General features: G+C 47.5%; 2 protein-coding genes and 1 pseudogene across 2 annotated transcripts; 1 reads left to right on the top strand and 2 right to left on the bottom strand.

Annotated features, from left to right (window-relative positions):
* Positions 1-1150: 1150 nt before the first annotated feature.
* Positions 1151-7765, bottom strand: LOC101388457 (small ribosomal subunit protein uS2 pseudogene; annotated as a pseudogene).
* Positions 7766-8761: 996 nt separating this feature from the next.
* On the top strand, positions 8762-11746 carry IL9 (interleukin 9). The gene is made up of 5 exons (XM_004420172.1): positions 8762-8875; positions 8992-9027; positions 9113-9145; positions 10335-10466; positions 11636-11746. Exons 1-5 carry the CDS (start codon positions 8762-8764, stop codon positions 11744-11746), a joined length of 426 nt encoding a protein of 141 aa, XP_004420229.1.
* A 14075-nt stretch (positions 11747-25821) lies between these two features.
* SLC25A48 (solute carrier family 25 member 48) lies at positions 25822-60734 on the bottom strand. Its single transcript, XM_004420173.3, has 7 exons — positions 60641-60734; positions 57537-57580; positions 52711-52782; positions 50317-50575; positions 35714-35971; positions 32925-33058; positions 25822-25944 (listed from the first exon to the last, which is right to left on the bottom strand). Exons 1-7 carry the CDS (start codon positions 60732-60734, stop codon positions 25822-25824), a joined length of 984 nt encoding a protein of 327 aa, XP_004420230.2.
* Positions 60735-62454: the final 1720 nt, after the last annotated feature.

Below are 62454 nucleotides of genomic sequence, written 5' to 3' on the forward strand. Positions count from 1 at the left end.
GAGAAAGATTTTTACTGGATTAAGATCAAATGGACTATGGGTTAGTCAGGAAGAATAAAAGAATAGCCACAACTTAACGAATCCTGCTGAAATTTCTGAGTTTCAAGGATGAAGATCACGCAGATAGGAAGAAACAAAAAGGTTTCCTACAGAGGAAAAAACAATAGGAACTTCATCAAAGAAGAAACCAAAATTGAAATTAGAGACTATTAAGAAATTAATGAGATCGAGCAAACTCCATCCCAAAATCTATGCGATGCTGCCCAGGCTGTGTTCAAAAGAAGATGGTTCCTTATCTAGTATAGCTGTGTGATTCCAGGCAAGTTACTTTACTTTTTAAAGCTTTAATTCCTTATCTTTAAATAATAATATCAGCTACTTCCATGGTGCTAATTATGTGCCAGGCACTGTTCTAAGGGCTTCATGTGTACTGACTTATTTATCCCCCACAACAGCCCTACGATGTAGATTACAGGATTATCCCATTTTAAAGATGGGGAAACCAAGGCACAGAGAAGTCACTTGTACAAGGTCACAGTTATAAGTGGCAGCGACTGTCTGGCTCCAGGCTGCACTCATAACCACTATAATATAAAGACTTCTTACGAAGCCTTATGGAGTGTTATGAGGATTCAGGGAGATAATGCAAGCAAAACCTGTAGCACTGTGCCTGCTGTCTAGTGTACTATGAAGCAAACACAACTCAAGGAGCTAGAAGAGGAACAATAAAATAAATCTAAATCAAGTAAGAAGAAGGCATTAATACAGGCAAAAGCATAAAATGCTAAATTAAAAGGTAAGAAAAATCATACACAGAATTGATAAATAAAAGCATAACGAATCTCTAAAAAGAATCAAATATACAAATTTCTTATGAGCTTTATCAAAAGAAAATGTGGGTAAAACGCACAATATCACTACTTTGTTAGCACAAATCTGGGATCATTTTCTAGGAAAATACACATAAAAAATTAAAAAGGAGAAAACCTAATATAGCCCTAAAAAGAGAAAAAATAGAAAATGCCAAAGAATTAACCTCCAAAAGTCATCAGACTCAGATTTTATGGACAAGTTCTGTCAGAACATAATTCATTCAGTAAATATTCTTTTTCTTTTTTTTTAGAAACTGGCGGTTTATTTTCCGTCAACCTTATTTCCGTTTTCCGTGTAAGAGTCTGTGGAAGAGCCGCTTAAGACCACCCCGTGGTTGTTCTTGCCCGTTAGCTGCAGACTGGAACTCAGTGGCAGGCTGAGCACTCCCGTCTTTGGCAGAGAACTGCTGCACAGGCGCAGAGGGCACGTGCACGTCTTCAGACCAGTCTGCAACCTCAGGTCAATTAGCAGTAATTGGGGAGCTGGAGCAATCCATCCACCCCAAAGTTCCTCTCAGGTCAATGCCTTTTCAGCAGCGGCCTGCTCATCCTTTTCAATCTCTTCAAGATCTCTGTAGCAGTAAACATCTGGGATGACCTCCCATGGGTGCTCACGGGAGATGACGCCACGCATGTGCAGAACTTCCCAGGCCAGCATCCAGCACATCAGACCCACTGGGTGAGCTCCCTTGTTGTTGCATGGGATGGCAATGGCCAGGTGGTGCAGAGGAGAATCTGCATTGCACAGAGTGATGGCAGGCAGGTTAACAGAAGACACCTCTCTGAGAGGCTGGTGGTCAGCCCTGGGATAAGTAACCACTGGAAGCGGCAGCTCCCAGAAGGCTGCCTGGATCCGGTTAGTGAAGGTTCCAGGAGTGAAGTGGCCAGCAATAGGAGTGGCTCCAGTGGCAACAGCAAACTTCACAGCCTGCTGGCCGGTTTTCATGGAGGATATGACACTGACATCAGCCAGATTTTCAAAGGCAACAAAGGCATGAGCTGCTGGCAGAAGCTTCTCTCAGATTCTCTTCAGATTTATGATGTAGATGCCATCACTTTTCCTTTCGTAAATGTACTGTTCCACTTGGAAGTCAAGGTGCGTGCCACCTAGTGGGTTCCTGCTGCAAGGAATTTGAGGACATCTTCCTCCTTCGTTTATAGGACATCAAGGGCTCCGGACGTTGTGAAAGTTTCCCTTTAAGTTATGACAGGAACCCAGAACAAGGCCATGGACCCCTCTCTGAGTAGCATGGACAGCACAGCAAATATTCTGATTGCTCTGTCCCGGGCACTGTTTTGTCCCTGGGTTTGTGGAAATGAACAAGAAAAATTCCATGCTTTCCATGGAGGAGTGAGGGAACACTGAGAATTCTCATCCTATTTAAACTCTTCCAAAGTACAGACAAAGATGGAAAGAGTCCTAATGCACTTGATGAGGAGAGCGTAACTCTGACCAAAACTTGAAAAAAAAGCGCAAAAAAGGGAAAATTAAGAATGAACTCACTTATGGAGGTCGACAATGTAGGTAATATGTTAACACAACTATTTTTCCTTCTGAAAGAGAATTTGGCCTTTCCATTAATTTTTTAGTTCTGTTACTCTGAAAACCAGATGAAAATAAAATATCAACTGGGCTTGATTGGCAAAGTTATCTGGACTGGGAAGACCCTAAATGAACTATAACTTCCTCGTGGGGACCCACAGCCTTGGGCTCCCCTGAATGCAGAAGCCTTGGAAGCTACACCTATGGAGCTCTTCCAAGAGATACTGGCTCCTCTGGGGCATGAGGGGAGGCACCCCGAGGGCAAAGCCAACCCATAGAGAGACAGAAGCGCCCGAGTCCTAGTCCCCCTACCTGGGGCCCACTCCACCCACAGATTCAGTGTTTTGTGAGATGGTAAATTTCCTCATTGTTTAAGCCAGCATTAACTGGGGTTTCTGCGATTTGTGCCAAAGCATCCTTGATGACATAGGGCTCTCCTCTACCATTCTAACCTCCCAGCCTTATCCTGGGAACCTTATTCAGCAGTGGTCAGGCTGCTTCCAGCCCTGCCAACACCTTGATTTCGGACTTCTGGCCTCCAGAACTGCGAGAGAATAAATTTCTTCTGCTTTAAGTCACCCAGTTTGTGGTACTTTGTTATGGCAGCCCTAGGAAACCAACACAGCTGATCTCTAGATCTACCTCTCCCAGCCCCAAAGCCACACTTTGATTTTCTGGTTGTATTAAGTGGACTTAGAATTTAGGCTATATAGTTGGGTCAGCAGAAATGGGGATTGATATGTGGCATAGTAGAGAAGAGCACAGGCTCTGGGGTCAGATAAACCCAGTTCAAGTTGCCAGCTGTGTGACTAAGGTGACTTGCAGCCTCTCAGAGCTTCAATATCCACATCTATAAAATGAGGATAATAAAGACTGTTGAGAGGGCTGAGTCAGATAATATACACAAAGTGCTTAATACGTTACTTTGCGTGTAATAAGGGTTCAACAAATTCTAGTGCCTTCCCCAATGTGATCCAGAACAGCAGTTCTCATCCTTTCTTAATTAGATGGACACTAATAAATTGGCCACAGCAAAGGGAGTCCCACAGTCTCTAACAAATATAGGGGCAGGTTTCAGGTAATGATGGGCTGTGTCGATGGGAGGATGTAAAATTCCATTTATAAGGATAGCATGGATTGTTATTTACCAGTGGTGAGGATGAGTAGAAGGGGGTGGGGGTGGTGGAGAGAAATGGCTCCTAGGTCTTGGAGCTCTGGAAGATGCATGGGAGCAGTAAGCCTCATGTCCATGGGACCCAGAATTTGCTTAGGAGGGGTGCAAGGGGTGAGGTACAGGATACCCAGCCAGAAATCACCCTCCCTGGGGAAGAAGCCCCTATAGGGATGACAGCACATTCAGTGGGGCTTGCCCCATCACACTTGGTTGGGAAATACTGACCTAGAAATAACTATTGGATTAAGAAATTAGTGTGTAAGGATTCTCATAACTAGTTATCTCTTGGCTGTTTAGAGAAAAAGGCATAATGGGTTTTACTTAGAAATTTAGTGCCTTTTTGGGGGTGTGTCATTTTGCACTGTGGTTTACTTGAATAAATAACCATTTTGTTTTATTCCTAGAGAAATAATCCATGACATATGGGTTTTTAATCACAAAAGAAAAATGTCAAACTTTATCTTTGAGACAAAATAAATGGTTGAGTATTATCTTTTGTCGTTTATTGTAAATATGTTATCTATGCTAAATCTTGGTAAGCATCCCACTCTCTAAATTCTTGATTTGTAAAATAAGTGAGTAATTAATTTCTGAGCGTGGCATATTTCCTCTGTAGGAGATCATTTACGTACTTACCTTTAGATAGTGAAAGAAATCCTAGAAGCTAAACCTCAAAAGCTGCAGACTTTGCCTAGATAAACATCTGCTGTTTAGATGGTGTTTTGAACTGCAGAACTACCATTTAAATACCCTTAATTCTTTTCTTTTTTATAACTGTGTGGTTGCGGAGATGAGAAAGAATTGTAAAATATGGTCGGTCACCTCTCTCTCTCTCTCTCTCTTTCTCTCTCTGTTTCATCCTTTACAGAGCTGGAGTTCCCACACCTGACATACCATCCCCAAGCAGTTACTATGAGAATTGAAGGGGAGAAGAGATTGAGAAGCACTTCCAATTCTCAAGGGACTATAGAACAGGAGGGTTGATTTCTTTCATTGCTTAATCACTCTTCAAACGGTTTCCTGGCTCAGGTTTTTAAAAAGTTATGTCTGCTCTTTGTTTGTATTGATCCACTGGGAACATGTACTGGTCATTAATGTAAATTTAATAAGTTTTTACAAAATTAGGTTTATTCGTCATTCATTCGTTTAACCAGTAATTCTAGAGCACGTAATATAGACCATGCCCTGGGAATACAATGGTGAACAAGAGTCAGACATCGTATTGGCTCTCATGGAACTTACACCCCACTAGGAGGAATAGATGCTAAGACAGAATAATCCAGATTGCAATGATTGCTGCAGTCAGGGAGGGCCTCCCAGAGGAAGTGGCATTTGAGTTGAGGCCAGAAGAGTGAGAATGGGCTGTACATGGAAGAGCTGAAGAACAATATTCCAGGCAAAGCTTAGCAAGAGCAAAAGCCTGGAGGCTGGAAATAGAAAGAAACTAGCGTGACTATAGGGTGGTCAGTGACAGGGAGAGCAGAGCATGAGTGGAGTCTGGACCAGACCAGACCACATGTAAATGTGGCTCATTCCTGAGGAAGCATCCCAAATGGAACACTCTAATCCTTCTATGAGGTAGAGCTGGGTGATGCCCCAGATTCCTGTATGGGTGAGTGTTGATGGTACATTGATGCTTGGAAAGGCTAGGTAACCTGCTCAAGGAGCACCAGTGTCCACTGATCACTTTTCCTTGTACCAGCTCTTGGGGGTGGGTAGGAGGGTGGGTGACCCAAGGCCAGCTGGTCAGGCCAGGGTTTGGCCCAAGGAGAAAGGAACGTTAGATTGCCCACTTTTCTTCTGACTTCGATATGTAGGGCTCTTCCTAATAGACCAGGGCCTACCTGAGATATGGGTGATAGTGGGTACCTGGCTACACCAAGAGAAGACCTTTGGCTCTTGGGGTCATCAAACTCACTCCACAGATAGCCACAGGAGATGATGGGCCTCCAGCACTTCAGAGAACCTGGCAGCACAAGATTCCAGGTACCCACTCCTCTCCCCTCTGTACAGAGGCCTGAGCTGAATAACCAGAAGGACAATGGGAGAAGAGACACTTGGGCCACCAACTCCTAGCTCTACCCTTCCCAGGAGGGGAAGATAATAGATGATGTCTTCTGAAAATGAGAAATGCAGTGTGTGAACTACACCAAGGGTGGCAAACTTTTTCTGTAAAGGGCCAGATGGTAAATATTTTAGGGTTTACAGGTTACATACAGTCTCTGTCACACACTTTTCTTTGTTAATTATTTTTTAACAACCCTTCAAAAAGGTCAAAAACTATACTTAGCTTGCAGGCCTGACACTGGATCTGGCCAAGTAGGTTAGAGTTTGTTGACTCCTCAACTAGTTGACATTGCCCTGACATACTTCAAACTGAGGCTCCTAAAGCTCTGAGTAAATGTTTCTTTTCACCTTTACAAGAATCCTCTGAGGTAGGTCTTATACAACAACCCCATCCCCATCCCCACTCTCCACGTCCTCATCCTTGTTTTACAGTTGGGAAATGGAAGCTTGGAGAGGTTAAGCAACCTGCCCAAGGCCATGTGGCTAACAAGGGTTAGCAGCAAGATTTGAACCCAGGCAGTCTGACTCCAGGGTCACCAGTCTTCACTACTACACTGTACTATCCCCCACTAGTAACTAGAGATATGACTTGGTCATATGTCCATTCTATTTCTGGGTATAGCCCCCTCTGTACCATAAGAGGGGTGATGTAGTGTTTCGTTCAGTTGGAGAGGCATAGCTGATGGTATATGAAATGATTTCCACTGTTCACACAACATTAAATAATATTGATTCACGTAGTGAGAAGATGATTAACTTTTCAAGTCTCTTTTAAGTCTCCAATGACGTCAGGGAAAAAATTTCAATCTGATGCTAGCATATCTTTCACATCTCTCCAGCACACGCTAATTTCCATTTTTACAGAGCTTTAAGGTTCAGAGTCTTCAGTAGGCAGTAATAGCTAGCTAGAATTTAGTACCACTATTGTATTCTTATTGTTACTTTCCGTTCTTGCTTTCACGGTTTTATTTTTATTATTTTTATGATTATTTTCTATTTATGCAAAGTGTTAGTGTTGCTTTTGCCGCATTCTCTTCTCCATTCCTTCATAGTTATAAGATTGCTACTGAAGCTCCTGCCATCACATCCATGCCCAAATTGAAATGAGGGGTAAGGGCAGGTTTCAGCTACTTCTGTCTCCTATTACCAGGAAAGCAAAAGAATTCTACAGACATTGCGTTGGTCAGAACATGTCAATGGCCATCTGTGGCAGCAAGAGGGGCTGAAAAAGCGGGTGTTTGGCTGGGCATATTGCCACCCTGAACCAATTAAGGTTCTATCAGCAAGAAAAGGGCATAGAGACTGGACTCTGTAATAAAAGTGCTTGCCATAGGCTGGGAGGCCTTTGAGCTTTCTCCTTAGTGCCTGCAGAGGACAGGCATGGAGGTCAGAACTGCGGGAGGATTTGGGAAAATTAGCAAAAAGCTATCTCCTTTTTACCTGGTTTGTGACCAAGATACTCCCCTTCCCCTTAGTGCAGCCAAACGGTGATGATCCATCATCACTCCTAAGGAACAGCATGTAATAAGAAAAACAACATTGCCACACACTCCTCCAGTAGTGGTGAGAAAATCTTACCGGTTTGTCCCCGTTGGCTACTATGGCTCAAAGTGCTAAGCAAAAGAAGCCCCCACCTTTTCAGTCTCTAGCGTGGAGAAGATATACTTTCTTAAGTGCACATACCTCCAAATATGTACCCTAGAAACTAGATTTGAAACCTTATAAAATCTCAGTTTATGTACACCTTTGTTACTATTTCAAAGACTTCTTTTCAAATTAATGTTTTAATTCAACATGCATTTAGTGATAGCTCGCTATTCCCCAAGCGTTGAGGATATAGGGGTAAACTAGACCCACAAGGCTCCCAGGGTGAATATCCTGGTAGGAGAGGCAGACAAAAGACACACAGAGAAATAGGAGAGCAGGAAGAGTAAGAGCTGGACTCAGGAGCCAGACTTCTGGGCTTGAACACAAATTTTGTTGATTCCGGCTGTGTGGCTTTAGGCAAATTACTTGCCTCTCCGTGCCTCAGTTTCCACATCTATAAAATAATGAGGATAATCACAGTACTTACCTCAGAGGGCTACATGAGACTGCTTTCTGGCTCATAGTGATAAGACAGACCCATCAAAGGGCCAAGAAGCTAAGATACAGACAGTTTTAAAAAGTAAAAATGGGCATGACATATTAGTACCTATCTCATTTGGTGGCTGTACATATCACATGGCTTAATTCCCATAAAGTGCTTAGAATTGCAACTGGTATGTAGTAAGTGCCCAATAAATGTTAGCTATTATCCTATTTCAAGCACTGAGTTTTTACTTGATGTTGCACAGTCCTATGTAAGTTTCTTAAAATATTAAGGAATCCTTGAGGCCGTTGTTAACAGGCACTGTTGCTGCATTCTTGAGCTTACAGTTGAAGAGTTCCTCCTTCAGATACCTGTCCAAAGGAATACTTGCGCAAAGATGCGTTTATGTGAGGCAGAGAATCTGGCCCAGGCATGAAAGACTTTGTTAAGATTTGGAAATAAAGTATAGTAAGACTGAGGTTGCAATGACTGACTGAGCTGGCAAACACTGAGGTTGCAAAAACCCTGACAGACAGAACAGCTCAGGAAACTGTACTATGTCTCATCCCCGGGCCCTCTCCCCGCCATCCTCACCACCCCCGACTCCATCCCCTTCTTCATTAGAACACCTGTGACTGGCTATTATGTCAGCATTTCCCATAAAGTAAAAAAGGGAAAATACAGCCCTGGGCTTTCATGGAAAGTATTCTAACTCACACAACCAGAATCTCTGTCTTAAAAAAAAAATTTGGTTTTAAGATCTTTAACTTTTCCTGCAGCATCTCAGTACCCAACTTTTTGAAAAGCATCTTTTCTGAGGAATGATGTTTCCTGGCACGATGTTACATAGTCTTTGCCAAGTGACTCAGTTTGATATGTATATATTTTTTTCAATGTCAAGTGGCCCAACATTACAGAGAAAAAGTGGGCACTTGGTATCAGTTTGATGTCAGGGTTTTTCCATGTTTGCAAGGGGGCTTTAAATACGACTCCATCTGAGGCACCCCCAGGCCGAGTCCCAGCCCCGTGTCAAGATGCTCCTTGCCGTGGTCCTTGCCTCTGCCCTACTCCTCTGCTCCGTGGCCGGCCAGGGGTGTTCAACCTTGACAGGGATCATGGATGTCAAGCACCTCATCAACAACCTGCAGGTAAGCTGTTGTGGAGGGTGCCTGCAGGAAAGGCAGCTACTGGAAGTGTAATGGAAAGATAAGAGGATGAAAAACATACCACATATTATGGGTTCTTGTCTCTCTCCTTACCTTAGGAACATCCACCTTCAAAATGCAGCTGCAGCACCAATGTGAGTAAATGCTCTTTTAAGAACTTTCCAAACTAATTTTAATTTTCACATCTGGAATCTTCACTCTGAAATTCCTCTTTTGCAGGTGACTGATTGTTTGTGTCTGCCCATTCCTTCCGTAAGTAGAGTGAAATAACATAATCTTGATCTTGTTTTTTAAAAGTATGTAAGTAAAAATAAATTGCTCTATTTGATATTTTAAATAAGAAAGTGTTACTTAATTGCCATTGTTACAGATTAGCATTTCCTTTTGAAACCAGGCTCTTGAAATTGTTTAGTCAGCTTTATGTTCCTTGAGAAGTAAACACTTTTCAATATTTGGAAAAGAATCTTGAATGTGTTTTTAGATAGTGGCCATGTGCACTATTAAATCAAACTGGAACTGAGATACAGCAAATGATACAGCTCCTATCACATTGCTTTCTAATACATTTGCCGGTAACTCCAGGGCTGCAAAACAATGCACATAAAATGACAACTCTCTATCCTTCTTCTGGCATAAACTATGTGCTGTGCCTTCTTTCTCCCTCCCTCCTTCCCTTCGTGCCTTCTATATAGCTGGTTTAGGGTGGCTCTTGCATGGTTTGCGTGCTGCCCTCCAGGAGGAGAGGGTGTCTGAGGGTGTGGGTGGAGGGCGTCATTGCCCACTGTGGCAGAGAGGAAGTGCGGCAGGAGTTTCCTGGTTGAGGTGAGGAGGAAGAACGGATCCAAGGTGCTGAGCCTCACTTCACTCTCTCACAGCAAGGCCTGGGAGAATCGGTGCTGCTCGCCCCTGCTGAGGTCAGACATCACACCCGTCATGGTCCATCCATTAGATGAGAACAGGATGGGGCGCCTTCTGAGGAGGATCCACGCATTTATAGCCCAGCCCAGCCCAGCCCTTCAATTTCTGTTCCATGATTTTAGCTACTGTTAAAACACTAGCTGTATTCAATTGGCACATCTCATCAGGCTGGTGTGAAAAGCCTTTTCCTTGCTCTGTACTTCCAAACTCACTATTATGAGACTTGGAACAGGGGAGCATCGTTTGAAAAGGAGACTCAGGACTGGCTGTTTTCCAGGCCCACAGTCCTCAGGTTCCCTGATGGAACATAGTGGAAATCTCCAGGGAGTGTCACTGTGGAAAAATGGCCTCACCTTGAAATAGGGAAGATCATTTCCTACACTGGCAAGGGGCCTCTCTAAAAATAATGCAAGTTTAGTTTACACTGGTTAAATTAAAATAGTCTCTAAAAGCATTCTCTTTGTGATTTCTTCTCAAAGCTGTCTCTGAGTGTTTCTTTTCATAAATCTTTATTATTTACCAGGGCAACTGCACTGCAGCATGCTTCCAGGAGGGTTTGTCACAGATGACCAACACCACAGTGAAAACAAGATTCTCCCTGATTTTCCATCGGGTGAAAAAAACAGTTGCAGCCCTAAAGAACAACAAGTGTCAAGTGAGTTTATTTTTATCTGTGATATGCTCTGGTTAGTTATTTTTATGTGAATGTCAACGCCAACTCGCTGAATGAGAAAGAATGATAAAGTTGGAATGGGTAGTTCAAGGTTGATAAGAGACATCTAAGAATTTTAATCAGAACAACGGAATTAAAGTGAGATCTGCCCCAAAAGCCCATTTTGCCCCCTAGTTTTAAAAAACACTTAGATGTATGTTGCCATTTACTTCTCTCCATCTATTGAATAACGGAAGAATCCATCCTGATTGTAGTTAGAAGCTAAAATCTAGAGAATCAGGGCTACAGCCCACACAATACTAAGTCATCCTAGAGATTTAATTGGCTAACTGAGTGGATGTTGTAAGACTTTTTTTGAATGGCTAAGCAGGGGTTTAATGGAAAATACACCCAGATCCAGGCGGAAGTTTGCCATTTGCCCTAAATGCCCATCAGCATATACCCTAGTCCTTGGAGAAAAGGGAAGGGGGTGAAGTCTTTGGGCATTCACATCTCCAGAGGAGACCACAGGAAGCTGCGAGCCCTTCACTCAGCTCTTAACTGCGTGTATTTCTACCATCCACAGCATGTGGTTCCAAGTGCTTAGCATATCCTGCTTCATTGAACACCTACCATAAGGATTATTGTTAGATTTATCACTTTGTAGAGGAGGAAACTGAGGCTCAGCGAGGTTAACTAACTAGCCTAAAGCTACATATTTAATAAGTGGCAGAATTGAGATTTGAACTCTGGTCTGTATGGCTCCAAAGTCCCTTTCTTAGCCATTGTACTATAAAATCACCTTGGAAGGACAACCAAAAAAGATAATAAAATTTTTAAGCTTTAAAGAGTCCCAAGAAAAGGCTTCCTCTAATGAGGAGATTTAGGACCATCTGATAGATGTCTGTGTGTGTGTGTGTGGGTGGGTGGGTGTGGGTGTGTGTGGCAGAACCCTGAAATCCTACCACAAAGACAACCACCTACACTGTCCACACAAAATGCTAGCCCAAGACCTCCCTGTCCACTTGCTCTATGCCTCAAGCCCCCTGCTGCCTGCATAACCCACTCCCCAGTGCCCACCCCCCACCCTCCCTGGGCTCTGGGTAGGGCGAATTCTGGGGCTGCTGTGTTCCATACTGTTTTAGTCACTCTGTCAACTTTTATCCTCACAGTTTTTTACCTGTGAACAGCCATGCAACCAAGCCACAGCAGGCAACACAGTGACATTTCTGAAGAGTCTCCTGGAAATTTTCCAGAAAGAAAAGATGAGAGGCAGAGTATGAAGATGAAATATTATTTATTCTATTTATTGAATTTAAAAAGCCTCTTCTTTAAGTTGTTACAATTAAAAAATGGAGTAAGCCACGCTACATAAAAATCAGTTGTAATAATTTGTTTAAAATTTTATGTCTTTATTTTGGAATAAATATATATGAAAAAAAAAAGGACACAATCTGGTCTCTAGATGCTTATTTGCTCCTTCCCGCTCAAAACGAAGAAAGCTACAAACTCTGTCAATGGGCTGAACAGGCCAAATACTCCTGTACTAATAATAAGACGTTATCCTGAATGCTGACTGGAAGCCTCACAAGCTGTGCCTGGGGCTATAGGGGTGCAGTTATGAAGGGTGTATGTGAGGACAGCCTGAGGGTTGCTACTATGGGAGGCTAAGGGCACGCCTGAGGTACCCTGTCTCTGGGTGCTGAGTGGGGGGGGACAGGGCACTGCCAAGGCATTTGGGGTCCTGAGAAACCAACTCTGTACCTGAAATGGGAGAAGGTAACAATTTAGTAAGTCCAGGAGGTGGGAGACTGCTCAAGAATGTGGGCGTGTTCGTATGAAGTAGAGGTAAGTGCTTGAGGCTGAAGTAGGAGAAGGTCACAGAGAAGACTCTTTGCGTCAGAGCATAAAGCAGGGAACCCCTGAGATGGATACAGTCATCTATTCACCTGAAAGACCTTCAGCTAGTGACCACCATGTGCCAGGGGCAGTGCCTGGCTGGGGTGCATAGCCTTGTGGTAGGTATACCTGAGGGACCCTTGAACTAGATGGTCTGGTTGGCACAGTGCGGCTGTCGCTATCCGTGATGGCTAAATTTATGCATCAACTTGACCAGGCCCCAGGGTGCCCAGATATTTGACTAAACATTATTTCTGGGTGTGTCTGGAGGATGTTTCTGGGCGAGATTCGTATTTGAATCGGTAGACTGAGTGAAGCAGATGCCCTCCCCCGTGTGGGTGTTCCTCACTCAATCCACTGAGGGCCTGAATGGAACAAAAAGGCACAGGAAGAAGAACTGGCTCTCTGCCTGACAGCTCGAGATGGGACATGGGTCTTCTCCTACACTCAGACTCACTCTTACACCATCAGCTCCCCTGGTTATCAGGCTTTTGGACTTGAGTTAGAACTATACCACAGGCTTTCCTGGGTCTCCAGTTTGTAGACAGCAGATTGTGGGACTTCTCAGCCTCCGTAATTACATGAGCCAATTCCTTATAGTAAATCTATCTGTCTGTCTATCTATCTATCTATCTATCTATTTATCTATCTATCTATCTATATATCTACCTACCTACCTACCTACCTACCTATCTATCATCTATCTATCCATCCATCCTATTGATTGTTTCTCTGGAGAATCGTGACTAATAAACTCTCCATCTCACCTAAATACTCAACCTTCCCCCACCCCCAGTACTCCTGATCCTGGCTTCTGTTCCACAGTACTTACCATCTTCTAAGATGCTCTCCCGTTTATTAATTCATCATGTTTGTTGTTTACTGTCTGTCTCTCCCTACTCAAATGCCAGCTCCCGAGGGCAGAGAACTTTGTTTTTCTCACTGTTGTATCCTAAATGCCTGTCCTGAGCCTATAGTGTTCCTATACCAGAGTAAGTGCTCCCTAAATATTGACTGAATGGATGAAAAGCCTTTGAGATGCAAAAGCAAAGTATGAAGTGGTAGGTAGGTCAGGAATGTGCTCGCCTGGACAAGGGATGGTACCCGGACGTACTACATGTGCTCAGAAAGGTGAGGTCCCTTCAAACACCTCCAGGTAGGCCCCAAGCCCGGGATTCATATGACCTGGCCACTTGGGTGGGGGCAGCCTGCCAGCAACCATCCTGCTTGGCCTCCCTGGCTCTGTGTGATGGGTGGGGTGGAGGCACTTGGGGTTGGTCTGATCATCAGAATGGCCCTCTCTCCCACTACCTGAAGGCTCAGAGGCTTGTGAAGAACTTAGAGGAATCTACCATGTGGAGTATTTTTCTAGGTACTGGTAAGATTGGAATTGCTTCACCTCCCTATTAGGCTAGACCATCCTTTTGATCACAATAATATGCAAAGTTCAGAGCACCAAGAGACAGAGTTCATCAAAGAGATTTGCTTGGCTTTTATCTTCTATCAGTTACGATGTCAAGTAATATCCAATGTGACTTGCACTACAAATAGCCCTTGGCCATAGGTGAGATTCTCTGATGATCAAGTGGCCCCGTTCCTGGAGTTGTGCAGCTCCTATAGCGGTGGGGATGGGCACAGGTTTCACCCTCCATCTGCAGACAAGTTCCTCCTGCATAGGGGAGGTGGAGCAGGAGTTTTAGCAAAGAGGTCCCAAGTCAGGGGAGTGTTTTATTATCTTCTTGGGTTCAGAAATTCTGGGTCCATGGGGACATCCAGTTATAATTTTTTAAGTCTTAGTTTGGACAGAAAGAGACAAATTTCTCAGTGATTAATTTATAGTGACACATATATCCAAGAACAAGTTGGATTTCTAAGTCAAAAGGCTTTCAGAAGAGGACCACTGGTTTAACCTTTGTCCTTCCTCAGTGCTGAAGGCCATCAAGCATTTTTCAGGGGACATAGACTTTGAGACAAATAGACAATAGTCACAGTCTGCTGACCCATCTGCTTCCCAAGAGAAGTGAAAAACATTATGTGGCAGTGGTGGGTGGTGAGATGGGGCATGGGTTCTATCAAGGAGGTTTTCTAAGAATCTCCCATAACAGTGGGTATGAGAATTTGTGTTCCAACTATTATTGCTTTTATTAGTATCTCCCAGCATGTCCTATATGATTTCTTCCTCCAGACTCCAAGTCTGAACACTAAGCGTCTTCAGTGCCCTCCCTCTTCATGCACAGGGCTCCCAGCACTGGGGTCCTGCTCCTGCACCAGGTCTGGCTGTCTCGCCTGGCTCCCTGGCTGCTCTCTGGATTACCATGGACAGGGTCCTGAGAAAAAGGTCTATTAAATACTAATACATTTATTTTTATGTATTAATATTAATCATATAATTACTAAGTACTTACTCTGTACGTACTAAGAAGCATGCATTATCTCATTTAATCCCCTAATAAACTGCGAGAGGTAGGTACATATTATTATTTCTGTCGTACAAATAAGGAAATTAAGGCTCGGAAAGGTTAACTGACTCTCTCAAGATCCCATAGTTAGTGAGAGTGAGAGCAGAGGTCCAGCCCTAGCTGTCTCTGATTCCAAGCCCTGTGCTCTTTCCTCTCTGCTCTTTTCTTATTCTGCGTATGTCAGGTGTGTGTGTTGTGTTTCCTCTGACTAGAGCCCTAGGGTAAAATAGATGCACAGTTATACAGATCCGCACTCCCTTATCCAAAATCGAGCTAGATAGTTTTCAGAATTCACACCGTTTAGCCTTTCGGAAAGGGAATACACAGTTCATGTGCCATATAGTACCTAACATTCATAGCAGGGCCTGGGGCAGGATTCCATAATTGAACACATCAATATTCTGCAGAAAAACACATGAGTAGTCACACAACGTAGTTAGGTTTGGCAGCCAAATGAGTTTCAACAAATCTTGGGCTTTCAGAGCTGTTTGGATTTTACTGTATCAGATTGCGATAATGGATAAGTGAGCATTTCTCCAGCTCTGGCCCCACTTACAGAAGGCGGGCACTCTCTCCCAAGGGCTTATCTGGGGCCATGCTGGGCATCTCCAGGAGAGACAGAGATATCTGTAACCCCCTGGCTGGCCCACCACGTGGTGTTCCAGGTTGCAGCAGAAGGGCCTTCTCTTCTTTCCTCTGTCTGGGTTTTCTGAATGCTGGGCCCCAGACACAGAGCTGTGTCACATTACACAATGTGGTTTCCAGCCTGCAGCATCGGCAGCCACCACCCCAGCAATTCTCACCCAGCACAGGGATCACAGCAAGGACAGACGCTGGTGGTTGGTGATGGTTTCAGAACACAATCTGGGAGCACAATCGGCTGCCAGAGAAGACAGGCAGAGAGATGAGCTGCAACCCACTGCCACAGATTAGTCACCAGCTAGCCTGGTGGTTTCCCTTGGCTTTTCTGCAAAAATAGCATTACCCACAGGATACACCCCTGCAGGCAAGCTCAAAGCAAGATTCTCAGGGCCTATGGTGAGGTATGCTGTAATCACTCTCCTCCCCGTGCCAGGAGAGTTGAGATTTGTCTAGAAGACACCTTGGAGAAATAAGAAGAAGAACTAACATTTATTGAGTGTTAACTGTGTACCAGGCACTCTGTCAAGCAAGTTTTGTGGAATATGTAGTTGGATCTTCACAACAATCCATGAGGGAGGTATATAATTATTGTTTTTAATTATTCTCAGCACACAGATGAGGAAACTGAGGCCCAGAGAGGTTACATAACTTGCCTGGGGCACACTTTACAAGTGGTAAAGCCAAGATTCCAACTCAGGTAACTAACTCTAGAGCCACATTCTTACATTTGACCAACAGGAGGGTATCAGCTCTCAACACAGCCGGCTGCCTTGTCCAGGTTGCCAGGCCCCAGGCAGAGTTGCTTCCAGGAGATTCCAGTCCAGGGCACTCTGCCACTGGCCAAAGCCAAGCCCAGATGCTGCCGGCCTTAAAGTTGACCAGTCCACATCCTTCTGTCTGTCTCTTTATCTGCCCATCCATCCAATTTGAAGCAGGAAGATATTGTCTCAATGTCTTTATCTCAGTAAAGTCTCAACCTTGCAATTCCTTTCCTATCCTGATCCCCTCACTCACCCCAGGCCAACATCTTTCTTCCTCTGGAAAGGGAGTGCTCAGCAGAAATGCAAAGACCACTCACCCATTTAAAAGGTACAATTCAGTGGGTTTTAGTATACTCACAAGGCTGGGCAACCATCACCACAATCTAATCTCAGAACATTTTCATCACTCTCAAAAGAAACTCTGTACACATTAGCAGCCATTCTGTATTATCTCTTCTCACAGCCTAATCAACTAATAATCTACTTTCTGTCTCTACAAATTTGCCTCTTCTGGATTTTGCCTAAAAATGGAATCATACAATACGTGTTCTTTTATGACACTTTTTTGACTTAGCATGATGCTTTCAAGGTTCATTATGTTGTAGCATGTAGCAATACTTCATTTCTTTTTATTGTCAAATAATATTTCATTGGATGGATATACTGCATTTTATTTATCCATTCATCAGTTAATAGACATTTGAGTTGATTCCACTTTGTGGCTATTCTGAATAATGCTGCTCTGAAGATTCATGTAAAGGTTTTTGTGAGGACATATGCTTTCATTTCTCTTGGGCATATACCTAGGAGCAGAAGTGCTGGGTCATACGGTAATTCTATGTTTAACATTTTGAGGAACTGCCAAACTGTTTTCCAAAATGGCTGCATTATTTTACATTTCCACCCAGCAATGTATGAGGGTTCCAATTTCTCCACTTCCTTGTCAACACTTGTTATTATCTGTCTTTTTGATTATAGCCATCCCAGTGGATGTAAGGTGGTATCTCACTGTGACTTTGAGTTGCATTTACCTAATAACTTGTGATGCATCTTTTCATGGTCTCATTGGCCACTTGTATACTTTCTTTGGAGAAATGTCTATTCAAATTCTTTGCCCATTTTTAAATTGGATTACTTGTCTTTTTATTGTAGAGTTGAAAGAGTTCTTTGTATCTTCTGGATATAAGTCCCTTATCTTATATAGGATTTGCAAATATTTTCTCCCATTTTGTGGGTTGTGTTTTAATTTTCTTGACAGTATCATTTGTAGCACAAAAGTTTTTAATTATAATCCAATGTGTCTATTCTTTTATTTTGACACTTTTGCTTTTGGTATTCTGTCTAAGAAAACTTTGCCTAACCCAAGGTCACAAAGATTTATGTCTATGTTTTCTTTTATGAGTTTTATAGTTTTACCTCTTACATCTAGGTCTATGATCCATCTTGAGTTAATTTTCATATACGGTGTGAGGTAAGGTTCCAATTTCATTCTTTTAGCATGTGGATATCCTGTTTTCCTAACACCATTTGTTGAAAAGCCTATTCTTTCTCCATTGAATTGTCTTGGCACCCATGTTGAAAATCAACTGACCATAAATGGAAAGGTTTATTTCTGGACTCTCGATTTTATCCCATTGATCTACATGTCTGTTCTTAAGCCAGCACCGCAGTGTCTTGATTACTGCAGCCTTGTAGTAGGGAAGTATGAGTCCTTCAACTTTATTCTTCTTTATCAGATCAAGGTTGGCTATTCTGCATCCTTTGCACTTCCATATGAATTTTAGGGTTAGCTTGTCAATTTATGTCAAAAAGAAAAAAAAAAAAAGCCAGCTGGGATTTTAAGAGGGATTGAATTAAATCTGTAGATCAATTTGGGGAGTATTGCTGTCTTAACAACATTTAGTCTTCTGATCTATGATATAGAATATCATTCCATTTACTTAGATCTTTTAAGCTTTTGTAGTTTTCAGTGTACAAGTCTTGCACTTCTTTTGTTAAAATACACCTAAATGTTTCATTTTTCAAATGCTATTATAAATGGAATTGTTTTCTTAATTTCATTTTTGGAATGTTCATCACTAGGGTATAGAAATACAATTAGTTTTTGTAGGTTGATCTTATATCCTGAAACCTTGCTAAACTTGTTTATTGGTTCTAATAGTTTTTTAATGGATTCCTTAGGATTTTCTATATACAAGATCATATCATCAGCAAATAGAGGCAGTTTAGTTCTTCTTTTCCAATTTGGATACCTTATATTTCATTTTCTTGCCTAATTGCCCTGGCTAGAACCTTCAGTACAATGTTGGATAGAAGTGGCAAGAGCAGACATCCTTGTCTTCTTCCCGATCTTAGTTGGGCAGCATCTAGCCTTGCACCATAAGTTTGATGTTGGCTGTGGACTTTTCATAGATGCCCTTTATCAGGTTGAGGATGTTCTCTTCTAGTCTCAGTTTGTTGAGTGCTTTTATGATGAACAAGTATTGGATGCAGAAAAAGTCAAAAGCATCGATCGAGATGATTGTCCTTTATTTATTAATATAGAGGTTAATTCTTGGCTTTTGAATTTCCAAAGGTAGAGCTCCTAGCTCTAGGGCTAGGAAGCAACAACTCTTTGGACTCTGCAAGAGAAGTTGGAGGATGATAACAGACACTGGTGAGTGCTGGCCCCCAGCTGAGCCTTGATGTGGTGGTGGCAGAGGGAGGGCTGAGGACCTGAGAATGGAGGGCTCCTGATCCATCTGTCCTGCATCTCCTGGGAGATGACAGTCTGAAAAGAAAATGCCTCCTGCCACCCAATACGTGGTGTGGCATAAGGAGCCCCAGGAAGTCGGGCCTTATGCAGGCCCCTAAGTAGTTCTAGTGGAGAAGATAAGGCTTTCCTCACACGAGAGAGAGGGTCATGGATGTGTCATGGAGCACAGTAAGGCCAGAGAGGCCTTGGGTTGGCAGATACGGCATGCATGGGCCAGGTGGCCAGGATCAGATGGAATGAAGGTGCTTCCACAGAAGCCCCCATAGACAGAAAGCCTTGCGCCAGGAAGCTGGGACGAGAGGCAGTGCCTGATGAGCGTTTAGCTGACCTCTGCTGCCACCAAGTGGCCATTCTGCAGTTTATCGGCCAAGAGAGCCTTTGGGTGACTGATTTTTTTGCAGAGCAGAGGTTCTCAAAGGCAGCCCCGCAGGTCAAAACTATTTTTACATAGCACTAAGATGTTATCTGCCTTTTTCACTCTCATTTTCTCACGAATGTACAATGGAGTTTTCAAAGTCTACATGGCAAGTGATATCACAACAGACAAAACAAAAGCAAACATGGGAACCCAGCTGTCCTCTGTTAAGCCAGACATTAGGGAGAGTTGCAAAAAGGTAAAACAGTGCAGCTCTTCTCATTATTTATTTTTCTTTGGAAAGAATAGTTGTTTTCATAAAAATATGTTATTATCTTAACATGCAATGGGTTTATTATACTTTAAATAAAAAATACTTTTTAAATTCTCAGTTTTAATTTCTGGTAAATGTTATAACCTACATAAACAAAAGTTCTTTGAGGCCCTCAATAATTTTGAAGAGCTAAAGGGACCACTGTTTGAGAACTGCCATTGTAGAACAACGGTTATTGTTATTCCTTTCTCCATCCCCAATAAGGCAAAAGGTCAAGACTAAAGCTCTTCAAGCCCGGGATGCAGACACCAAAAGCGGTGCTTGGGTTGGAATTCGGTTCTCTCTTCAGCCTTTCTTAAAAACCGAATTCCATTTGTGTAAAGCCATTCATGATGATGACACAGAATCAATGCCTGGTACAAAGCTTCCTGAGGGCAGGGTCCCTGCCATGGTCACCCCAGTGCCTCACACAAGGGCCAGGCACAGAGTCAGATTCAATACATGTTTTTTTGGTTGAATGAGAGAAAGGCTATGATTTGTTGAGTAGGGAAAACCACCAAGCTGTTGGCCCCAATTATTCCATAAGATTATCTGCCCCAGGAGAATTTAAGAGGAAGCCGGGGCCATTGCTGGCTGACCTTCCCAGTTACTGGCTAGCACTTGAGGTTTGTCTGGTCTGGGTCGAGTCCCTCCATTAAAGTTGACTTGCATCCTTTCCCAGCCCAGGTGTCCTGTGTGTGTATGTGTGCTGCAGGCTGTGCATAACCAGCCTGGAGAGGGCAGGGCGGGGCTGGCAGAGGAAAGGCTGTTACTTAGAGTCTGGTTGAGGTTGGCCAGCACAGCAGGGCCAGCGGGAGCCTGAAAAGCAAGTGCCCAGCACGGAACCTGGCTCTGCAAAAAGATGTGTGTTTATTTTAAAAAATTATAAAAGCAATATATGGTCACTGTAAAAAATTGAAAGACTATCATGGTGTATGAAGAAATTAACATCACCAAAGTAAAAATTGAAAGCTTTCCCCCAATCCCACATCCCCAAAATAGCCACTATTAAGTTTGGTGTGTATCATTCCAGATACTTTTCAATACCTATATAATTATGCATATATAAAATATACATATATAATATATATAGTAATGAATAACATCACACATTTTATTCTGCCCCTTCATTTTTGCGCTTAATATACTGCCAACCTATTTCAATTTCAGCTTACCTCTTTCTATCATGGAGAGGAGCCAAGATGATCAAGAGAACCTGGGAGGGGTTCTGACACCTGAAGAAGGTTGTTGTTGCATCTCAGCCTCATCAGGAGCATCCAGCAGAAGACCTCAGCTGGTCATGTGAATACAACACGACTTCCCAACAAACTGGGCAACCAGGACCAGCGCCAGGACAGGGTCTAGTTGAGGCAGACTTAAGAACACGTTCTAGGATGTGTTACAGAAAAGACCTCAGGTTCACCCGAGAATGCACTAGATGCCAGGGAACATCTCTTCCTCAGTATCTGCAGTCCCTGCCCAGGCCCAGCGATGCTGGGTGGGCATGCAGACCTGTCTCTCCTGTCAACAGAACCGTCTCCAGGAGCCCCGCGAGGCTGTCCCCAACACCGAGGACAGTGTCTGCACATAATAAATGCTCAAAAGTGTGTGAAGTCTGAAGGAATGCCTCACTGCCGGCGGGATGTGGAGTTCAGACTGCAGCCTGTAGAGCTGCCCCGGGGACCCCACAGTGTCCGAGGCAGTGAAGGAGAAACATCAGGTGGGCATACTGAGAGTTCTATTTTAAGGAGGGAGCCCTTTGCTACGGTAACAGGATAAGCCCATGAGACCGAAGGCTTTCCACTTCTTTGTGCCAGAGCGATGCTTTGTCCTGGTGTTGGGTCTGTTTGGATAGGGGATTTTCAGAGACATGCTCCAAATCAGCAAGGGGGTGGGAGGGAATGGGGAAATCAAGGAAGACCCTTTCAAAGGGGAAAAAAAAAGGAATGTAAGGGTATTTTCCCCACTGGATTTAAGCCAGGAATAGCGAATAGATTCATCTGTATGCCAATTCTGACTGGCTGGTGGTGGCTGCCCAGTGCACTATGCTGAGATGGATTCTGAAGCTGCATCAGCTCATCAGGAAAGGGCTCTGACTGCTCAGGGATGCCTGGTGTAGGCACAGAAGTGGGAGTGACCTCACGGACACAGGCCACATAACAGCAAAAGAGCAACGGCCTCCCCACGTGGTTCTAGTGAGAAATAAAATTTAGAATAATGAAATCATTCTGGAAACCAGACTGTGGACAAAGTAACTTGTTTTGTTTTGTTTTGTTCTCTGTGTGAAAATAAGGCCCAGAGAACGCCCACCCCACCCACACTCAGTGTTGCCCCTCTGAAGCGCTTCATCAGCCCGTGCTGCTGCTCAGGCCGGGCGAGCTCCTACAGGCTCCCTCTCCCTCCAGAGCTCTTTCAACCACTGCCTGCCCCCCGTCCACCTTAGGCAGCTGGGAAAAAAGAAGTGAGGCTGCCTGCCGTCCTTAGTTCCTTGCCTCACCTGCGTGGAGTGGGCTGGGCCAACGATCTAAAGGGTCTAAACAGAGTGAAGAAGGAGGGTGGCCAGCCTCTTGGAGGCCAGGCAGAAGCAGCTGATACAGAAACCACCTGGAGAGGTTTTCAGTGTTTTTATTTGGAAACTTAGAGACAACTCCAGGTCACCCGTGAATTCCCAGGAGTTTACAGCAGCCATGGGGGCAGGGTCTACTTTACCCTGCTGTTCACCAGGTGCCAGTGTGGACCTGAAACAGATGGTGACCGATTGATGGTCCCTCCGAGGCAGCAGCTCAGTGGCCCCAGCCGGGAGTAAGAGACAAAGTGCTTGCAGTTGGGAAAGAAGGGATTCGGAAGTCAGTGCAGATGGCTGAGGGCGCACCTGGCACAGAGCCGGGGCGACAGGGAGGCCTTCTCTCTCTTCAGTAAATTCACTACCCGGGACCTGGAGATGCTGCTGTCAGTAGTGGCACAAAGCCCTGGTCAGGTGGCACCAGACCTGGTCAGGTGACAATGGCCCTGGGGAAAAAAGAGGAAAGATAAGACTGTCATCTAACTGGGGTGATCAGTCAGCAAGATCTAGGGGTCAAACAACCTATTTGGAGACCATTTTTGTGAAGCAACAATTGGCAAAGCATCACCATGAGACTGGTGAAAGGCTATGAGGTTGTCTGGGGTTATTTGGAAATGTTCAAAAAAAGATATTATAGGAAGAATGTATCTTCTTTCCTTGAAAAGAAATTTTCCTGAAGTTGAAAGTAGGCCAGTGAGGTTTGAATGTCACAGCAGAGACCAGACCAGCATTATTCCTGGAAAGTTCTGGGGGCAGGGAATCCTCGTGAGTGGGTAGGGATGGTGCAGTTGGATTCACGGGCCTCAGACAAGCCTAAGAGCTGACCGCTGACCAGTGGTTGGGACCCCACTTCTACCACCACAGGTCATCTTCCTCATTTGGTCTGATTCTGGTTTCTCCACGTGGACAGGTAAAGCTAACCACATCACGAAACAACAACCTCATGCACTGTTCACTGGGTCTCAGATGGTCCTTGGCTCACTCATATGTGTGACCTGGGAGATAAATAACTGAGTTGGATGAATGAAAAAAGAATGTTTTTCCTTCGTGGGACCTCGTGGGAGCTGGAGGAGAGCTCTATATCCGGTTGGTGGGAGGAGGCTGGAGCTGCATGGAGTTGGACTCTATTCCCTGCAGGCACCTGGAGACAACTCCACGCCATTCCCACCACCTGCACCGGGGCTCAAGCTAGCCACCATCCCACCTCTTCATAGGAACTGTAGGGCTGCCTAGTTCTCCAAAACATATCACCTCACTCTGTCCTCAGCCTAGACCAGGAGGGAGGCATTGCTTTTCATGTCTTTAAAGGGTGGATATTACTGCTGCCTAGAGCATGACCTGCCCAAGATCTCAGAGCTACTCGGTAAACTCAAATCCAGGACTTGTTAAAGGGCTTTGGTGCTCTTCAGTTAGAGAAGGAAGTTGAATGCCTTGAGTGAGGCTTGTTCAAGATGAGGCTCCAGAAAATTCTCTGGGAACCCCCACCCCTCCCACCTGGGAGGCACTAGCCTCCTCTCCCACCCCATCAGAGGACAGGCAGACAGACATCTGGGTCCCTCGTATTTTCAGAAAGAAAAGCTTCCAGTTGGGGTGGTCACTTCTCTGAAAGGCCAAATCCAGGACAACCAGGATTTGACTTGCTAGAAATTTCTTCCTCCTGAAGTAGCCAATCACCAGGGTGGTCACAAGTGGCAGGGTGAGACAGCTCAGGCAAGCGTCCAGCCACTCTGGGATCTGCCAGGTCTTGGCAATAAAACCACCTTGTAGCTAAAGATTTAATGACGTGGAAAAATGGTCCTGAACTATTGAATTAGGAAGAGCAGATTATAAAACACTGTGTAAATTAGGATCCCATTTTGGGGATACACATAAAAACACCTGGAAGAATAATAACAAGGAATTGGGATTATAAGCATTTTTATTTTGTTCTCTCTGCTTATTTGTATTTTCTACTTTTTCTACAATAAAAATGCATTGATTTTATTATAGGATTTTTTTTTTAAAAGTCACTTTCATCTGTTCAAAGTGGGGAGTGGCTGATATCTGAGAGCAGCTTAAAGAACCAGACAACTTCTCCTCCCTGCCCTGGATGTAACCCAAATACAGTACCTCTTCACCCAAGATGTTTAATTATGCAAAATGCGTTGCTACCCTTTTCCTTTTATAAGAGAGGGCAAAAAGCCAGGAAAGCTGTGAATGTGAGTGCCTTACTAAAAAGCTTAAAGCATTTTACTTAAAGCCAGGGTCTCAGGCTTGTCCGGGGCCCACTCATCAGCCTGATCCATCATGCCCTCTCCCTGGGTCTCGGGTCTGACCACATTCATGCCTCCTAGCCAAGCTCTGCTGCCCTGGGGAGGCAGCAGGGATGTTTGCTGACTTTCCTGACGAAGACCATCCTTCTTGAGAGAATTTGCAGTCTCAAAGGCAGAGGCAAAATGTTTTCTTAATTGACTAGAAAATTCAGTGACTCGCCCCACTTTGTCCTCTGAGTTCTGTTGGTAACCAGTTTGGGGCCAGAGAAGGAGAAACAAGGGAGGAAAAGAGGAAGAGGGACTGAGGGGTATTGGGGGTTGGTCATCCATCCACTCAATGATGTTTCTGAGTGGTCATTTGTGTGCCAGGCTCTGTGCGAGGCACCAGCGATACAGACGTGAAAAATAGTCACAGCTCTTCTGGGACTCACATGCTGGCTGGGGAGTGAGGAAAGTCGTCAGGCAGTTATGATGCAGGGGGATGTGGCAGGGGCTGAGCAGGGGCTGTGGGAGGGAGCCTACAGCAGGTGCAACTCCTCCTGGCTGAGGCATCGGGGCAGGCTACCTGGAGGAGGAGACTTTAGACCAAGGCCTGGATGACAAAGGGGAGTTGATGAAGACAATGACAAGGGGGAAGGTGTGAGAAAAGGATGTTAGGCAGGGACAGCATGTGAATGACCCAGAGATGAGAGTGAGAATGGCACGTTTAGGATGGTGGTGAAGATGAGGCTGTTAAGGACTGATGCTTTATCTAGAGGGCAATGGGGAGCCATTGGGGGCATTTGAGCAAGCGAGTCACTTGCTCAGCTTTCTATCTTTAGATCCCTCAGGCTGCTGTGATCCTTCTGCAATGAGAAAAGGAGAGGGTACAGGAGGCAGGAATGGGGGCACAGACTGTCGTCTATGGCTTTGGGAGCCCTTTGGTGGCTCTCAGACTCAGGCTATGAGTTCAGTAGGGAGGTGGGGAGATGGTGCCCATGTGATGGGGGTGGGCACCCTGGGTCGAGTCCTCACTCCTGAACCTGGGGTATCGAATTTGTACAGTAAAGCTAAATGCACTTCTCTCCAAGTGCTACGGAAGCTGGGAAAACAGATAGGTGAGCTCGCCATAAACAGGTATATTCTGTGTGGATGTCAGTTACTGAGCAGCGAGTCCACCATCAGTCACAGGTGGACATTTCAGAAGAGCTTTCTGATGACAAGAAGGGTGGCAATTCTAGGCCAAGAATTAGCCCAGAGTAGACAGGAAACAAATGACGGAGGGACATCTCAGAGGGCCATGACATTTTCATGGCAGAGAAGACTTTCAAGCTCTGGCAGGGCACAACTGGCTGGGAAGGAAGCACACTGACCTGGCGCTCAGGGGCTGGTCACCGCGTGGTCCCCGCGGATGGCCTGCAGCGAGAGCTCATACCCAAGGAACATGGCCGCGCTCATGGGGAAGCCCCGCACAGCGTTCACGGTGATGCCTCTGAAAAACACCTTTGGCAGGAGGCGGCGTTATCACAGGGGACCCTCTGCAGGGCCACTACTGAGGGACAGAGAAAAGGCTGGTGGTGCTGCCCACTCAGGCCCCCCTCCCAGGCTGGACCCCATAGAGCCCCCAGGACCTGTGCAGACGGAGACCACCCGGGATGCCCCAGCCATGCCCCTGCCCTGACCCATGTCATGTCTGATGGCACTTTTCCTCCCAGACCCTGGTACATATGCACTAAATACTATGGGCAAACGGTTGAGTCCTGCAAATACCATGTACACTTGCTTAACTGCTGCTCTGTTGTGAACACACACATACACACAGGCACATGTATACACATGTGCACACACACACACACACTCACAATTCTCGGGAATCTGGAAGTGAGAGCTCTCCATTCCACTCACTTTGCAGTGGTGGACAGAACACCTAGCCATGACCAACCACTGTGACAGGTGCTTCACAAGATGTCCCCAAAGGGGCAGAGTCGGGGACAACTCAGGCCATGCTTAAGACTGCAGACATGGAGTTGAGGCACAGCTTTGCCATTTAGTAGCTGTGTTTCTTGGGCAAGTGGCAAAGTCTCTGGAACTCAATTTTCCCAACTGTAAAATGGGGGTAATAATACTATTGACCTGATACGGTTGTTGAGGGAATAAATAAGATGATGCTTTTAAAGCAGTGACTCAGTGCCTGCCATGTGTAAGCACTCATTAACTGCTGATACCACGTCAGCATCCTTATCATCCACAGTCAGCGCTTTATATAGAGTGGTACTCAGCCTCAATCATTAGCGTGAGTGCTGGGGAGTAGTGGCCTGTATTGATGAGCTGCTAAACTTGGCCCTTAATACAAGAAGCCTGTATTTGTCTTCCACCCCTAGGGAATATGATAAGATGCTTCCCTTCCTCCCTGAATCTTCCTTCTGGGTGCTGGGCAGACACTGATCAACGTGATGTGGTTCCAGACCTTGGGAAGTTTATAAACTACTAGCGGAGATAAGCCCCATTCAGGAATAGTTACAATATAACCTAGAACGTGACGAGAACAGATAAAGTCTTTGGTGAACTGTCCATAAATGTCTTCTCTGGGAAGAGACAACACATCTAAACACAAGTCCCTACCCAAGCGCAAATGACCCGAGAACTGTCAGGCATAAGATATAAACATGTTATTTCACTCCTGTATAATTTACTAAGTTTACAAAATAGAACTGGTACTGTAATTTTAGGAAAGTAGAAATCCAGCCCTTTGCATTTCCCCAGTGTCCTTGGTTATCAGGCACTGTGGAGTCACAGTAGGTACAGGCCACTGTCATTGGCCAGGACATCAGGTGACCTTCCTTTGGGAGCGGAGCCTGCACCTTGGGACTCCATGGCCACCTGGGAGATGCAACATGGTCAAGAAGGGGAGAGAAGGGCCTCTGCAGATTGAGGGGAAGCCTTGGCCCCACGGAAGGGAGCTGATGGACCAGGATCCCCAGGGGTGAGCAAGTTACTCAGCCAGAAGTGATCCAGACAGGGGGCAAGTGAGATCCTGGTAACAACTGCACTCTTCGCTAATGTCTAACCCTTCTGGAATTCCACAGGCTCACTCAGAGTGACGGAATAATGTCAAGGAACTGGGTCAGGCTCTGAGAGGAAAATTCCATGCTGGGTGCCCACAGAGGCTCCCCTGTGGACCTGGGCTTGGCTCTGCGAGGCAAGACGAGCCAGGCAGGACCCAACTTGGAATGTGAGCCTCCTTTCCCACAGCACTGGGCCCTGCAGGAGCTGTGGGACACTTTGGACAGACAGACATGACCTCCCTGCAGCAGCCGTGGTCTGCTCTGCTGCGAGGCCCAAAGATGGCACAGTGCAGACCTGCCGGCTTTTACCCTGAGCTTGCAGAACACAAAACCACCAGACCAAGTCTTTTCTCATGAAGCTTCAATGTCTCCCCACTGCCCAGGTCAAGTCCACACCCTTCCCTGGCCTGCCAAGACCCATATGCTCTGGACCCGCCCTTTCTCTGGGGAGGCTCTGACACTGACACTCTGGGTGGGCTAAGGGCCTGTCATTCCTCTACAGGGCCGCTCTCTCCCTCCACTGGGCCTTTTCTGGTCCTCTCTGTTGGAATGTTCCCCCGACCTGGCTGCACCCCCTGGCAGTCCTCCCTTGGCCACCCCAAGCTGGATTCTGGCCCATTGCCTTCTGTGCACTGTCTCTGCCATCACAGCACTTCTCACATCGTCTTCCAATCACCATAGCCTGTCTGTGTGCCCATAATTGATGCCAGTCAGGGCAGTGAGAGCAGGGCTGTGTGCGTGGTTCACCTCTGACTCTCCAGCACCTGCACTGTGCTTGGCCCAGAGGACCCTCTGTACATCTTATGAAACGAATCAATGGATGAGCGAACGAATGAATGAATGAACAAACTCCTCTCTGTGAAAAAGGAACCATCTCTGAGCTGAGAGTCCTGGCAGTGGCTGTGGTAGTGGAGGATTCTTAGAGTGGAGGGAGGGCTCCAGACCCTCCAAGTGGCAACTGACCCTGATGCATGAGGAAGCAAATGGTCCTCTCACTCTCCTTAGAGTCATCCAGTCTCATCCCAAACCCCTTCACAACAGCCACCTTTGTGGGGCTAAAGGACATGAAGTGACTCCTCCAGCCCCCTTCTTTCAGATGACAACTCTCCAAGTACGAGCCACAGCCCATATGGCCCAAGACGAGCCTCAGAGAAGACAGGGAATGGATCCAAAACCACAGGCCTTTCTTCTGCCCTGACTTGGGAACGCCCCGAAAGTCCATGGACTTTAATTCCTGCTATCATAAAGGCTGCTTTACTGGTAATCATTAAGAGAGTTACAGAAGGGCCATGAAAATTGGGCACCATCATCATTATTTCACTCCTTTCCAATTCTTTATTATCACTGAGTTCTTCTTCCATAGGAAAGTGGGAACAGTGGCCTCAGGTGCCTCAGAGAGCCGAGTAAAACCATTTGGGAATGGCGCACCATAGAGCCAGTGCCCAAGCGGACTGGGGCTGGAGCCATCCCTCGGCCCTGGGAAAAGCATTCCTCCTGCTGCTGCTGGGAATCTGTGAGACAACCCAACTTTCCAGGACTGTGTGGGATTTCTTTTCTCATGTCGCTATTTATGCAAACACATATACAAACATATATAAATATATACACATGTATATGCCTGCATAGGCTATGAATACTTTTGGAACATATCACAAGAAGCTCATAACAGTAATTGCCTTTGAGAGTAGACTGGGGACCACCGGAGGGACATTTAGACAGTATATCCTCTTATACCTTTAGAAGCTTCCTATGTTCATATACTATTGATTTTTTAATCAACTAATAAAAAACTTAAAAAATTAATCTCAGTCATTGAGGTGGCTAATCAAGCTGAATATCACTATCTGTACTTAAAACCTGTCTCTAAGTATAAACTATGGACCAAATGATATCAAGATTAAGAAATTGAGCATGTGGCCTCAGTTGCCTTCTAGGACTTTGTTTTTTACAGAGCACAATAATTTTGGCAGAAAATAATATCAGCAATATATTTTGCCTCTACAGACTTTTTAGAATTAGGACACATTAATATTTTGGGAGACAGACAAAAATATCTCAAATAAAAACAGAGCATCCCGTTAGAATTTCTCTTATGTGTCCCTCTGTATTTATTGGTTGAATCACAAACTCTACTTCTGCTAAAAAAATAAAAATACAAAAAACAACTGAGGTGTGGATTCTAGGAAGATGGCAGAGAAGGAAGCACCAGGAATCTGTCTCCTCACCTACACAACAACTGCACTGGTGGAATCTGTCTGGTGTAACTATTTCAGAATTCTGGAATTTATTGAAGGCTTATAACTTCCAGGGGAAAGTTTGGATGGTAAATTGTGATTGATTTCAGTCAATTTCAGCTCTTAGCACAGTAGCAGCTACCCATTCCCTACTCCAAGCCCTGTGGCAGGCAGCTATGCACATGCTCCTGGAGCAACCTGCACACAGCTGATGGGAGCCAGGGTAGGTAATAAGGACTCTCCTCCAAATATTGAAGATCTGTGTTCTGATCACTGATTGCTGCTTCTGATCACAGAAGTGCCAAGAGGAGTGTAGCCATCGTTGTCTCTTATCCCCACACTGATGCAAGCCCCTCCCCGTCTGGCTGAAGTAACTTCCAGGGTATTTAAAGGGCTGACTCCCCCGCCCCCTTCATTTTTCTCTTTTTCCAGAGAGAGAGAGAGTTTGGGAGCCAGAATTTAAAGACTAGGACATTCAAAAGCAACTACACATTTGGGGAAAATTAGAAAGTGATCATACATGTTCAGGGGAAGGTACAGGCTTAGAAAAGACCCTGAGAAAACCTTAAGTTTACACCTCAGGCTGATCCTTGGCACAGAGACAGCCTACAACAATTCAAAAAAACAATAAACAAAAACAATAACAAAAAATACTAAACCCTGGGGAAGGGAGAGAAACTGATTTCCAGAGTTACCACATTATTAAATTCAAATGTCTACTTTTCAATAAAAAATCACAAGGTGTGCAAAGAAACAGGAAAGTATGGTCCATTCAAAGAGAAAAATAAATCAACAGAAACTATTCCTGAAAAGACCTGATAGCAGATCTACTTGACAAAGACTTTAAAACTGTCTTAAAGATGCTCAAAGAACCATAGGAAGATATGGAGAGAGTCAAGAAAATGATATGTGAACAAAATGGAAATGTCAATAAAGAAATAGAAAACCCAGAAAGAAATCAAACAAATTCTAGAGCTGAAAAGTACAATAACTGAAATGAAAAATTCACTAGAAGGATTCAAAGGCATATTTGAGCAGGCAGAAGAAAGAATCAACAAACTTGAAGATAGGACAATGGAAATTATTGAGTCTGAGAAACAGAATGGAAAAAGATTGAAGAAAAATAAATAGAGCCCAAGGGACCTGTGGGAAACTATCAAGCTGACCAATACACATTGTGGAAGTATCAGAAGGAGAAGAGAGAGAGAAAGAGGTAGGGAGAATATTTGAAGTAATAACGGCTAAAAACTTCCCAAATTTGATGAAATACATGAATATAAACATCAAATAAGCTCAACAAACTCCCCGGAAGATGAATCAAAGAGACCCACACCAAGACACATTATAATAAAGTTCTGAAAGACAAAGAGAAAGAGAGAATCTTGAAAGCAGCAAGAGAGAAGCAACTCATTACATACAAAGGATACTCAATAAGATTACCAGCAAATTACTCACCAAAAACTTTAGAGGCCAGAAGGCAATGAGCCAATATACTCAAAGTGCTAAATGAAAAACTGTCAGCCAAGAATCCTATATCCAGAAAAACTATCCTTCAAGAATGAGGGAGAAATCAAGACATTCCCAGATAAACAAAAGCTGAGGGAGTTCATTACCACCAGACCTTCCCTGCAAGAAATGCTGAAGTGAGTCCTGCAAGGTGAAATGAGATGACGCTAGACAATAACTTGAAGCTGTATGAAGAAATAAAAATCTCAATAAAGATAAATACATAGGGAGAGTGATGTCAGCATCATGGCAGCACAAGATGTCCCTTGTTTTGTCCCCACCTCAACAACAAAAATTTGGCATCCATCCATGAACAAAAGTGCCTCTATGGGAGTTGTGGGATCCAGCACCATATGCCGAGGGACCCAAGGGGAGTCTTTCCCACCCGTGCATTGGGTAATAGGCAGACAGACTCAGTACTGGCAGTGGAACCTGCAGTAGCCTGTGGAACTTGCTCCAGCCTCTCCTGACCATGGTCCAGATGCACCTGCAGAACGCTGACCTGGACACTCACCCACAGATGAGAGAGCCTTTGTGGAAGTCCAAGCTTCTGGAGGAGAAGTTCCAGCACTCCATTGGAGGAAAAAAATATGAGTTTGGATGCACTGGAGTGGGCAGTTACTAAAGATTGGAGGGCTTGGGATGAGGCAGCCATGTGAGAAAAGGTCCAGAGCTCAGTAGTAACATTAACGCCAATAAAACAACTAATACTAATACTAGTGCCAATGACAAATGGCTAACTCTTTCTAAATGTTCTCTATGTGTGACACATTAAGCTAAGCACTTTTTATGTACCTAATTTAACTTAATCTACAGATGTCCCTCTCATTCACGGTAGGGATGATTATCCTTGGAGAAATCAAGGCCCAGAGAGTTGAAGCAACTTGCCTGGATTCCCTCAGCTCACAGTAGCCAGGCCTGGCTTTAAACTCAAGTCTGCTGACTCTAAGAGGCATGCCAAGAAAGCCAAGGTCCCATTCGAGGAAGAGCAAGCACGATAGTTTCTCTGAAGGGTGCTAGGTGTGTCCCGGGAGGCAAGATAGACAGGGATGAATTAGTTTATAACCTTGGATGCCAGACGTGGAAGTCTAGTCTTCATTCTCAGAGAGTTTAGAGGCAGGAAGGGGCTTGGATTAAGAACAAGCCCTTTAGGTGAAGGGAGGAGAAAAGATGAGAGGAGGGACAAGGCCAGGTTGGAGGTTGCCTCAATTGCTGAGACCAGAGGTGATGGGGTCTGGACTCGTGCAGGGTGGGAGAGCAGAGGACAGATTGAACCTGTGAGATGTGATGACTGAGATGGCTCTGGGACTTCCCATTTGGAGGAGGGGTGAGGGTGAGGCACTGAACAGTGAGCGAGGAAGGACCTTCCAGCCTATCTTGATGAGAAGGCAAGCTTTGGTGACACACAGATGTGGGTGCAGGTCCTGGCTCTGCCATGCACCAGCTGTGTGACCTCAGGTAGGTTACCAGTCCTCTCTGAACCTCTGTCAGGTGGGGCACCCACCCACCTCCTCTACCAGCCTGCAAGGACTAGATGGGATAAGGCTCTCTCATAGTGCTTGATAAATGGTAACCGCCAGCACCTTAGTTTCTCGAGTCCCTTCTCTATAATCTCCAGAATGTCTGACCCGCCTTCCAATGACTGACACTGACCCCTCATGACTGCGGTGGGGCTTACTTTAAGACCTTCCTTCTGGTAACTCTGGGCGATACAGTCCAGGACACCTTTGTATTTGTTTAAATTAACCCCGTCAGCTTGGAGTCGACTTTTCACGACATCCATAGGAGTCGCTGTCCCCCAAGAAATTGCTCCTGTAAAGAGAAAGACAAACAGGTATCATGGGCAGGGTGGTGGGGTCTGGAGGGGACCTGGCTCCCTGCAGACTTCCACCATTCAGAGGTTTAATACGCTGCTGGGGGAAGTGGAAAGAGCTCAGGGTCAGGACCCGTGAAGGCTGTTCCTGATCCTCCCTTGCCACCTGCTGTGGGACTTTGCAGACGTCTCCCACCTCCTGTGGGCCTTGGGTTTGTCAGCTGTAAAATGGGGCAGCAGGACCTATCTTCAAGGGGTTGCTGTGAGGACAAATAAACTGAGGCAGGTGAAGCATTTAGCACGGTGCCAGGTCCACAGTCAGGGCTTCGTAAGTGGAAGACCTGATCAGCAGCTTTTATTGGAGAAACAGGAACAGGCCCCACCAGTACTTTGCAGCACCTTTCCGGGGCACCAGGGGAGAGATCCCAGGGTGAGGCCTGAGGGTGAAGGCTTGTAGCTCCCCAGAGCAGGATTTGCTCTGAACACGGAGAAGCTAAACAAACACTTGCAGATAGGCTGCTCGCCAAGGCAGGGACAGCTTAGAGAGTGCAGAGAAGAGCAGGGGCAGGTTTTTACAAATCTCTTGTCTTTTCCAGATATGTGTAATAGAAGCCTTGGGACCATGTGCCACTGGGTCATCTTCGTCAGACAAGCTCAGGTACACTGGCTTGAGCACTTTTTGTGACTTTAAAGGACTAGGAAAACAACGCCAGGTTATTGTGTAAACACAAAAATTGGCACATTCTTGGATGGGAGAGAAAAACGAACTGATGCCAAAGTCCAAGTCAGCTGGCTTCCAAGATTTTGTAATTGCTGCCCAGAAGCTCCCCAAAGAGGCCTTAGCCTGCCCCAGGCCCTCTGCCCATCCCAGCCTCCAGCCTCTGCGGCCTCCTGCCCATGGCCCTCTAGAACCCTCTGAACCTCTCCTGCCTCCTGCCTCTTGCCAGGATAACGGTCTGCTCTCCCTGGAGTTGGTCCAGCTGCTGCCCTGGCACACTCCCCTGTCCCTCAGCCCATAGGTGAGGGTATTACAAAATGAAGTTGGCGTGCCAGGCCACTCACACTTGTTCGCGCCAGAAATGAGAGCACATGGGGCCTTGTTTGTCCTCTCAGCCAACATGTACTCACTGAGCACTTACGGAGCCAGTGGGGGCCAGGCCTCAGACACAGGGCAGTGGAAGGAGAACACTGGTGTTTGGTGGCTAAGACGTGGGCTTTGTAATGTGTTTGCTGAGTTTCGAGCATAGCTAACTATGATGATGAGGAGGAGGAGGAGGAGAAATGACAATTTTCTTCTCTACGGTGGATCCTTCCCATCAGCATCAAACACGTCATGTTATCAGCCTTCTTAACAAGCAATCCTCCCTTGACTTTCCTATCCCCCTCTGGCCACGGCTGCATTTCTCTTTTCCCCATTACAGCACAGCCAAATCCCTCAGAAGTGTTGGGTATACTTGGGTTCTCCAATTTCTTTCAGCCCATTCTCTCTTGATCCCACTTCAATCAAGTTTTCACACCCTTCGCTCCACCAAAATGAGTTTTGTCAAACGCCCCCATGACTTATACACTGCTAAATCCAAGCGGCAGGAACAGCGAGCACAAAGCCTTGCAGTGGGAGAGAGCCAGGCACCGTCAAGTTCCAGCAAAGAGACTAGCCTGGCTGGAGCAGAGTGAATAAGGGGACGGGAGCAGAAAATGAGGACAGAGGGGTAACAGGCCGCCAGATCATAGAGAGCCTTGAAAACCATTGCAAGGACGTTGACTTTTTTGTGTGTGTGTGTGAGGAAGATCACCCCTGTGCTAACATCTGCCACCTCCTCTTTTTTTGCTGAGGAAGACTGGCCCCATGCTAACATCCATGCCCATCTTCCTCCACTTTACATGGGACGCCACCACAGCATGGCTTGCCAAGCGGTGCGTCGGTGCGCGCCTGGGATCTGAACCGGCGAACCCCGGGCCGCCACAGCGGAGCGCGCGCACTTAACGGCTTGTGCCACCGGGCCGGCCCCTACAAGGATGTTGACTTTTACCCTAAATGAAATGCAGTACCATATGCAGTACAGGGTTCTGAGGAGGGAATTAAGTAACTAGTCCATGGTCACAAAATGAGTAAGTGTGGATTTGAACTTGGATCTTTCCGACTGCAGAGTCTCTGCTATACAGTCTGCACTAGCTGTGTGAGCTTGGGTTGGTTACTTAACCTCTCTGAACCTGAGTTTTCTCATCTGAAAAATGGGGAGACTGATTCCTACCTTATGGAGCTAATGAAATCTTCACATTAGAAAGGTTTGCAGGGTGCTGATATTCAAAAAAGGTGAACCATGATAACAGATTTCCTTTCTAAAACTTAGTAATGCCTGAGAGAGTAAGGGCTCAAAATCTATCTGTGACTGAAAGTTGAATGAGCCCAAATAGGGACTTGCCATCCCTTTAGGTCCAGAGGGAAGGGGATGGGAGAAAGAGGGGGGACCATTCTCCATTCCTAGCCTGTCCTCTGCCTGGCTAGGTCACATAGTAGGTACTTAACAAAGAACAGCTGGATGAGTGGCTGGATGAATATGCCCTTCCCTGCGGCTGAGAAGGGAAAGGTAGGCTCTCCAGCTAAACACTGCAGTGGCCAGTATAGGGACCGGGATCAGCGCTGCTGCCCTTACCAGCCATGCCACCGGCCAGCCACACGGCGCAGGTGCTGGGGCCTGCACAGGCCTCGGGTGTGATCCACTCACTCAGGAACACATAGGGGATGAAGTAGAGGCAGTAGCCCGGGACGTCCCTCAGCAGCATGGCACTGGCGCCCCGGTACAGCCCTGTCAGGCCCTCCGTCCGCACAATGGTTGTGATGCAATGCACGGGCCCCTGGTAGGCTTGCTGCTCTCCAAGAGCCACCGCCCTGGGCTTCAAACTGAGGTTCTCTGCAAAGACAAGGGGGAGAAGACGGCAAGTGACCCAGAGGGCAAGAGACTGGCCATTCTCTGGCACTGGAGCCAGCCTGGCCCACTGACAGTTCCCACTCACATGGTCCATCAGTTTTTACCAAACCTTCTGACCTTCTTGGCAGCTCAAACCGGGATTCTGACATCCCAACAGGGAGACCCTGCCAACATGTGCAGCCAGATTGGAGACAGTCCCGGCCAAGTGAGAAAGTATCAGTTGCCTTAGAACACCCGGAGGTTTCTGGCCAACCGTCACCATGTCTTTCTAAGCAGATGTGACTGCAGAATGCCTAGGGTCAAGTATGACAGGCCATACCAAGCTCTTTCTTGATGCAGAGGCTGGAAAATCCAACACACTATATGTGTGTGTGTGTGTGTGTGTGTGTGTGTGTCTACTTGTGCATGGTATGGTAAAAAAAGTATACGAGATTGAGACCCAGACTGTCCTGGTTCCAAATCCTGGCTCCACCACTTACAAACCTTTTCACCTTGCCAGGCTATCTTCTTCAGCCTTTGTTTCCTTGTCTTTAAAAAGAGGACAGGCTGGGCCGGCCCCGTGGCTTAGCGGTTAAGTGCGCGCGCTCTGATGCTGGCGGCCCGGGTTCGGATCCCGGGAGCGCCCCGAGGCACCACTTCTCCGTCCAACGCGAGGCCGAGTCCCACGTACAGCAACTAGAAGGATGTGAACCTATGACGTACAACTATCTACTGGGGCTTTGGGGGGAAAAAACTGAATAAATAAAATCTTTAAAAAAAAAAAAAAAAAAAAAAGAGGACAGGCTAACACTGTACTGTGTACTTGCGAGTTGCTAAGAGAGTAGATCTTAAAAGTTCTCACCACACACACACACACAAAATGGTAACTGTGAGGTGATGGATGTGTTAACTGACCTTATCGTGGTAATCATTTCACAATAGACATGTATATCCAATCATCACCTTGTACACCTTAAATTTACACAGTATTATATGTCAATTATGTCTCAATAAAGATGGAAAATATTTTTTTTGAATAAAAAGGAGAACAGTCTACTGTGAGGATAAATAAGGTAATAGTATAAAGTGCTCAGGAGGATGCTGGGTACAGTGTAGGTGCAAGAAGCTATCAATTGATTATTACTGAGACCGAGGTGGCTGGGGTGAGTCGGGTGCAGGACGCACTGGCTGGAGAGCTGCACATGTTCTCACTGACTCACTCCAGCCCTGGCCAGGCTGTGCCCTAAAACAGCGGTAGTGCAGCACTGGTGCCACTGGTCCCTCAAAGTCCAGGGGCACAGGGCTACTGTCTCCTTGTCTGACCTCCAGGGTCTCTGAAGGCAGATCGTGGTTGTTATGTCTATAGCTTCTTCTAGGACTATAAGTAGCCAGCAAGTGGTGACTGTCACTCCCACACAATCCTTCCACCGGGCTCCCCCCTCTCCCTCTCTGATGCTCATCTCATCTGCTATGGACCCATTAACACAGCTTTGACTCATGGCCAGAGAGACCTCCCAGTCAGTTCAGATAAAGCAACTCTTACTCTCAATTTTCCCTTCTTGAGGAACAAACATGACATGACCAGGAAAGAAATAGAATGAAGTTTGCCTGTAACCACACACCTATTTTGCCACCTGGTTTAATTTCCTATAGGCAGCATCTCAATTTGATTTTGCACATGCTGGCAAAGAGGCAGATCACTTTCATTATACAGTTGAACTTCCAAGTCCCCCAAATAGTCCCATCTTTATCTGATGAAAGGTTAGGACAAAACATTCAGCTTCATGACTCCATAGTCCAAACGGGAGATTTGGATGTAAAGTACAACCTGTCCTTTCACACATCCCGGAAGCAGGTGAGGTCGAGGGGGCGGTTTCTATTGGCCTGGTAAGTGTGCTTGAACAAACTAGTCCTATATTTTCTTTTTGTATGGAGAGAAGAGAGTAACCACTGCCATGCACGTTAGGACACAGGCAGGAGGCTGAGTCCCATTCACATCTACAGCGGATCCCACAGGAAGTGAGCAGGGGTGGTGGCCACTTTGGGGGGACAGGGTCCTCTGAGCTCAGAGTAAGATCAGACACTATGGTCTTTGAAAGCCCACTGAGAGGTCACTGGACACCCCTTCCTCTCCCAAATCCACTATGATACTGTGGGTATCATCTTGGGAAATTGTGGCATTAGACAAAATAGATGTAATTGTCCCAACATATAAACTCTGCCTGGGCCATGCTCATATCCACTGATCTAACCCAGGAGTCAAGGTTTTTCATGAATCAACGATGGGTATGATGTGGCTTTTAGAAGTTACTGATTGAAGGAGAATGTCCTGATAACATTCTGCTTATTTGGAGGTACAGATGTTGAAAAAAATACTTGCCCAACCTCCAACTGGCCTTATCAACAAAAAACCTGTACTTTTTTCCTTTTCTTTCCAGAGTGAGCAATAAGGAAATTCTCTCACATTCTCTCAGGTTTGTAACATAAGCAATCTAGCTTTTATTGCTTGAGACTGATCCATTTATAACTACTAAAGCAATATAATTGTCATGGTAACTACCATCATCTGGAATACACACGTATCTGATCGGGTTGCTAGTACCTTCTTGACACAAGTTGATACTCTGAAAAACTCCTTCCAGCTCCCTCACCCCCAATATTTAAAAACAAACTCTTCTTTGGAAGTAATTTCAAAGTTGTAAAAAAAGTGCAAAAAAAGAAAAATTGCACAAAGAACATCCTTATCTACTCTTTACCCAGATGCATCTATTGTTAACATTTTACCTCATCAGTTTTATGGTTTGTGTGCTCTCTCCCCCCCCCCCCCCACTTCTCACTCAAACATGTGCATGCAATTAAACTGAAGAGATGCCACTGTCCCAGTGCATAAACTCTGCCCGGGCCATGTTCATCTCCAAGCAGCAGTGACCTGACCCAGAGTCAAGGTTTTCATGAATCAGCTGTGGGTATGATGTGGCTTCAGGGTTACTGACAGGAGAACAGTATCTGATAAAATCCTCATTTGCAGGTGCCAACGTTGGAAAAACACAAGCCAAACCTTGAACCGGCCTTGTCCATAAGACCTAAACGAGAACCAAACCTGTAATTGTTTTCTTTTTTTTCCCCAAGGTAAGCAATAAGGAAATTCTTTTGCACACACATACATATTTTCGTGTCACACATACATACATAATTTTATTTTCTGAACCATTTCAGGGTGAGTTACATACAAAATGGCCCTTTACCCCTAAATACTTCAGGATGTGTTTCCTAAGAAGAGGGATATTGTTTTACATTCCATAGCACAGCTATCAGTTTCACCATCTACATGGACAATACTTTAGTATATTGTCTATACGCAAATTGTCATTTGATCCATAATGACCTTTAGAGCATCCTTGCCCTCCCCAGTACAGGATCCAGTCGAATGAGGTCTTGCATTTAGTTGTCCTGTCTCTTTAGCTTCCTTTAATCTGGAGCATTTCCACAGCCTTTCTTTGTTTTTTATGACACTGACATTTTTTAGGAGTATGCTGTCCCCGCTTCTTGTTAACAGAACTTTCCTCATTCGGGGTTTGTTTGATGTTTCCTTGTTATTACGTGGACATGATGCATTCTTGGCGGGACCTCCTCCCTGTTCTCACCTCTTTTCCCATGAAGACAAATCACTCTCAAGAGCCTCTGGTCTTCTCTTTCGCTGGCTTCCTATACTTGTTTTTATTAGTTTGTTTTTAAATTGAGGTACAATGTACATTCAATAAAAGATGTAGCTCATAAGTGCACAGTTGACGAGTTTTGACAGTTGCATGCACCTGTGTCACTACACTTTACTGAGAAAATGACATCTTTTACTTGAAACAAACTGCTTTTGTCAAATCCACTTAGGCAGAGTAAAGATTCCAAGCCTAACTACCCTCTCCTGCTTTTCAAGGTAAAAGAACTCTCTGACATCAATGATGTATCACTCAATGAGAAGCAAATCTTTCATTTAGGTGATAGTTGTTATGGGTGTATCTGTATTAGCAATAGCGGTATGGACAATTCATATGGGACCACAAAGCAGAGAACAGCAGGAATTCCTATCAGTTGCTCAGACCACGAGATGCTCTATGGCTCAGCCGGGGAAGGTGTGGCCCTGGGAGGCGTGGCCTGGGAGCCTGGGCAGCTAGACTTAGAAAAGTGCTGAATCAGAGCTCTTGGTAATCTGGCAGTGGACCAATTTTAGTTTGTGAAAAACAAATGTGGTGACCCTTAAAAACTGACTTGAGAGGTTGCTGGCAAGCAGCTCTTGAAAATATGCACAACTGAAGTCTGTAGACTCACATGCCCTTTGTGCAAGGAACCAGAGGAAGGAGGCGAGGTGCTGGTTCGGTACTTGGCTCACACAGAACCACCCACTCTTGGCCTGTTGTTCCTGAACCTGAAAGAAGTTTCATTTCTTTCTCCTAGACAATGCCGCTCAATGTCTTCAATGGGCCATGACCACGCAAACAGGAAAGCAAACTGAAACGCAGTGCTAGTCACTGATCCACTGAGGTAAGGAGGGCCCGGCCCTCAGGAACACAAAGGCCTGGCCGCCCTCCGGACGAGAAAGCCCCGCCAGGCCTCCCCTGCATGTGCATACGTCAGGGGTGAGTGGGAACACATCATCATTTCTCAACAGGTCGCTTTCCACAGAAAATCCTTGCCAAATCGGCCATCCACAAACGGGGCCCTGCTGGTGCCCAGTCCGGCATGCGCAGTTTAACAAGCGTTCTGTGCTCAGGTACAGCTAGGCCAGTGGGCTCTCAAAGGGAAGCTGGGAACAGGGAGTTATTTCAAGGACCCACGAATCCATAAGCATTAGAGATCGACAGAACTCCTAAAATATCTCACACATACCTGTCTGACCATTTTCCTCATATGTGTTGATGCGACTGTGTGGAACACAAAAATTTACTTAAATACGCTAATGATCCATAGTTGCTTCTTGTCATACGTGTTTTCTTAATCTACGACACTCAAAGCACAGCTGCTGTTCATTTTACATATTAAAAAGGTGCTCTTAGAAAAGACCAGGAGCCCCCAGCCCGTGCCAGAGGCTGTCCCCCTATTACGGTGGCTGCTGTTGTTTTGTCCTAACTGATGCAGTGAGTTTCCTGATGACAGGAATCACACTGTGTCCTGTCCCAGAGCACTGTGCCCTTTGCCTGACACTGTGCCCCATATGTGCCTCAACATCCCCTCAATGAACACTTGAGCATCCAATGGGGCAGGTCTCTGCACGAGGGCTTCCCAGAGGCTCACCTCCCATGCTCTGCATTCATCCCAGCCTGGCCCTGTCTGGTCCTTGTGCCAGAGGCTGTAGATACCAAAAGAAACTCCCAAATCATGGTCCCAACTACCACACTCATCTAAGATGCTCTAGAATCATCCAATGTTTGTCCTCCAGCAGACAGGCTGGGTATAACCTCTGTGGTTTGGGTTTGAGCAGGCTGGTGGACCCCTCAGTTCACTTTCCCAGAATATTATCAGGGAAGTTCTTGCCCAGTTCCCATTTCCAACAAGCGCAGCAGTTTCCTCATGATCTGAAGGGTCCAAGATGGGCAGGTAGTTTAGTAGAAAGAGCCCTGGATTAGGAGCAGCTGGAATTTGCTTTGCAACTCAGTTGCTATACTGTATACAACCTGGTGCAAAGGATTCAACCACCCTGGGCCTCAGTTTCCTCCTCATCTACAAAGGGGAAGACTAAGTGGCCTGTCCACCTCATTTGGCTTTTGCGAAAATTAAGTAAGAATGTTGGCAAGTGTACTTTACTAAAATGAATGTTGTGCAAATGTACTTTACTTGAGGCAAATAGTTATCATTCCTATTTTTATTACCCCGTCCTCATGTAACTCTGGATTCCGGAAGTACTGGACCTGCCAACCTCAGGCAGCTGGGCCTGCTGCCAAGGCTAGTGTGGGAGATTGAGGATGCCCACACAGGGCCAAGAACTACCAATACTAGTGTCACGTCCAGCAATCAGGACAATACTTGCCCTTGTCAATTGATTTAAAGAACAAATGGATGTGTCACCAACGTACATAACTTGAACAATGGTGTATTACGTTGCACGCACCTTCATTAACCTCTGCTAGGTATATGAGACCACAGTTTGAAAAACATTCAGTGAAACTGTCCAGAACTCAAGGACTCCTCTTGAGCTGCATGGCTATAGGCCTGACCTCTTCACAAACCTCTTCCCTCCACTTTTGGGCTGCCATTGCTCCAGCTGTCACTTCCTATTCGCAGCCCATAGCCTACTTGAGAAGAGGGCCAAAGACTGTATGGTCCTGGGTAGTCTCCAGGTTGTCATGCTCCAAGTGTTCCTGCCTTCCCACACAGGCTTCTTTCTTTAGGAGTTGAATGGAGAAACATGTGTCCCTTCAGGGAGCTTAGCATCAATAATTCCTGCACTGCAATGGGAAAGTCTTGAAAAATCCACTGTGTCAGAAGGCTGCTCCTCCCCAAGGCCAACCTGCCTGGAGAAGACTGTGTTTCTTGGCAGCCACAATTCTTTACAGTCATCATAAAACTATATTGCCAAAGAGAGAGACTGGTGTAGTCAGGGCCTCTGAGGCACAGCTGGTGACCTTCAGACATTTCTGAAGATTTGGGGGAATCAGAGAAATGGTTTCACCCCATGTTGTCATCATGCAGATCCTTGGGTTCAAATGGGCCTGTGTTCTGGTGCGTGGTTGATGATCTCACCTGCTGAGAACCCCCTTGGCTGGCCTTCTCTGCTCTTACTGTTCAGCCCAGCTTGTCTCCTCTTTGCATGTCCAGAAATTAGGACCTTCTTCTCCTCAAATCCTGGCCACGCTCTGCCCCTTATTCCATTCAAATTATCTTGAATGTGGTAGAGAAAAGCCTTCTGATGCAAGCTCCCTCAATTTCTTCCTCTTGTCCTCAAAATTCTCTCTGAATTGTATCTTTCCATCTCCTCTCCCAACTTGAAAAGAAAACCTTCTTCCCTCTCCACCCCTTGGTCTCCGTCCCCACTGTCACCCCAACTTCAGCAATTCTTCCCTCTTCACTCTCCTTCCCCCTACTTTGGTGACATGTGTTTCTCAGGACCCTGGTTCTAGGGGTGGTGGAGTTGGACGGCCTGGGGCAATGCCTTCCTCACCATGGAACAGCTGAGTGAGCACAGACAAGTCATATCACCCGAGCCTCAGTTTCCCCACCTATAAAATAAAGAGAATGACAGTCCCTGTTTCATAGAGTTGCTGTGAAGATTTAATCGTGGAATGTGTGTTAGCACCGTGCACATGGTACAGGCTCAGTAATTGTTAACTGCAGCTATTAGCGTCATTACTGCTCCTTCCCAAAATCCTTGACTGAGTTTTCCCATTAACGTCCACCTTCTATTTGGCAGCTCGCCTTGGCATTTGGCTCTGATGTCATGACATCAGCGGTCACGTCCATGTCTGTCACACCCCTGTCTATACCTCCAGCCCTGACATTCCAGCTGCAGTCCCACAGGCACCTCACACAACACGAGCCAAGCTAAACTCACCATGTTCTCACTCAAGCCCGCCCCTCCAGCCAGGTTCCAAAACAGCAGCAGCGACAATAAGCATTTGTTGATCACCAACCCCACACCAAGCACTGTCTCACACGCTTCATTTGCCGCTTAATTCCCTGTGTGAGAGGTCCCACCAACCTCATGGTCACACAACTTTGTATTCCTGAGTCATTTTCGACACTCTCCTCCATCCTGCTTGGCCTGTTGGTTCTATATCATCAATGTCCCTTCAATCTACCCCTCCCCTCCATTCCCAAGCCCACAGCCCTGGGTCAGGTATACTTGGCCTCTTATCTGGTCTGTGGCAGCAGCATCCAAATCAACATGCCCACCTCTACTATTCCCACCCCCTTCCACCCCCTCTGAAGGCCAGATCCATCTTCCTACCACACAGCTCTGCCTGGGTCATTCTGGTGTCCAAGACACGTCACTGCCTGCTGAATAGCATCTCAGCCCACCTTAGCTAAGAAATCCAAGCTCTTCACAACTCAGCCTGCATCTTCCCCTTCCTGCATTGTGCATCTGTGCTAACCAAACCGCTCACTAGTCCTGCCACATGCCTGCCTTTCCTGCCACGGGCTCTTTCCCTACATTGTTGCTCAGTCTGAAACACCTCTCCATCCCCATGTCCCCATCTCCAAATCCTAGCCAATATTCAAAGACCCAGTCAATGACCACTTCCTCTCTGGAGCCTTCCTGATATGCAGAGCCAGACTCTGAGGTTCCAGAGCCTTCCACGGGCCCTTCTCATTCTGGCACACATCTGGTCCTCACTAGATTGTGTGTTCCCTGAAGGCAGGGGCTGCATGTCTGATACCTCTGATTTACCTACTCTGCTTGGTTCAGAGCAGGGGCTTGGGAAATTCTTGTGAACAAATAATTCAGAGAGTGAATTCAAACAGGTGTAACACTCAACCCTGTGCCTCCAGCTGGGCCTGGACGGTCAGCACAGAGTTAATGCCGAGTCCTCCTCTGAGCCGCCAAACTCTGCCCTCCTGTGGTGTTGAGGGCTCTGTGATCTGCACGTTAATTAGGTTCTTAATGAAAACCCAGACTTGAAAGCTTCCAGATGGGGGAGGAGTGAGTGTCATTGGCCTCCAGAATGTGACCGGGCCCAGGCGGCAGAGGGACCCACAGGCCTCCAGGACCACAGCCCTGACTTCCAGCTCAGACCCAGCCGGGCACCCAGTGAGGCTCATGTCCATGTCCAGGGTAATGATGACTTAAAAAGGGAGAGTTTCTTCACATGTGCCTTACTGTCAAGGCTGCATCTGACTGAACTCAGGCCAGCTCCTCCTTGTTTGCCAAACGGCAGAGGCCCCAGGATAAAAGCTCTCTCAAGTTGGAGAGTTTACATGAGCGATAACTTCTGTTTAGTACACAGTGGTAGTCAGTGCCAAGTGGAAATTCCCTTTAAACTTCAGCAACTGTTGATGTAATTTGGTAAAACCCTTCTGTATAACAATTTCACACTATGTACCAAGAATCTTAAAAATGACCATAGCGTTTGACCCACTCGTGAATCAAAGAGCCCACACATTTAGTGAAATAACCCTAAATGAAGGCAACTCTTTATGGACAAATTTGCTGATCACATCATCATTTTTAAAAGAGGAAAAACTGTAAACAACCTAACTGTTCATCAGTAGGAAGACTGTTAAATAATAAATTTACTAATATCATTGCTAAGATTTATTTCATGTTTTCAACGTGCCAGACAGTGTGCTAAGATCATCATGTGTAATACCTCATCCCATTCCATCCCCGTTATGAAGTAGCTACCAGAGTTATGCCTACTTCGCAGATGAGTAAACCGAGGCTTGGCCACGTTAGGTGAGTTGTCCAAAGTTTCTTGACCCCTGTGGAGGTCAGATTAGAAGCAGGTAGTCTAACTCCGGAAACTGAATTCTTACCACGCTATATCGTTCCTCTCAACATGGCTGTGTGTGTATACTTGAAGGAATATTGCATATCTTTTAAAAATATTATCCATCTATTTAAAATAATTTTATATGCTATTTTAATAACATGTAAAATGTTTCTGTTATAATGTTGAGTTAAAAACAGGATATGAAACTGTCTATGTAACATGAGTACAACCTCTTAAAATCTTTAAGCTATTTATATATATATGTATGTGCATAATGTATATATATATGTGTGTATATACACACATATATATATAGAAAAGGAAAAAGAAACACATTAATGTGATACAGTGGTGATATTTGGGTGAGTGTGCATTTTCTCCCTCTACATTCAATGTTCTGTATTTTGTACATATTCAACCATGGGTCACCACTAACAGACAACCAGGATCAACTTGCTGGCTCTTTATTTGCAAGTCCCTCAACCAGATGAGCCTTGTTTTCACCTGGGCATGGTCTCCAGTCTACCTGTCAATGTCCCAAAGCAGAGAAGCCAGAGGCACAAGCCCTGAGCACAAGCCCCGAGCAATCCCACAAGCCTTGCTCGAGGCTGCCTAGAATGCCCACGTCAGCACAGTGACCCCACACAGCGGGCCTGACCCACAGCAGGGAGCACAGCTTGCAGCCAGCTCACACCCCACACTGTCCAGTCCACACAGTGTGGACTGTGTTTGTTTGTGTTTGATTTGTTTGTTTGTGTTTGATTTTGTTTTTAATCAAATTATCTGACAATTTCCAATTAAAAGACCCTACACAAAACATCTAGCTTTCTGCTTTCTCTTAACAATCAGAAGATCCAGGCCATGTGGCAACAGTCAGCTGGAGGAGTTGTAGCCACCCGCATAGACAGCATTGCAACAGTCCCCACCATTTCCTACCGCCTCCCAGACGCCAGAGCTGACACCTGTGCTTGAACCGCTGTTTTTCTAACAGCAGAGTGACGTGGAAAGGGAACTATGTTCTGAGTCCATGTTGAAATCAAAAGAAGAAAAATGAACTGTAGGTTAGGAAGGCTGTGGGTGTCAAGAAAAGTGGAAGAGGGTGCATTTTCCAGGCACCGCTGCTCAATTATGTCACCTCCCTGCTCCCAATGGTCTTTGAGTTTTCTACCTCTGGCCTAGAGGGTTCTTGAGGAGCAAATAAAAGAAAAGCCCGTCTTCTGGAGAGATTCCTGGCAGAAAGCACCATCTGGTGACCCTTTGCCTGCCTCCCCATTGCATCCCCAGTAGCTGACCCTGCCCCGCAGCTGGGGTGGGAGGTGAGGAGGAGTGGCCCACAGAGAGAGGGGCTGCCCAGAGCCACAGAATTCAGACCCATTCCTGGGAACCCACAAGCTGCGCCCATTACCAGAACAATGTCCCTTTGGAGACGTGCTCCCGGCCCACATACCCCCTAAAGTTTGACGCTGGTTTTGTGCGTGATGATTTTGTGCGAAAGCCCAGGTTCCCAAAGCTGCCGCAGCCTCAGCTTCCAGAAAGTCCTGGGGCAGGAGCAGAAACCGCCTCAGTGGGCACTGAGTCAGACTGCCTGGGTCTGTGTCTCAGCTCAGCTCCACTAGCAGAGTGACCTCAGGCAGGTTAGGGAACCTCTCTTGCCTTAGCCTCCCCTCTGTAAATGTCTAGGAATCGGGTTATCATGAAGATTAAATGCACGCAAAGCTCCTAGTACAGTGCCCGGCACATGATAAGGGCTCGGTAAATATTGGCTACTCAGTCCTCACTGCTGTGATCTGACTTAGCCCAGATCAGAGGCTGGAGGGGCACAGCTGAGGTGGACCCTGCAGTCTTGGCTTTTACCCTCCCTCCACCCACTCGTGTAAACCATCTTTGCCTTTGTACTGCCAGCTAAGCCCTGGGGACCAGGCACCAACGACTCAGAGCTCTGCAGGGCTGAGAAATGTTTGCCTGCAGGATCCCCCCGGCTTCTTATTAAGAGACTCCCCAAAGGCCAGTTTCCTGGCACACTGGGAAGGACAGAACAAACACAGGTTCATTTTCCGTTGCTGCCTCGAGAGGTTTACTCGAGAGAACTGGCTTCCTTCTGGCACCAAGGATGACTGACACCTGAGGCCGCAGGCAGAACCCCATACTGGAGTAGGATCAGCAAATCACATCCCTCCTGAAACGCTGTCGGTGCCTCCCAAGGCGGAGGGGCAGGAGGGCACACCGGTCCCCATGTTCTCACTGCTCAGAGGGCTAATCCAGGAGACAAGGCCCTAGAAGGGTGCAGACTTCCCAGATGGGCAGTTCTGGAGAGGCCTAGCCTGGGTGGGCCATGACCCAGGGTCTCATGACCCAAAAGAGTGGGCAGGGGTGATCCTCAGTGCTGCCCTGATCAGGTGCACAGTCCTGACTACCAGGCTCTCCTCCCGCCCCTCCTATCTCCTGCTCCAAAGCCCTTCCTGACCCCCAGCCTGGCTGAGAGCCCACCCCACTACCCTCCTACCCACCACGTCTGGAGTGGCCCATTCCTGTCTGACTGTCTGGTGGACGGAGCACTATAAGAGGGATGGGACGGAGTCTTTCGTACACCGCTGCGTCCCCAGCACCTAGCCCTGGCCTGGCACACAGGGGGTGCATAACTATTGCGTATTGGGTAAATGAACAGGGCTAACAGTCATGTCAACCTCACACTGTCGTGGTGGATATCACATGAGTTGATGTGCATGCAGCACTGAACACAGTGTTGGACACACGATGTGCACTTAACAACTTTGGCAGCTGCTAATGGTGGCTGCTCAGCTCCCTAAAGTTGGCTGGTTGCTGCACACCCAGCTTTGGGGCCCCTGTTGTGTCTGGCCATTCCCTGGCTGTCTCCCATCCTTCCTCTAGTCTCCAGAGGCTTCTAGCCTAGCCTCAGGACCCCTTGAAGCTCAGGCCTTGCCTTGACAAGTTGGCCACCATTCTAGCCCCCTCTGCAGGGCAGGTGGGGGTGGGTGAGGGCAGGACAGAGGATGGAACCAAACACCATCAAGAAAGCTCACCAATTAGTTTGCCTCCAAATGTCCCGGGCTTTGTGACGGAAGGCATTTCTTGAGAAACGTCTCCCTTAGTGTCCAGGCTGGCTACACCCACCCCGCCACATACATGCACATCTACCCCTGTTTCTTCCCCTTCCAGGGACAAGACGCCCAGGTTGTGCAGGAGGCAGGGCTGCCCCCAGGAGCTGAGGAGCCTCATCACTGAGACTTTTCCAACATCTGGACTCCAAAGAGTTTTAAGACTTATGGAGAGATTTCCTCTGCACTCGAGACTAACACAAGCTTTTCTGAAGTAGACAAGATAGAGCAAAAAGCCAGCCTGACTTTTTGGGTCCAGGCGCCAGCTAGGACTCCTGGGTTCCAAGCCTGCTCACGATGCCCTTCATTCCTCTACATCTTTGCTTTTGACTCTGGAATAGGACCAGATCAGCACGCTTCCAACATTTCTTAGAGGTGCAAGCCTTTGATCAAACTGAGTTCTACCAAGACACAACCCAATATGTCAAGTAGGTGAAGGTGGGGAACCCCTGCCCTGCATCTCCCTGGGTGGCCCCCATGGGGGTCTGCTCTATGACCCTCTGCATGAGCAAGGCTGTTTGTTGTCCTCTGTCTCCTTACATGCTGACAGTGACCATGGGCCTTGGGGCACCAAGCAGCCACAGGTGTGACTCACCTCCTCAGGGCAGCCAGGTCCCAGGCCCTCCCCAGTGGGGAACACCAGCACCATGCTCAGGGGATGTGCAGCCCTGTCCTGGACACCTCCTGGGCTGGGCAGGGAGCATAGGCTGAATCAAGGGGCTGGGGTAGGAGAGGCACCAGGCTGGGATGCTCCCGAGGAGCTCTGGGGGCTTTGGCTGTGGGCACAGCTGAGTCCCAGCATCTGTGGACAGAGGGGTCACAGGGAGGCCATGCAGAAGGCTGTCAGGGAGAGGTGTCTAGCCACGAGGCCTGTCAGCCTCAATCAGATATCTGAGGTGACAGGAAGGAGCATGGTCCAGCCCTTCCATTATACAGAAAAGGAGACTGAGGTCCAGGAAGGGACAGTATCTTTCCTGAGGAGACAGAGTGACATTAGAGCCAGGAACCAAACCCTAAGGTATTGAAATTTGTCTTCTAAGACCCCTAGCTCGGCCTTCCTCCACAGTTGGCACTTTCTACTCTGCAGAGCAAGTACCATCCTTTTCTTTCCATTCTCGTTGCTCAAGACCACTCCCAGGAAGACACAGAAGCTCCTTCCCGGCAGGGAGGAAATGACAGATGCAGCCTGTGGTGCAGGAGTAGCTACGCAGCACACCAAGAAATGAAGCTCTAACTGGACCATCAGGGTGAGGAGCAGGCGAGGTTGAAGAGGAGTGGCCCCCTCACGCCCCTGCGGCCAGCCCAGGTGCTAGGCCTCCCCGGCTGTTCCCGGCGGGTGGGGCAGTCACACGGGGCCCCATGCTTGATTTAATGCTCTGCTCTTGCTCTTTTACAGTTCTTAATAATTTTTGAACAAGGGATCCTGCATTTTCCTTTTGTACTGGGGGCGGCAAACTATGTAGCTGGTCCCCACTGGCCGGTCATTAATTGTGTTTCGTTGAGTAAGTATCTTAACCTCTGGGAGCCTCTGTTTTCTCCTCCGGAAATCATAACAGCACCTGCCTCCCAGAATTGTTATGAAGAGGAATTAGGAGAACATACGTAGAGCTCTTCGCAGGTGCCCGGCACATAGTGAATATTTAACCAATGACAGTCACTACTATGGATGAAATAATAACAATTACAGACTATTACATGACAACATAGATGCCTTGCTCAATGAAAAAGATGTCAACGACCGTATCCCAGATCCAGCGAACCAGGAAAGGGTCACAGGGCCCCAGACACCAGTCCCCCTCGCCCTGCCTCTTACCTTCCTGAAATGGCTGTGTTTGCATCTGCAGCCGGATCTTGATGAGGTCCACGGGTGCGCCCAGCCCCACAGAGACCACACCGGCCACCATGCTGGCCAGCAGCAGGTCAGACAGGGTGCGGGACGGGCTGGCCTCAGGCTCCCTGCAGTGGTGCCAGCTGAGGAACCTCTGCGTGTTACTGAAGACCCCAAACACCACCGAGTTGTAGACGGCGATGCTGGCGAGGGGGAAGGACATGCCCTTGAAGAAGCCGAACACCTGTGGGGAAACCCAGTGGGAGGAAGCATGAGGGCCCAGGGCTGTCTGCAGGCAGGCGCCAAGCTTGCCAGGCTGCCCTCGGCACAGACTGGGGCCTGCAGGCTGGTGCAGTGACACCACAGAAGAAGTAAACCAGTATGTCAGTGAGGAGAATAAAAGAAGATGCTGACGTGATGGGAGAGACGGGGCGGGTGAAGGGCTGCTCTCCCTCAGGGGAGCACGTTCTTGCCTTGGAGAAACCACTTCTGCGTGAAGTTTTGTTTCCTGAGCGGTGGTATGCTGGGCCTGGAACCTGTATTTGCCACCAGAGTGGCAGTGTTCTTGGGCTGGAAAGAAATCAGGCTGTGGCCGAAGGAGAGGCTATGGATGAGCCCGTGGGAGCCTGCGGAGCCTTAAAGGGTAGTGGGCTTGCCAAGCACCACACACACCCCCTCCTCAGTTACCTCCAACAAAAGCATCCTCCGGGCACTTGTCATGTGCCAGGCCCTGGGGGACAACAATAAGAAAGAAACACTCTCCACCCTCACTGAGCTCAGGGTCTGGGGACAGGGAAGGGGAGAGGGACAGGTAAAGACAAATTGACAGGCAATTAAAATACAATGGGCTAAGCCTGTGGTGAGGGGCTAAGAAGAGGGTCCCACAGCCCCTGTAGATGGTGCCCCTGAGCATGGGCGTCTCTTGGCAGAATAGCTGGAGAGGGAGCCCCCGGAAGGATGGCACCAAGAGGCTTCTGCACATACACAGGATGCAGGAGGCTGAGGAGAGGGTGCTGGAGGCTGAGGTCAGGGTTCTTTCCACACCGCATTCTCAGTGAACACCAGAGACGCTCTGCTGAAACTGGAAAATCCCACAGGCTCTTGGAGGACTCAGAGCAGCACACATGTTTTAGCCCCATGCCAAAGATGAAAAAGTACTAGGAAGTCGTGGTACAAACTGCAGGCTGTACGCGAACCTGCTAATCCTGACCTTCGTGCATGAACCCTATTTGCCAGAGGCAGGACCCCTCACACAGACACACACACACACACACACACACACACACACACACATCCTGCTTGAGGCTCTTCCTCTACAACAGGCTCCCTCAGATAACTGGGGCCATCGCTTAGCCCTGAGCTGCCGTGTCTCAGAGGAACACCCACGATTCCCACAGCAGGGATGAGGGCTGGCAGACAGCGCTGGGAACGTGTGCCAAAGAGGAGAACCAACGGCCGCCTTTCAGGGGACTGAGGAATCCACATCACCCAGGCGCAGCTAGTACTAGGTTTGCAGTGCTCGCCCCAATTTTAAAGCAGCTGATCAAGAGAGTTAGAACAACACTCTGACACAAGGCACACTTCATCTGAGGAGAAACTCCAGGTACCGCAGGAGGCTCCAGAGCTCCAGGGCACTTCCCAGGATGGATCCTGGTGGAAGCAGCAGTCAACAATGGGGCCACATTTCTGGTGACTCAAGGAAAAGCCTTGCGCTGCCATGGGGGTTACACTTGATCACTTCTCTAAATCAACAGGTCATTTCACCCTAAATTTGAAAATTTATTTTAAATTCTCTACAGAGGGGCCTTAGAAGGTCTTCTGAAAGCACACGCTATTCTCAGGAAAGACACTTGATGGTCTTCTACAAAATATTATGCAGATTTTCCCACTTACAAAGAAAACCCTTGGGTCCCAGGGTCTTGAGCGACCGCAGTACAAGCCAGCTCCGGGCGTCTGGAATGAGAAGCGCCTGGCTCCCGCCTCACCCGGATAAAGAGAAGCCTGTGAGCATGTGGTTTACTGGCCACTCACTTGGTTTTGAGCAACTGACAGGTCACCCTGTTTTTGCAGGAATTTTCCACACTGTGGTTCTAAATTCCACAGAATTTGTCCAGAGAGGTTACACAAAACCAGTTTTTTTCCCCAATAACATCACAGTGGGTGGCAGGGTTAAGTTTGGGTAACATATAACATTTGAGGAGTGGTGTGAGAGGAGTAGGGAAAATTGAGCCAAACATGATGAGCAGTAATGAACAGGCCTCCTCCCCGACGTGCTGGTGTGAGCGCGGTGGCCGTGGTCCCCTGGCCCGGGGGAGCTTTGCCCCGTTTGGTGGGAGGCCCTGGCGGGTGCGGCTCCACCGCCCACTGAGGAGCACTTACACTCTCCCTCCTGTACACGGTACGGATGCAGCTGAGGGTATTTCCGTAGCCAATGCCGGCCTGCAGGCGAGTCTGCGGAGAGAGGCAAGGGGTGAGGGCCCGAGCAGAGAAGATTCACATCCCCACTGTCCGCAAGATGCTGAGCCTCCAACACCGAGGCCCAGAGAGGGGATGACCCTTCAGTAAGGAGGTCTGGGTTTCAGTCCTGGCCAGGCTGGCCCTCTGTCCTCTACCTGCACTGCCTCCCTCAATGTCCCCGTTCAGACCTTGCTAAAGGCAGCAGAAGCCCTCTCGGGCTGAGAGAAGAACAAAGGCTGGTTTGTTGTGCAAAAACAATGCTTGTGAAGAGACATATGGTCCCTGCCTCTTGAGGACAAAAAGCTAAGCCATGGTTCTGTCCCTTCTGCTGTCCATCACTCTGTCCTCCTAAATATTCCTGGGAGCAACCTGCTCTTCTCACTTCCCGAACCCTTTCATCTCTCACCTGGACGATGGGCCGGTCTCCTTGCTGGCCTCCTACTTCCCCCTCACTCCTTCGCCCGTGTCTACACAACAGTCAGACTGACCTTTTCCAAACAACGATGAATCACGTCACTGTTTAAAGCTCTGCAGTGGCCTCCCATCAAATGCAGAATAAATTCCACACTCTTTACCAGCACCCAGGAGGTCCTGGGTGAGCGCCTGAGCCTGCCTCTCACCGTCGCATGCCATTTCCTTCATGCCCCTGCCCTCTGCACCAGCCACGTGGCACATTCCCAAGTCCCCAGAGCATCAGTTCTTTCCTGCCTCCAGAACTTTCCACCTGCATTCCCCCTCTGGAAGGCTCTTTCTCCAGCTCCTGCTCAACTTTTGGGTCTGAGCTTAAATGTTGCAATGGTGTCATCTGTTTGTCTGTTTACTTAGGTTTTATTTGGGCTCCCTTTCTGGGGCTGGGCCATCTCATACTTCCCTCTCATCCCTGGGGCCAAGCAGGACCCTGGCACTCAGCCCCTTGAAACTGGCTGAATGAAGGGCTGGATGGCAAAGGTGTGGTGTCCTTAACGGAGGCTGGATCTGGTGACCAGGGGCAGCAGTTGACAGGCATAGAGGGTCTGAGTAAGCCCACAAAAGTGCCCAGGTCCTAGAGGGTTCCACTTCTTTTAAGATGTGCAGCCTATAACTCTCCAACAAAACAGTTTCTCAGCACCCACAATGTGCTGTGTCTGATAGGAAGAAGCCATGAGAGCCACACAGGAGGAGATCTGGACCCTCCCCCCCAGAATCCAGAGTCCCGTGAGGACCCAAGACCCAGTGTGCAGACTAACTCTCCACACTAACAGCCTGAGCTCCATCTGTGGACAAGTGGGGAAGACTCTGGAGGAACATGAAATCATAAAAGTGATGGTCTCCGAGGTGAAAACCACGGGTGATGTTTTTCTGCTTTGAACTTCTTCATTTTCCAACTTTACTACAATAAGAAGGGGTTGCCTTCATTATTTTTAGCTTATATAATTTAAAAAATAATTTTAAGTACATAAATAATATGGGAATATATTCTCTTAATAAAAAAAGTCAGCATTACATGTAAAGCTAAAGTCTCCTTTGCCCACCCCTCTCATTCCCCGCTCCCCTCCACTGAGCTAATGACCGCAGCTAACAGCCTGGCTAATGGTTTGATAGGCATTCATCTGAAGTGTTTTATAAACATAGATAGCCAGAAAAAAGATGTAGCATCTCATAGGTCTGATACATAAATGGTGTCACACTGTTCATAAGTATTGCTTTCACAATCAGAGAAATATACTTATTGCCTCACTCCACTGATATTGATTGGGTGCATATTTCTAGCAGTCAGTGTTCCAATCTCAGGGAATTCAGCAGAAAAAACGAACTCCCTGCACTCATGGAACTTACCACCGAGTGGGGTCAGAAAAAGCCGTCAATAAAAAGTAATTCCCACGTAAGCATATATGTCAGATGATAACAAGTGCCACAGAGAAAAATAACCCAAGGATCAGAAAAGCTGGGTGGTGGGGAAGGAAAATGCAATTTTAAATCAGGTGGTGGGGAAGACACACTGGAAGATGCAGCAAGATGAGACCTGGGCCTTCATGGTCCTCTTGTTGAGCAGAACCACAGATGTCTACCCTGGAGTGGGGTATCCCCAACCAGGACAAGGGCGTGGGCCAGGAAAGGTGGGGCACAGGCCTCTCTCTCTGCGCCATTTAGGGTTGGCATGAGGCTGCATGCTCTCCCTCGCTGATCCCAGCTGTGTCGTGGGTAGTGAATCCACGAAATGTTTGAGCCCCAGGAGGGATCGAGTTCCCACTAAGAAGGCTGAGTGGTCGAGTCACTCAAGCAAATGGTACATGAGGAAACTCAACCCGAGAGCCAAACCCAGATCACAGAAGAGTCTCAAAGCCACAGAGCAAAGGTCTGCCAGGCATGCAGAGCACTCGGGGAGGCTGCCACGGAGGCCAGCAGCACGGCTCAAGCCTCCAGGGCCTCCAGTTACAACAGGAGCTGGCATTTAGTGTGCACCAACTGCATACTTGGGGAAACACTGGGCATCTTATAGCTCTTATGTCACTGAAGCCCACAAATGCTATGCAGCATGGATACTACCCCACTTTACAGATGAACAAAGCTGATTCCCTGTATTAGTTTCCTACTGCTGCTGTAACAAATTATGACAAATTTAGTGGCTTAAGACAATGCAAATTTATTCCCTTACAGTCTAGCTGGTCTAAAGGCAGCTGAGCCCTAAGTAGAAAACCCTGGTCACACTGTATCAGGCACAAACCCTAAATGCACCAGCTGTGCCCGGAGCCAGGTAAGAATCCTGACTCCAGCTCCACTGCCACTAAGCAGCCAGTGGCTGGCTCTCCCACCAGTGACGAGGTGGCTGCAGGCAGGGGAAGGAGCCTTTGACCTGGGTCAGCAGCCTGGGTCCTTTTAGTTTGGCTCTTCCACGGGTGAGCCCTGGGAACTCGAATGAGTTATTTGTCTGTCTCCCCACACCCCAGCATGTGTGTTCATCAGGACAGGAATGGCTTGCTTATTGCTCTATCCTTGGTGTCACAGTGACAATCTTCATGACAGCCCTGCTGGGGAGGTGCTCTTTGCCCATTTTACAGATCAGGAAACCAAGGCTCAAGGAGGTTAAGTGCTGTGCCCTGCCCCACAGTGGGTGGGGAGGCTGGGACTGGACTTCAGGTTATTCTGACTCTGAAGCTCTTGCCCGGACATTTCTCTAGCAGACAGGGACTCTAGAGAGAACGTCAGCCAGAAGGAAGGAAGGTGTTCTGGAGAAAAACAAGGGCCCTGGCCCACAGCCCCTGGCTGGACTAGAGGCCACCCATGTAGCTGGCATCACCAGGCTGGAACCCTCAGTGGGGAGGTTCTCAGGCTGAGCAGAGACTAGATTTTATGTACCAGGAAGGGTTCCCTCCAGAGGCTTAGGGGGCAGAGAGGAGAGAAGGAGGAGAGCCCCAGCCTTTTCAGGTGACACGTGGCCAGGCCTGGGGTGGGCAGACTTGCCTGTACAAGGGCGGGGGACTCCACCAGCCCCTGGTTAGGCTAGAGGTGAGGAAAGGACACTACCAGGGAGACACAGAGGTCACCTGTGTCAGAAAACGTGGCTGGAAGGCCTACAGGGATGGGGATTGGATTTGCTTTGTCCATCACCGATGTCCTGGCATCCCCAGAGCACCTGCACAGAGAATGTCCAAGTATGCGTTTGATGTATGAGCAGAAGGCAGGGCCCATACGAGGGACACAAGGAGCCAGGAAGTGTCTTCAACATTTAAGGCAAGTAGGCTGACCTCCCCATCAAGAAGAGAGCAGGCCCGGGCCCTGACCTAGGAGGGGGCCTGTTGTCACACACGGAGGAAGACGGGAGAAAGGAGATTGCAGCAGCCATCTGAGAGGGGACTGAGCGGCTCCTCTTTGTGCACGATCCATGCAGAGCTTTAGAGATGGATCGGGAAGTCGGGGTTGGGGGGCACTATTCATGTCCATGTTCTCAGGGTCTTGCTCACCCTGGGGACAGGTGGCAGGGGTGGGAGTGGGGTCAAAGAATGTCCCTTTGTAGCATCTCACTCAGCAATGCTTTAACTTGTATGACCTGAGGCAAGCCCCTTCCCCTTTCTGGGCCAGTTTCTACATCTGTAGAACAAGGGGCTTGGATGATTCCAATGCCAGATGTCCCCGCTGGCTCCGAGTCCTCACACCCCACATGCCTCATCAAGTTATAATGGCTTCCCGTTTCCAAACTTAGTCCAGAGTCCTAACCTGATATTCAAGGCCTCTGAGGATTGAGTGCTGACTCCCTTTCCTGGATTCGCATCCGTAGCTGCTGTCAGAGACCTGATGCATCAGCAAAACTGGCCTGCTGGCCTTTCCCAAGCATGGCCTCCACCCAGTGTCCTCACCTCAGTGCCTTTGCCCGTGCTGTTCTCTGTGCCTGGAATATGCTTTCTAATCACCTGAAACTCAACCCTAAATTTTGGGCTCTGATGCTGCCTCACACTTGAAGCCTTTTCTGGTTCCTTAGTCTCGAGGACACTCACTAGGGCCCTGCTCCCCGCCGCCCCTCCCCCCCCACCCCGCAGCTCCTGAGAACCTGGAGGCAGAAATGAGACATTCACAAAAACAAAATCATTGCCAAGTAATGAGGGCAGAGCCATTCCAAACCAGGCATCCTGGTACCCCACCCCCATGGGCTGGCGCAAGAGCCGGCCCTGGGCTGGAGACTCTCTGGGGATCAGAAACAGCAGGCACATTCCTGGAGGTGGGCTCACTCCAGGCCCCTTTCCAAGAGGTAATGGCAAACACAACAACCGTACCTTGACTGTGTCCAGAGGGTGGCCAACAATGACACTGGCTGCACCTGTGGATGGAAGAATACCTGGTCACTCAGCCCCTGGACTCCTAGCTTGCACCAGCTGGCTCTTGGGACAGGACAGAGGGCTCAGACACTTACATTCACTTATTCAGTCAATGGCCAGTCACCAGAGGAGACCCCTAATGTGCTAGGCACTAGCCCAGGCACCAAGGAAAGCAGAGAAAATGGAGTAAGACCTGGGCCCTGCCTCAAGAAACAAGCATCCCAAAAAAGGGAGGTGAAGGTGCTGGGACAACTGGGTATCCACATGCAAAAGAATAAAGTTAGACCCCCTACCTCACACCATATACAAAAATTAACTCAAAATAGACCAACAACCTAAATGGAAGTATTAAAACTATAAAAATCATATACTGAAACATAAGGAGAAATCTTCATGTCCTTAGATTTGCAAGAAATTGTTAACACAAGTAACAAAAGAAAAAAATAGACAAATTGGATATCATAAAAATTAAAAACTTTTGTCATCACAGGACACTATTAAGAAAGTAAAGACAACCAATAGAATGAGGGGAAATATTTGCAAATCATATATTTGGTAAGGGCTAGTATCTAAAATATATAAAGAATTCTTACAACTAAAAAAAAATTTTTTTTAATGGCCAAAGGACTTGAATAGACATTTCTCCAAAGAAGATACCCTAACGGCCAATGAGTACATGAAAAGAGGCTCAACATCATTAGTCATTAGGGAAATGTACATCAAAATCACAATGAGATTCCCCTTTACACCTACTAGGATGGCTATAATAAAAAAAAAGGAAAATAACTGGTATTAGCAAGAATATGGAGAAATTGGAACCTTGTACATTGCTGGTAGGAATGTAAAATGGTCCAACTGCTGTGGAAAACGGTTTGGCAGTTCCTCACCAAGTTAAACACAGAGTTACCATATGACCCAGCAATTCCACTCCTAGATATATACCTAAAAGAACTGAAAACAAGCACCCAAACAAGTTCATGTACACGCATGGTCACAGCAGCACTAGTCACACTCGCCGGAGGGTGGAACCAGCCCAACGTCCAGGCTGGATGAAGGGATAAATAAAATGGGGTATATCCATACAATGGGATATTATTAGATGTAACTAGGAATGAAGTACTCATACATGCTGCAGTGTGGATAAATGTTGAAAACATGCTAAGTGGAAGAGGCCCAGACAAAAGAGGTCACATATTGTGTGATTCCATTTATATGAATTATCCAGAACAGGGAAATCCATAGAGACAGAAAGCAGATTAGTGGTTGCTCAGAGGGAGATGGAGAGGATAGGGTTTAACTGTAAATGGGCATGAGGGATCTCACTGGGGGGTGAAAATGTTGTAAAACTAATTTACAGTAATGGTTGCACAACTTAGTAAAGTTACTAAAAAACATAGAATTGTACACTTGAAATGGGTAAATTTTACGATATGTAAAATAACCTCAATAAAGTTGTTTTTAAAATATACTGTAGCACTTAAACAGCACCTGGTACCTACCAATTATTCACTGTTACTACACTCATCCTCATTTCATGGACGCAAAAAAAAAGACGTTAACATGAACAAAGTAGACAATCTCAGAATAAAGGATAATCCACTACTTGCTGTGTGAACTGGGGAGGGAGGGTCTCTGTATCCTCAGAGACTCTGAGCTACTCTGACAGCCTTACCCTCCAGGGCATTTCTCGAACCAAGCCCCTGGCAGCCCTACTGAAGCTGGTCTGGCTATTTAAGCTGACAGCTGAGGGAAGGATCTCCCTCTGAATGGCTGAAGGGTCGTCCAAAGGGAGCCTGGATATGCCCAGTGGGCCTCTGGGTACAGTCCCCTGACTGGGAAAGTTAGGAGAGGCAGGTCTCAGCCCACACAAGAGAGCCTGTGCCAATAGAACTGCCCACCGTGAAAGAATCGCCTCTACTCAGGACAGTGAGAAGCAGGGGCCCTGCAGCCACCGGCGGGGGAAAGAGGTGGACTCCTGCTAGATGGTAGGGGCCACCAGAAGGGGATCCTGGGGTGCTCTCTGGCTTGTGGCTCTTTGTTTTTTGTTTCCTTTTCTTAAAAATCTCCTGGTCTCCTCCATACCTAGAACACTTGATGGGGCACAAACACGCTAGCCATAGCCTCTGCCTCAGCAGCTCAGTATTTTATTTTGTCTTTGGGGAGGGGCTGCGTTTGCCAACTCCTTTTTCTGACGATCCTCTTAAAGATGGGGTCAAAGGGAAGATAATATTTTACAGTAAGTAAAGTCCCTCAACCCTCCCCCCCAACTTCCACCAATAGCTGAGAAAAGAGAAGGACAGACCGATTCGGAAGAGAAGAATGGAGAAGCAAGGTAACGGATGCAACTCTTGCCTAAGCAAACCCACCCCGGGCCCAGCAGGGAGGCTCCGGGAGCGGTACGAGGGGACCAATGGGCCCAACAGTGCCCGGAGGAGAGGCCTGACAGTTGACAGCGGCTGAACACAGGAAGGTTCCTCCTATCTGGCAATTGGTACCTGCAGCCTGGCGCTCGGCTCCCAGCTCTGCGCGCTGGGCTCCCTCCGGCCGGGGCGCCCCCTAGGGCCGGCCTGATCACGAAGTCGGCCTCCCCATCCCGCGCCCGAGGGCCAGCGGCCAAGCGGCACCCTCACACACAAATTCCTGCGAGCTACGTCTCGAAATTCAGGTGCGCACTCGGTCACCCACGGGTGTGTACGTGCCTGGACGCTTCATTGGCTGCCGGCTTTGACCGGCGGTTTAATCATTACGGGATCAAGTTCCGCGGATTCTAACTTGGAGGCAAATTGGAAGCGCAGGGTGAATCTGTGTGTGACTCGCGGAGTTCAGCTCCGGCAGCAGGCGAGGAACAGCAAGACCACCCGTGCGCCGGGGCGTCGGGCACTCGCCGCAGCCGGCGCCGCGCACGCCGGGGCGCGTGTTGGGAGCGCACCGGCGAGGGGCTCCCCGACCAGGGCACCGTGTGTAAACTCGGCCCGCGCGGCGCTCTGCGAGGCTTTCTCTCTCTGGCCCGGGGGTCTCCCGTAAGCACACTCACCTCTGGGGTACCCCGTAAACACGCTCACCTCCGATCCAGCCAGCCGCAAAGTCTTCCAGCTGGAAGCTGCTCATGGCCGGTGCCGCGGCGCCTCGCCCTCCCGGAGCAGGGTCAGTGCCCATTCAGAATCGGCGAGGCGTGGCCCGCCGGCCAGAGCGCGCCAGAGCAAGAAAGTCGGAGACTCGGAGCACACTCCAACCCTGTCTCCGAGTCACCGCGCGCGGGCTGCCTCTCACCTCTCCAAGAGCCCGCGGGCAGCTGGCATCACGCCCCCCGTGGACCTTAAAGGCGCAGCACTCGGGCTGGGTGAGGTGCGCTCCACGCCGCACGTCCCAGACTGGTGGCGCAAGGGCCACCGAGAGAATTCCCTTAGCTCTCCCTTCCCCCGTCGTCCTCTCCCTTGCCAACTGCGGAGCCTCAGCTGCTCGAGGCGAAAGACCCCGCCCCGTGCATGTAATTGTTCACACCGCCTCCGACACTGAAAATAATTTCAGGGACATTTTTGCAAAATTCATTACAAGAGGGAGGAAGGAAGGCATTCTCCAAGATCGGGAAATACTTGATTACAAACACCTCCTTGATAGGATTATTTACCTGTGAGGACACATCCTCTTTTAAGCTAAAACAGCGCTGAAGTAATTCAACTGTCAAATAAACCAGAAGTTCTTATCTTTGAGGAACTGATTGAAAGCCCTGGACAGTTTCGCTATAAAATACCCAGGACCATTTCCATGGCAGTTCTAGAGGTTAGGAACTCTTCCCTGGCCTCACTCCCCACACCTCTCAGTAGCCCCCAGGTTTCAGAACCCTATCTATTGATGAATAACTGTGTAGGCTAAGCCGGATCTAAATAAATATTAGCTGTTAATAATGTCCAACATTTCCTGAACCCTTAAATCATGCCCTGCTCACTGCACTGGGCTTCCTCCAAACAGCATTCCTGTGAGGCGGGGTCCTGATCATCCCCATGCCTAGGTGAGGAAAATGGTTGTATGTTTAGTGTATATAATGAGTGTGTGTGTGTGTGTGTGTATATATATCACATAGATTTTAATCTTTTAGAAAACTGGCCCAAATTAGGAGATGAAAGTTGTCACACCTGAGTTACAGGCTAAGCTGTGTGAGGACAGATTTGAGCTTATTCTCAAACACCTGGTGGTGACAGTGGAGGGCCTCGGGGAGACCCTACCCAGAAATGAAGGTCCTGCAGCGCCCCCTGCTGAGGGCACCCGTCCCCCTGCTGAGGGCACCCCACCAGGTGGAGATTTCCAGAGCCCTGTTCTCAGCCTGCCAGGCCTTCAGGAGGGGTGAGGCTAGGCTGGAAATTTCCTCTAAGAGCTGCCTGGGCCAGGTAGTGCGCTGTGCATCTGGAAGTGCCTGCCTTGCAGTTCCCAGAAGCCACTGATCTCTGCCCCACCCCACAGCCCCAGGCTTTCTGGGCGAGCCCCCCTCCCTCTGCAGACAAGCAGGCCCAAGCAGCCCCCAACCCTGGTTCTGCCACCTTGGCTGAAACACTTCCTCCCACCCCCAAACTCGCACCTCTGCCTCTCTCCCCACACGCTCCAGACAAGCAAATGGCTGCCAAGGCTGCTTTGCCCCGAGGATGTCTCCATCTCTATGCTGAGGCCTTCACACACCGTCCCACTTCCTTCTCACAGCAGCTGTGAGCAGGTCCCAGGATCACCCCCACTGATGGTCAGTTTCATGTGTCAGCTTGGCTGAGTGACTGTCTCCAGTGAGTCAATCAAACACTAATCTAGGTGTTGCTGTGAAGGCATTTTGTAGATGTGGCTGACTACACAACTAGTTGACTCTAGGGACCTTACCCTTGATAGTCCAGAT

The sequence above is a fragment of the Ceratotherium simum genome, chromosome 4, assembly GCF_057802395.1.
Source record: "Ceratotherium simum simum isolate JZ-2026a chromosome 4, ASM5780239v1, whole genome shotgun sequence".
NCBI classification, from domain to species: domain Eukaryota; kingdom Metazoa; phylum Chordata; class Mammalia; order Perissodactyla; family Rhinocerotidae; genus Ceratotherium; species Ceratotherium simum.

What these genes read in the sequence shown, in the direction of transcription:
- IL9 (XM_004420172.1), top strand. Translation starts at nt 8,762, where the DNA reads ATGCTCCTTGCCGTGGTCCTTGCCTCTGCCCTACTCCTCTGCTCCGTG. An exon ending in ACCTCATCAACAACCTGCAG is followed by an intron (nt 8,876 to 8,991) that starts GTAAGCTGTTGT and finishes TCCTTACCTTAG; the next exon opens with GAACATCCACCTTCAAAATG. An exon ending in AATGCAGCTGCAGCACCAAT is followed by an intron (nt 9,028 to 9,112) that starts GTGAGTAAATGC and finishes CCTCTTTTGCAG; the next exon opens with GTGACTGATTGTTTGTGTCT.
- SLC25A48 (XM_004420173.3), bottom strand. Translation starts at nt 60,734, where the DNA reads ATGGGCACTGACCCTGCTCCGGGAGGGCGAGGCGCCGCGGCACCGGCC. An exon ending in ACCCTCTGGACACAGTCAAG is followed by an intron (nt 52,783 to 57,536) that starts GTACGGTTGTTG and finishes CTCTCTCCGCAG; the next exon opens with ACTCGCCTGCAGGCCGGCAT. An exon ending in CCGTGTACAGGAGGGAGAGT is followed by an intron (nt 50,576 to 52,710) that starts GTAAGTGCTCCT and finishes GTTTCCCCACAG; the next exon opens with GTGTTCGGCTTCTTCAAGGG.